General features: G+C 40.2%; 2 protein-coding genes across 5 annotated transcripts; both read right to left on the bottom strand.

Moving 5' to 3' along the window:
• Positions 1-23,560: 23,560 nt before the first annotated feature.
• LOC143027760 (tRNA-specific adenosine deaminase 2) lies at positions 23,561-24,079 on the bottom strand. Its single transcript, XM_076189288.1, has one exon. It carries the CDS (start codon positions 24,077-24,079, stop codon positions 23,561-23,563), a length of 519 nt encoding a protein of 172 aa, XP_076045403.1.
• On the bottom strand, positions 23,883-64,933 carry Smug (Single-strand-selective monofunctional uracil-DNA glycosylase). Of its 4 annotated transcripts, XM_076197709.1 has the most exons (7): positions 64,790-64,927; positions 57,614-57,963; positions 57,392-57,511; positions 57,114-57,257; positions 55,590-55,742; positions 48,483-48,669; positions 23,883-24,084 (listed from the first exon to the last, which is right to left on the bottom strand). In XM_076197709.1, exons 2-6 carry the CDS (start codon positions 57,959-57,961, stop codon positions 48,553-48,555), a joined length of 882 nt encoding a protein of 293 aa, XP_076053824.1. In that variant the 5' UTR covers positions 57,962-57,963; positions 64,790-64,927; the 3' UTR covers positions 23,883-24,084; positions 48,483-48,552. The 4 variants fall into 4 exon arrangements, with proteins under 4 accessions (XP_076053824.1, XP_076053805.1, XP_076053815.1 ...); XM_076197690.1 differs by lacking the exons at positions 23,883-24,084; positions 48,483-48,669 and adding an exon at positions 54,154-54,803 and having other exon boundaries at positions 64,837-64,933; XM_076197700.1 differs by lacking the exons at positions 23,883-24,084; positions 48,483-48,669 and adding an exon at positions 54,155-54,803 and having other exon boundaries at positions 57,614-57,922; positions 64,790-64,918.
• Positions 64,934-72,089: the final 7,156 nt, after the last annotated feature.

The following is a 72,089-nucleotide window of genomic DNA, read 5'->3' as shown; positions in this document are numbered from 1 at the left end:
TAGACAAATTTAGATTTACGAATGGAATATAGGCTAGAACTGGTTTAGCAATAGAGTGGTCAACGAATGGAAGTGAGCACTGAAACTATCGGTTGTTTTATGAAAAGATTAGACAACTTTATGGATGGGGATGACAGGTGGTAATGGACATGGAACTGCCTAGTGTAGGTCTTATGGTCTTTTGCAGTCTCCTTCATTCTTATGATACTCTATAACGTCTTGTTTTGTTGTTATGGTCAGCTGATCCCTCTAGCGGACTTGGAGAGTGGTGTGACCAGACAGCTACACTTATCGCTGTCAAGCCAGGGAAAACAAAAGGCAGTGCAGCGTTAACAATATCGAGTATGACCGTGGCTTAATATTTGCATCAATCGAGATTCTGTTCACAACAATGATGCGGTTAACGTAAACGTTCGTGTAACAAATCGTGAACTCTTCAGTAACGCAGCGAATTGTACAAGTTCTGTTGTGGCATCATGTCAGGCCATTTTATTCAACTAGAGGTCCGACCCCAGCCTAAAAAAAAAAATAATAATAAATAAATAAAAAATAAATAAATAAATAAATATAATAAAATAAATAAATAGATAAAAAAAATCAATCAGTGGAAATCCGGTTCGAATTAATGATTATCAAATCGTAATCGAAAAGGTCCGTGGAGAACGGCAGAATATTGAAGTCTGTAATATTTGTTCAGTGCACGCGAAAGACACTCCTCGCTACACCTCCAACCTGAGCCCGAGAAAACTTTCCATCGTCGAACACCTGCGAGATTTATAGGTTTATAGGACTATGGTCATAGCGGCGCCCACATCATACCTGACAAAGATCTTTCATCTGAATAAATATGTCGGCTGACAATATTTGTCGGAAATAACTGTTAGGTAAGAAGCTGAGACTCATCTGCTTCCTAACTTGTTCAGAAATACAAATCACTTTTTGGAAAGTGTCAAAAGTATATGTTTTACCCGTTCCTCATCTCCGGTTAATCTGCGAGATGATCAACGTATTTTTCCCAAGAATAAGATGCTTCAGAAAAAAAAAATCTTTGTATTAAGGAATATTATCATCAACGTTTAAGCAAAGTCTTGATCTGCCTTAAATTCAAGTTGTGCTTACTCATGTCTACACATTTCAGCATATGGACCTATACTATACTGTAGAGTGCAGCCAGTATCAGTCTTATTTTGTGTCTGTCCAACATGGAACACAAACTAATTTTGATTTAATCATGGTGAGTTAACGGTTATGTCTGCCCAAGTAGTTTGATAATTATGCTTGTGATGTGTAACATCGACGTGACATTTTTCATAACTTCACCAGTTTTAAGCGGTCATCGTATGTTTTGTTTCCTGTTTCCTGTCTTAGTTATGGCTCGCCGCTTCACTTTTTCCAATCTATCAATCTTTCAATGAGATCTGGTGACCTTATAAAAACAATATATTCCAAGTGTGGATGGGAAAGTGATCTATATAAATATAATTAAGTGATGATAGCTGGACTTTTCATGTTAAGAGATCGCGCTATGCTGCCAATCCCAGTACTCTATTTACTTTCTATGGGACAGAAAAAAAAAATGCTTAGGAGATTTGGGATCGTTACTGACAATTACATCTAAAAAAGAAATTATTCTTTATTTCATTTATTTTTTCAAATTATCTGAGGTCATAATTAGTATAATTTTTACCTATATGGGTAATTCTACACTCGAGTTAAATTTCTGGGCGGTCGTGGTGGTGGTGGGGGGGGGATTCACTTTGAGTGTGCGTTCGGGTGTCTCCATTCTTATACACGTATGCAAACATGAAGGTGTGGGTGTGTGTGTGTGTGTGTGTGTGTGTGTGTGTGTGTGTGTGTGTGTGTGTGTGTGTGTGTGTGTGTGTGTGTGTGTGTGTGTGTGTGCGTGTGTGTGTGTGTGCGTGCGTGTATATGTGCCTGCGTGCGTGTGTGTGGTTGTGTGCGTATGTGTGTGTGTATACGTGTGTGTGTGTGTGTGTGTGTGTGTGTGTGTGTGTGTGTGTGTGTGTGTGTGTGTGCGTGTGTGTGTGCGTGTGTGCGATTCAACACAGCAGAGAACTCACATATGGCTAGATCTATACGTAATGCTGTGAGTAAAAAAAAAAGCCCTTTTTTCAAGCTATGATTGGTACTCGAACTCGGTTCGCTGAATTAGCGTTTGAGAACTCGACCACCGCACCGTCGATCTAGTGTGCGTGTATGTCAATGTGTGTGTGTGCATGTGTATTTACCTACTTGTATTTCGCGGGAAGGGGAGCTGCGCTCGTGTATCCCGCCTTTGTATCTCGCAGTGTCTAGTTTGCTCTTAAACTCATGAATGGTTTTTGCGCACACTATTTTTTTGTCCAGTTTGTTCCAAGTGCCCACCACTCTACGTGGAAAACTGTTTTTCTTCAGATCTCTTCTGTAGCTATGTTTTTTTTATTTTCGTTCCATGTCCTCTTGTGTTTCTCCTCTCCCAGTTTAACAAGTCCTCTCTATCGAGTATTTCTGTGCCCTTCATGATTCTGTAGATGGTCAGTAGGTCACCTCTCTCTCTTCTTTGCTCCAGAGTCGGTAACTCCAGTTTCGCCAATCTCTCCTCATGTGACAAGTTTGCAAGTGCAGGTGCAATTTTTGTGGCTGCTCTCTGGATTCTTCTATTTTCTTTATATTCTTTTTGGTAATGGGTGACCACAATGTCGCCGCATATTCTAGTCTAGGCCATATCAGTGTGAAAAATATTTTTTTAATCATTTCTTCGTCCAAACATGTAAATGCCACTTTTATTGATCTTAGCAAGTTGTAAGTGTGTATGTGTGTGTATGTGTCTGTGTGTGTATTTACCTAGTGGTATCTTACGGGAAGGGGAGCTACGCTCGCAGTGTTCCGTCTCTGTATCTCGCAATATTTGAATTGTTCTTAAATTCGTATATGGTTTTTGCACACACTATCATTCCGTCCAGTTTGTTCCATACATCCACCGCTCTGTGTGGAAAGCTATTCTTTTTCAGGTCACTTCTATAATTGTCCTTTTTGAGTTTCTTCCCATGTCTTGCATTCCTCGTATCCCAATATAGTAATTATCTCTACCAAGGACTTCTATATCTCTCATGATTCGTTAGATGGTCAACAAGTCTCCTCTTTCTCTTCTTTGTTCCAGGGTCGGTAACTAGTTTTGACCGTCATTCAATTCTTTCCATTTTTCTTATATTCTTTTTTGGTACTCGGTGATCATAGTGTCGCTGCGTATTCCAGTCTTGGTCTTATCAGTGTGACTAGTATTTTCTTCACCTTTTCTTCGACCAAGTAAGTAAATGCCACTTTTATTAACCCCAGCAAGTTGTAAGTTTCTCCGACTATTATGTTTATCTGTTTATCAGGGGACATGTCCTTTGTAATGATTACTCCCAGGTCTTTTTCAAATCCCACTTTCTATACTTCCTTTTCACTGATTCATTATTGTCCTGATATCCTGTATTTACTTAGTGTGTGTGTGTGTGTATGTCTGTGTGTCTATGTGTGTATGTCTGTGTGTCTATGTGTGTGTGTGTGTGTGTGCGCGCGTGTGTATGTGATTCACCATGGTCTTGGATGAGAGCTTACTGCTCGTATGACCGATCTGTGACCTTACACTCACGCACACACACCCAACTCCCCGCCCACAAGAGTTGGAGTAACATCCTGCAGCGAAGCAATACTGAAATTATTTCAGCCCTGGGCGGGATTCGAATCCGGACCGCCATAGTAATAGGCGAGAACTCTAACCACAGCGCCACGAGGTGTGTGAGTGGGTGTGCTCATACCTAGTTGTATTTTACGGAAAAGGGAGCTATGCTCGTAGTGTCCGTCTTCATATGTGTATGTGTGTATTCACCTCGGATCTGCTGCAGTCTCTGTCGAGACAGCCAGACACCACCCTACGGCAGTGAGCTCAGAGCTCCTTATTAGCCGATCTCTGGGTAGGTCTGAGACCACACACACACCACACACCGGGACAGCAAGGTCACAACTCCTTGACTAACGTCCCGTACCTACTCGCTGCTAGGTGAACAGGGGCTACACGTGAAAGGAGACAAACCCAACTTATCTCCGCCCGACCGGGGAATCGAACCCCGGTTCTCTGGCTTGTGAGGCCAGTGCTTTACCAATCCGCCACCGAGCCGTGTACCAATCCGCCACCGAGCTGTGTGTGTGTGTGTGTGTGTGTGTGTGTGTGTGTGTGTGTGTGTGTGTGTGTGTGTGTGTGTGTGTGTGTGTGTGTGTGTGTGTGTGTGTGTGTGTGTGTGTGTGAAAGTAGGAGTATTTGAATATGTGCGTCCTCGTGTGCGCAGGTGCGGCTCATGTGCAAAATCAAATGAGCTGAGTCACGTCCTGTCCACGTTCCAGGTCTTTCCAATCCCATGTCCTCATTATCACCTCATCCACCGTCGTCGTCGTCATCAGCTTCATCATCATCTATACTTGCTGCCGCTGTCGCTCTGCCCGTCATCGTCATCTGCGTCGTGGTCGTCTTCGTCAACAAAAGCTTCGTTGTACCAAGTAATTGGCACGACAAACAACACTGCACCTGTAGCCACCCCATACCCAACTACAGCCACTTCAACATTTCCTTAATTGAAAATCGTTCTCATTTTATTGATTTCAATATTACTGCTACCCACCTACTCTCACTCCCTTCCTTTACGAAAGTTTTGCCATCAAGTGCCCATCCAACAACGGACATTCTGCCCGCCATGCCACTATGATCTGATTTCTCCAATTTCTGCCACCATACATAACCTCGTTATCACACAACCGTCATCTAACTTTTACCAAAATCCTCCCTGCCCTGATATATACATTTTTTAACGTCCATGGTCACACCAGATGCCTTTCACATTCACTCTTCTCCTCCGCTGAAGGAGGGAAATTGTTTACAAAGGAGAAAATGGAAGGCCCGAGTTCCCGGTACTACCAGCGAGCCACAACGAAACCCAGAGCCCGCCAACCACGATTCTGCTGGTCATGGGAAACGGTGCTCTGATTATCCCCATATTGGTACCATACATATACCTCCTTTCTCTCTTCTCCTTCATTTCATCCTCCACACCTTCTTCTCCTTGGCCTCCTCATTTTCCTCCTCCCTCTCCCTCTTCTTACTTCTCCTCATCCTTGTTCCACTATTCTTAGTTCTCTTACAATTCTTCCTCCTCCTCCTTGCCTTTTGTCCTCCCTATCACCCTCCACCTCTCCGTTACTCTGCCAGCAACTGTACATCCTTCCCTCCTGTTCTCCCCCTCCTCCCCTTCTACCATGTTCCTTCCGACGTAGTGCAGAGGGGCTCTATCACCATTGTGCAGCCAATGTTTCGCTAACTGTATGCACTGGGTACGGCCAAAAGTCAGCCATGATATCCCTACCTGGTTTCCCTGAACCATTTTCGTATACACATAATAAAATCTACATACCTGTTTTATCCACTACGGTATTCTTATTGTTTACTTCCTCCCCCAACAATTACACATTCTCTGTGTGGCCGCAGGCTCCATTGAAGTTGAGCGAACATTCACCATTGCCTTGGATCACATGCTGGACTCGTGATCGAGTTATTATCCTCCTAGATATGAGTTCAGAGCTCGTACAATCCGACCGGTACATTGCTATTGGACGCATGCTAATAGATGTATTGCTATTGGACGCATGCTAATAGATGTATTGCTATTGGACGCATGCTAATAGATGTATTGCTATTGGACGCATGCTAATAGATGTATTGCTATTGGACGCATGCTAATAGATGTATTGCTATTGGTCGCATGCTAATAGATGTATTGCTATTGGACGCATGCTAATAGATGTATTGCTATTGGACGCATGCTAATAGATGTATTGCTATTGGACGCATGCTAATAGATGTATTGCTATTGGACGCATGCTAATAGATGTATTGCTATTGGACGCATGCTAATAGATGTATTGCTATTGGACGCATGCTAATAGATGTATTGCTATTGGACGCATGCCAATAGATGTATTGCTATTGGACGCATGCTAATAGATGTATTGCTATTGGACGCATGCTAATAGATGTATTGCTATTGGACGCATGCTAATAGATGTATTGCTATTGGACGCATGCTAATAGATGTATTGCTATTGGACGCATGCCAATAGATGTATTGCTATTGGACGCATGCTAATAGATGTATTGCTATTGGATGCATTGCTATTGGACGCATGCTAATAGATGTATTGCTATTGGACGCATGCTAATAGATGCATTGCTATTGGACGTATTGTTATTGGACGCAAGTCTCATAAGATAAAATCATATTTTACATATGTGAAATATATTTCAAACCAATAAAAATTGATTTGGGTAAAAAAAAATAGAAAGAACATCAGAAGAGTTTGTTGTCGATTATCTTTTTGTGTATGTCGATCCGTGCAACGAATGGTTTTACATTATATATTAATTTCGACTTCCGATGAGAGATGATTTTCTGTCAGTCGGGAGCTGGTCTCTTAGGTTCTTCCAGTCTGGGCATGTTGCCTCCAGTGTCTCCAACAGCATATTTCAACATATTTCTTGGTTCTGCTCTTTTTTTCGATGTTAATTTCTATTTTCTCATTACTATCCTTTTCCAATCTAACCTTTCAATACGCCCCAACCACTCCAACTACATCACGTCAGTTTTTTAGTACTGGTATGACTCCTTTATCTTTCCCGATTCTATTTCTCCTAGTTTTCCTGATATCAAACTTAAATCTTTCATGTTTGCACTTGAATCTTGTTTATGTTTGAGCCAGACATTAATACTGGTTCCAAAATACTCGTAAGCATAATTCTCTTGGATATCGGAGGTAAAATGTGCATACAAATTTATCGTATTGCCATATTCTGCCATCATTTTCTCCATTTGCAGAGAAAACACTTCCAGGATATCTGACTTCCTTTGTACTTTTCACTCCTCATCCTTGTATTTCTATAATTTTGTCTTCTTCATTTCTAGGCAACTTCATTCATTCACTTTTCATTGTATTCATTCTTCCTCCACTTATTTATTAGTTTGCTTATACACGTGCCTATTCATTAATTTACTAGGATGGGTTACATGGTCGCCGTGTCGCTACCCCGGTCACACATTCACGATTCTCGTCTATTGTTGTGAATTTGAAAAGCAATAAGACGACTTCGGTTGCAATAGCTTGCAATATTTTAGACTTCCTTATGGACAATTTAACAATGTGTCTAGTATTAGTATAGGTTTAATTTCTTAGTTCGTCATTCAGCTTCTCAATATATGACGCAAAAGTGATTTGACATTTGAAGATTCGAGAAATAATAATTGTAAACGAAGTCGTTTCTACTCAAACGAACTCGAGTCGCATATGTATGACCGGGGCTAAAAGAGAGGAGTAAAGAGTGGACGAGAAGGGTACTGGGTGTTGTGACCCGCTTCCCTACTTTCAAACGGTGGGACGTTGGTCATGATGATAACATGAACTAGGGAAGAAAGAGAAAGGGGTACGGGAGAGCAGAGTAAAGGAAGGACTGAGTGAAAAGGTTTTTGAATAGCTGTACGGAGAGTCGGAGGGTACGAAAGGAAACGAGGTAGAGGTATGGGGAAAAGAAAAGAAGTGAATGAAAAAGCAGGAGGGAGAAAGGAAAAAAAAAAAAAGAGGAAAACAGTAAATATACAAAGGGAAAGGGAAGGATAGGGCAAGAGAACCAGTGAGGTAAGACCGACCTGTTGGAAGAGACGTTTGCGGACGTAAACAAGAGGAAGATAAGTCACAGACAGGATACGACAGCTTTCCCCCAGGTAACACACTATCGGAGTGATGCCCTGTATGATATTTCATTGTAGTGGATAGGAAGTCGCATTGAAAAATGAACATTAGTTGTACCTCTGTGTCTTAAACGTCGGTTGGATATTACACCTTATTCCCACAATCGTATTTCTTTGTGAACTAAATGCTATTTGTCGGCGTTCAAGAGACCTCTACCGACGTATGATTGACCTAAAATTTCACCGCATATTTAAAAAAAAAATCAAGCAATCATTGCTGCTAAAATTAGGCATAAAGTACCATAAGGTGCTGGGGAAGAGGTGGAGAATAAAAAACAAAATATTGCGTCATTAACTTTAGAATATCCATTGTATTTCATCCTTGGAGAAGCAAATAAGGTACTTAATTTTTTTTTTATCATCACACAATTATATAGATTTTTGGTTTGCCCACACTTGGAACTGTTTCCATATGGTCCATGAAAATTTTTAAAGACTGATAGGGAAAGGTAGTTGCAGTGAGAAGCGCTAAGAAAATGACCATGATGAGTGAGGGAAATGGAGGAGAAATAGGGAAAGATGAAGTGAAAGCAGCTGTTAAGATGATGAGAGCGGGTAAGGCATCCTGGTTGGATGGATGCCATGCAGAATGTCTGAAGAAAGGGGGTACAGTTATGGTGGACTGGCTGGTGAGGTTATTTAATGTTTGTTTAAGTCTTAAGAGAGGGTAGAGTGCTGGAGGAGTGCCTGTATAGTTCCACTTTACAAGGGAAAGGGGGACAAGTGTGAGTGTAGTAGTTTCAGAGGGATCAGGTTGTTGAGTGTAGTTGGGAAGACTTATTGGAGGGTCTTGATTAAGAAGATTAGGAGAGGAACAGAGGGAGTAATTGGTGAGGAACAGTTTGGTTTTAGGACAGGTAGGGGTTGTGTAGATCAGATTTTTGTGGTAAGACAGATATATGAGAAAGCTATAGGAAAAGGTAAGGATGTTTTTTTGGGCTTTTATGTATTTAGAAAAGGCTTATGACAGGGTAGACAGGAAGGCACTGTAGGAGGTATTGCAGATATATCGGATACAAGGAAAGCTGTTAAGAGCAGTCAAGAGTTTTTACGAGAGTAGTAGAGCTTGTGTTAAGATTAGAAATGGAGAGAATGAATGGTTTGAGGTAAAGGTGGGACATCGTCAGGGATGTGTTATGTCGTCCTGGCTGTTCAATCTATACATGGATGGGGTGGTGTGAGAGGTGAATGCAAGGGCAGTGGGTCAGGGATTGGAGATGGTTAAAAAAAATGGAGAAAAGTAGGAAATAAGCCAGTTGTTATTTGCTGACGACACTGCACTTGTAGCAGGATCAGAGGAGGGATTGAGGAAGTTAGTGACAGAGTTTGGGAGGGTGTGTGAAAGAAGGGAGCTGAAGATAAATGTGGGCAAAAGTAAGGTGATGAGATGTACAAGGGGAAAGACTGGCAGCAGGCTGGAAGTGAGTATTAAGGGAGAGAGACTGGAGGAGGTGGATTGTTTTAGATACTTGGGTGTGAATGTGGCAGGAAAGGGAGGAGTGGAGGTGAGGTAGAATGTAGATTGAAAGAAGTGAGTAAATGCCTTGGTGGATTAAAAAGTGTAATGAGAAATAGACATTTGGGAATGGATGCTAAGAGGAGGTTATATGAAGGAGTGATTGTTCCAACAGCACTTTATGGGGCAGAAACCTGGAACATATGAGAGGAAGAGAGAAGGAGTTTGAATGTGATTGAGATGAAATGTCTGAGAAGTATGATAGGGGTTGCTAGGCTAGAGTGAGAAATGAGGAGGTGAGGAGGAGAACAGGGGTGAAAAGGGAGTTGGGAGATAGGGTTGATGAAAGCGTATTGGGATGGTTTGGACACATGGAAAAAATGAGTGAGGAAAGATTAGTAAAAGAGGTGTGGAAGGAGTGAATATGAGGGGACGTCCTAGGATGAGATGGATGGATGGGGTAAAAGGGGGCTTTGGGGAAGAGGAAAATGTCTGTTTAGGAAGGACGGGAGAGGACAGAAAATAGGGGTTAATGGAGAATGGTTATGTATGGATGATGCTGTGATGCATGAGTGGGTGGGGGATGGGGGTGAGGGAGTATGTATGAGAAATAGATTGACACAGCCCGAAGGGATTTCTCCCCATCTTTTCTTTTTCTGCATGAGGGGACAGAGAGGGGGGGGGGGTCGCCGAATTGATGAAGTGACCTTGCTGTGGATGTGCTGTGTCTTGCGTGCTTGTGTCCTTGTATTCCCTTTTTAAACTAATGAAAAATGTAAATATAAAAGCATGTGATATGGTTATATGAGCCCACTAGAAATGCATTGATGACCGTGATTTCCTACTGTGAGCTGCTTGATATTTATGCAGCAGTGACCATATATAGTCTCCCATCATAGCAGTGTCCCATCTTCTTTGGTATCTTTTCTCCATTGCAGCAATGTCCTGATGGAACCTCTCACCATCTTTTTCACCAGTGGCATAGCTAGGCGGGGGTGGGGGGGTGGGGTGTCTACCCCTGGTGGCACTTTTAAGGGGGTGGCACTGTGGGGTCTGCTGTAGACTATAAACCTATATAGGCTGTATCAAAATAATAGTCGTTTTAATGTTGTTACACAAACTAGTTAATAGTTTCCCCCCTGTGGTGGGGGAAAAGAATACTGCCACCAAGTATTCCCACTTGGATCGTAAGAGGCGAGAAGAAAGGAACGGGGAGTGGGACTAGGTATCCTTCTCCTTGTAGCCCCACAGGGGACATTCCTAAACGAAAAAGTAAAGGCATAAGAGGGTCTGGGAGTTTTCTGAACAGCACCCTAAGGTTTGGGTCTTTTAATGTGAGTGGATGTGCTACAGATGAGAGTTAAAGGGAAGAGATAGGTAGTATGTTTGTGAGAAGAAAGTTGGATGTGTTGGCTTTGAGTGAAACTAAGTTGAAAGGGAAGGGTGAGTGTAAGTTTGGGAGTGTAAGTGGGAGGTTATCAGGAGTGAAGAGAGGGTGAGGGAGGGAAGGGGTGGCTATTCTAGTAAGTGAAGAGATAGGTAAATGTGTAGTGGAGTGGAAGGAGGTTTCCTCAAGGATAATGTGGATGAAGGTGAAACTGGGAAAGGAGATGTGGGTCTTTGTAAGTGCATATGGGCCTGGCAGTGAGAAGAGTGTAGAAGAAAGGGAGGTCTTTTGGATAGATTTAAATGAGTGCATAGAGGATTTAGGGAGAAATGTCAACGTAATAGTACTGGGAGACCTTAATGCTAGGGTAGGAAATGGTCCAATTGATGGAGTGGTTGGGAAATGTGGAGTTCCAGGAAAGAATCGTAGTGGAGAGTTGATGGTGGAAATGTGTCTAGAAAGAGAGTTGATGATAGCAAATACAGTGTTTCGGAAGAAAGTCAAGCATAAGTACACATGGGAGAGGGTGGTGGATGGAAGGGTGGTAGATAGAGCGTTGATGGATTATGTAGTGGTAAATAGGACTATGATAGGAAGAGTTAAGGATGTAAATGTGCTAAGGGGAGAGGGTGGGAGAATATCAGATAATTTTTTGGTGGAAGGTAAGTTGAGAGTGGAAGATAGATGGAGAAAGAGGAAAGGGACAAAAGGCACCTTTTACCTTTTCTTCTCTACTTGATTCGCTTCCTCTTCCTCTCTTAATTTCTTTCCAAAACATCTTTTTATTACTTTCAAAATTTTCTGTCATACTCTTACCCCATTTCACATCAGCTCTCCTCTTTGGCTCCTTTACCTTTTGTTTTACTTCTCTTTTCTTTTCTTTGTACCTCTCATATGACTCCCTCGTCCTATTTTATAACCAATCTGTGTAAGCTCGCTTCTTCTCTTCTACAACCTTCTTTGTTTCCTCATCCCACCATTCACTACCCTTTCTTCTATTTCCTCCTGTCCTTCTTGTTCCACACACCATCCTTGCACACTTTATGACTCCCTCCTTGAACCATCCCCATTCCTCCTCCACACCCAGCTCCACTCTATCCTTTACTCCCTCCCATTCCTCCTTCAGCTTCTTTTCGTACTCCTTCTCCTTTCCCTTTTCATTCAAAGAGTTCACTCTAAGAACTTCCCTACCTTTTGTCCCTTTCCTCTTTCTCCATCTATCCTCCATTCTCAACTTACCTTCCACCAAAAAATGATCTGATATTCCCCCACCCTCTCCCCTTAGCACATGTACATCCTTAACTCTTCCTATCATAGTCCTATTTACCACTACATAATCCATTAGCGCTCTATCTACCACCCTTCCCTCCACCACCCTCTCCCATGTGTGCTTATGCTTGACTTTCTTCCCAAACACTGTATTTGCTATCATCAACTCTCTTTCTAGACACATTTCCACCATCAACTCTCCACTACGATTCTTTCCTGGAACTCCACATTTCCCAACCACTCCATCGATTGGACCATTTCCTACCCTAGCATTAAGGTCTCCCAGTACTATTACATTTACATTTCTTCCTAAATCCTCTATGCACTCATTTAAATCTATCCAAAAGGCCTCCCTTTCTTCTACACTCTTCTCACTGCCAGGCCCATATGCACTTACAAAGACCCACATCTCCTTTCCCAGTTTCACCTTCATCCACATTATCCTTGAGGAAACCTCCTTCCACTCCACTACACGTTTACCTATCTCTTCACTTACTAGAATAGCCACCCCTTCCCTCCCTCACCCTCTCTTCACTCCTGATAACCTCCCACTTACACTCCCAAACTTACACTCACCCTTCCCTTTCAACTTAGTTTCACTCAAAGCCAACACATCCATCTTTCTTCTCACAAACATACTACCTATCTCTTCCCTTTTACTCTCATCTGTACCACATCCACTCACATTAAAAGACCCAAACCTTAGGGTGCTGGTCCGAAAACTCCCAGACCCTCTTATGCCTTCTCTTTTTTGTTTAGGAATGTCCCCTGTGGGGCTACAAGGAGAAGGATGCCTAGTCCCACTCCCCGTCCCCTTCTTCTCGCTTCTTACAATCCAAGTGGGAATACTTGGTGGCAGTATTCTTTTCCCCCACCACAGAAAAAAGAAATACTCAGAGAAATGGTACAGGACAGCAACAAGGGGTTGGGGGACAGCATAACGGAGGGACAGTCGTAGTATAAAAGTGTCATCATTTCTCTATGAACAGAGTTTTCCTCTATCATAGACAAAATGATGTGTGGCTCTGGTCCGTAGGGGTGCCCCATATAGACCCTAAAGTATCAACTGCATGCTACTTTGCCACAATAACAAGCAGCCAATACCCCAATATGTATTTTTTGTGGGAAACCGGGGGCACCAAACTCAAGGATTGCCCCGGGCGGCACACACTCTAGCTATGCCACTGCTCTTCACTCACTCCTCCCAAGTTTTCACGATTTTTTTTTAAATGTGAATGCAAAAAGCGCACCTTTAATGACATTCTACATCCTAAGTTCTAAAAGTTTTGCTACAAGCTGCTTGTAGTTTGGGTCTTTATTACTACCAAGAAATCCATTAAGTATACCTTGAAATACATGCCATGCCTCTCTTTTGACATCACTCAATGCATTCTCAAGCTGTATTGACTTCAACATTTTCCTTACTTGCGAACCAGCAAATATACCACCCTTAACTTTGGCCTCTGATAATTTTGGAAAGATTAGATGATTCTCTTGAAATGTTTTTCCATCATGATCTAATGCTTTTACAAGGTGTTTGACCAAACCAAGCTTTATATGAAGTGGGGGTAGCAACACCTCGGCAGGCTCTACAAGAGACTGTCGAGTAACACTGAATTTTCCTGGCTGCAAGTCATCTTGAGGGGGCAACTCCACTTTCTGGTAGTGTGCATTATCAGCCTGACTGTCCCATAGGCAAAGAAAACATGAATCCTTGGTGTACCCACCCTGTAATACAAGTAAGAAAGCGAGCAATTTAAAATCACCACAAACATGAAAAGCCTTTTCATGCTGTCATATTCTACCTTCATCTGTACGAAGTATGCAGGGATGGATTCTGATTCCCATTAAGCAGTAAAACTGCTTTGAGGCTTTTTGTAGAACTATCTATGAACAGTTGCCATTGTTCAGGGTTATGATCAATTCCAATAGATGCAAATAAGCCAATAATATCTTCACAGATGCAGAGATCTTCACTTATATCAAAGTACACTCCGAATTCTTCATGGTGCTTCCTGTATACTATTGATCTACAGTCCTCCCCCAACAGACTCCACTCAGTCTGGATGCTAAAAGCATAGCTCCTGACTTAGTGAGGCCCAAGTCCCTGATGAGCTCATCCAGTTCATGTTGATTTGGAAAATGTGGACAGGTTCTCAATCTTGGCTCAAAATTTTCTTTCATTAATTCATTGTCACAACCTTCCCACTCTCCTGATGAGACCTCCTTCATATTCTTTACTTGGTAGAAAAAAATAAATAGATAAATAAAATAAATAACTTTGAGCATAAATATGAATTGTGCATGTAATTACATTACAAGAAAACATAACTAGATGTTTGGAAGATTTCAATATTGATTCTGTTACAAAGAATAGAGTTCACAATTTGATAAGATGTACTTACATTTTCTGGTGGCCATGGTACCAGTAAGGTCATGTGGCACAGGTGCAATAAAGGATAAAATGCTGAGATATGGAAGGGATTTCTTCCCTAAGCTTTAATGTACTTTGATATGTCGATCATGCAAAAGCAGTAATCATCGTAAGGATTTTTTGGCTCTCGCCAAACTCTCAGCATGGCAAATTGGATTGCTTTTCTTGCACCTCTCAGTCATGCACCTAAATTTGATTGACAACTTCCACATATCACATGAGGGGCTCCTGGATTTTCTTGGTCACCCATACTCATCCCAAAGTAGTCTATCAACAATACAGTACTTTGCACCTTTCACAATTTTATGTGATACATCCTTAGGTCCAACATACAAGTAGAAACCACACACATAACAAAATTAATCTGGTGAATCCCTGCATCCTTTTGTAGCCATGGTCAAGAAAAAGAGGAAAACTGTAAGCAACAATTGTGTGTTTTCTGTACTTCATACATTTCTTCAGATTAGTATAATTTTCTATATCACTAAAATGGTCAATGGTAGAAGAAAAACAAGTACATACTTGGAACCATCACAAAATTTTGCAATAGAAACACTCAAAAAATTAAGAGAAACAAAACTTTTGTGAAAAATTGTTACCAGTGTTATTTGAGCACTTGACTAACCTAATGTCTGCTACATCATTGCTTTGTAATTTTGTGTTTAATTGCTACAGTGAACTATTATTGTTGAACAATTGTTAAACCTTATTGAAAGGTTGACCAATCCACATCATCATTGGTTACCCACAAAACAGTTTGTGTGAATGACTGAAAAAGATACATGTGGAAGAATCTGGCAACTGAATGCCCCTTTAAAAGCCAGTGTCTAGATCCCAATTGCCAAGTTCAGCCTGACATCAATAGCAGTAGGAGATGAGACCATTGAATACACCAAGTCTGTCAAACTACTGGGACTCAAAGTTACCCAGCAGGACATACTGACCCATGTCAATGACAGATTAAAACAGGCAAAGGCCACTGCAGTAAAACTAAGAGATTCAAATGTCAGAGAAAGTTAAAATACACCTATACAAAGCTTTGGTGAGATCAGTAAGAGAATACCCATACATTCCTCTCAACACCCTATCAAAAAACCAACTACAGAAACTACAGAGCTTTCTAAAGTTCCTCAGATTTGTCAGTAGTCAGACCCCACCATTTCATGAAACAATTGAAGAAGTCCACAAAAGAACCAATACAGAGCCTTTTAACATCAGACTCCACTATATGGCAAATTGAACTTGGGACTAATTACTCAAAGACCCCACTACCCCAGAGCATCTCAAAGGAAACATACAACAAGAAAGAGCACAGCCCCATGCATGGTGGGCAAAGAGTCTACCAAGAGCCCAGACACTATCACCACAACCAGTATACATTGCATCAGACCAACCTAGTAGCTAAGTAAACTACACTGGAACTAAAGTCAAGAAGAAAAAGAAAATAGGCTAGTTAGCTTAGCTACTCCCAATGAATACACAAGGGGTGTCATCTCCCACTTTCCATTACACACTGTCCATCCTTTCTAACTTTAAATATGACCATCAGGCCATGTCCCTATTCCTGATCTACTAAACTCTTATCTAGTAAAATAGCTTAATTAAAAAACGAGAGGAGAAATCCTTCTTACTAAAAAAAAAAAAAGCCAACAATTGGTAGCATCCGTCTTTCTCTCTTCCTGTCTTTCCTTTCAATATTTTCTCTCCTCTTTACTACTCTTTTTCCTAGAATAAAAAAAGCATCGCAGCACATTCTCATTGCATTCAGTGTGTCTTCATATCCACCCTGTGCTGACTATGAAAGTGAACACCCCCTACTCTTCCCTTCATGAAAGATCCACCCTATCCTAGAAGCACCTCTTCTAATGAAGACGAAGATGCTCCTTCCCATCCACCCGAGGTCCAGCACTGCAAGTACCCCTGGCTTTCCCCTCTGACAAGAATCTTTACACCCAGGTATTCTCAACAGCAGGATCTTCTCCCAGACCCTAACATAAATCCCTTGAAGCCAATAACCCTCTCTTCCTGCCCGCAGGATCAGTTTTGAACCAAACCAACCCTACCCCACCTACTGTTGTCCCCCTCCCAACACCTGGGGAAGGCTAAATGGGTGATACACCACTGCATAGAACTTATGTCACCATTGTATCCATACTGATTTACATTGTGTTTAATTATGTTTAACTAGGTTTGGTTACTTTGGTGAATATCAATGCTCATGTGTAAATTGATATCTATCAGTGTCTTGGGGAACAAATTTAGCTATTCTGTTTATATGATTAAATCTGTGGATGTGCTGCATCTTGCTGCATTGCTTCTGACCCAGGGCAGTGGGTGGGATACAGTGATGACCCATCATTCATGAGGAGCTAAGAGGAGAGGGAGGAAAGGGTGATGGGATTGAATGGGTGGGGATGCAATGGGTGGGAGTGGGTATATGCCTTTTGACTTTGGCTACCTCCCTAGTAATGGGGGAAAAAAACCTTTGTATATAGATAGATAAGGTTGGATAAAGTGAGAAAAGAGGTGAGGAGGAGACAGGGGGTGGAAAAGAAGGTGGCAGATAGGTCTGATGAAAGAGTATTGGGATGATTTGGACACATGGAAAGAATGAGTGAAGAAAGACTAGTAAAGGTGTGGAAGGCTGAGGTGGACTGAGTGAACTTGAGGGGATGACCAAGGATGAGATTGATGAATGGGGTGGATGGGGTGTTGAGCAAGAGGGGAATGTCTGTTGAGCAAGGAAGGGAGAAGGCAGGAGATGTAGGCGAATGGAGAATGGTTTTGTATATATGACACTGTGATGCAAGAAAGGGAGGGGGTTGGGGAATGGGCAGAGTGTAAGGAGTGGTCACATGTGAATGATATTTTGATGCAACCCAAAGGGATTCCTCCCCATCTTCTATTTTTCTGCATGAGGGGACAGAGAAGGGGGTGGTTGCTGATTAAATGAAGCAGGCTTACTGTGGATGTACTTTGTCTTCCTACATTGTTTTTGACCCAGGGCAGTGGGCAGGATACAGTGATGTTCCATCATCCATGAGGAGCTAAGATGAGAGGGAGGAAAGGATGGTGAATAGGAGTGGAATGGGTGGGAGAGGGTACATGCCTTTTGACTTGACTACTTCCCTTGTTAGGGGGAAAAAAGCCCTTGGTATATAGATAGGTAATTCAAGCTGTATTTGGGTGACCTTGGTGGGGGCAGCTTCCAAGCCAGGTTTGAGGCATCTTTTTTAACTTCTTCCCTATATAGGATGAGCAGGGTGGATCCTACAATGGGGTGCTGAGTGGTACAGGCTGCTGCCAAACTGCAGTATAGTGTCCTTTATCCTGCTTCAGTTACAATTGGGCCCACACCACCCACCTGTCTAGGTTGTTGTTGTTGTCATTCCCTAGACTGTCTGTCCGAGCAGTCCCGTCTCCCCAAGGAATGCCACAGCCAAAACTGGGTTTTCCCACAAATCCCTTATAGAGTGTATGTTGTGTTGTTTGCGTGCATGATTGTGTATAATGCAGTCTTCCATTATGTGTTGTATGGTATGGGGTGAAGTGTTACATCCTGGGCAGCTGTTCACAATGCGGTCATCCAGCCTCTTCTGGTAGCTTAGAAGTGCTGGGTGGTGGCCGCACCGCAGTCTGGCCAGGTGGACTCTGTCCTTTCGTGGGAGAGAGGATTCAGAAGGGTAGATATCAGGGGGTCTGGCATGCAGCAGTGTGTTGTCTTTCAGCGTCTATGTCATGGGACCAACCCCCAACACCAAGGGTTGGTGGCCAAACGGCGGCAACCAGCCCTGGCCACTGGCTCTACGCAGGTGGCACTGATCCCCAAGAGGAGCTACCAGTCTAGGTTGTGACTATGGGCTTCCTGAGATCACCTTCTGCCCCAACCAATACTTTTGTTTATTGGAAGAACAAAGTTGTATTTAGTTAGTAAGAAAAAAGTTTGACAATGAATATACACTCAACCCTCCATTTAACAAACAAATGTGTGCAAGGACTGATCTATTTCTGCCAAATGTAAATGGAACAGACTAGATCAGTACATAATGGACAAATGACCGTTGATAGCAATTTGGGACTGTATACATTTATCAGTTTCTTTTATCTGTGCCTGAAAATAATATGGTTATATTGTATTGATTAGTTTTAACACACACAACAGGTAAATATAAAAAATAAACAGAAATAAAGTTCTTCCTTGGGCCACATGATGTAGGTATGGGTTGATGTATCACTGTAAAGTATTGTGCAACAAGAGATGAATGACTTGGATTAAACAACTGTACACAGCAATGGACAATTGGGCCATTGTCCAACTCTATGATTTTTTTTTTCTGCTAAATTGAGGATCCATTGCATTGGTGTCTGGTAAATGGAGGGTAAAGTGTATTGTCAGTCGAAGTCACTGCCTCACTCTTGGTATCAACTTTTACAGGGGAGTTGGACTCGGGCACCACGTGGAAGTGGTGAATCAGCAGTTGGTCTTCCTTTAGTTTGTTTCTGAATCTCATTTCAAGATTTTGAATCTTCTTAGGCAAGAGATGAGAAGACTGCAAAAACTTGAAGTGAGATTCATAACTATAGGGATGACCTCCCCTCCCCACCAGACATAAAATTTTATTCAGCTTGGATCTGGATCTTGTGATGAAAAGGCCAATATTATTTGAAACAATATAGATTTAATATATCTAGACTTTGCAAAAGCTTTTGATACCGTCCCACACGAAAGACTACTTACTAAATTAGCTTTACACGGAATAAGTGGTAGCCTATTAGGTTGGACTAGTAATTGGTTGAATGGTCGAAAACAGAGAGTTGTTTTAAATGGAAAAACTTCTAGATGGAAAAATGTTACAAGTGGAGTTCGTCAGGGTTCCATTCTTGGGCCACTTCTATTCATAGTATATATAAATGATATAGACCATGGACTAAAATCTACTGTTTCCAAATTTGCTGATGATACAAAACTGTGCGGAATGGCAAATGATCACTTAAACCAATTAGATATTCAAGAAGATTTAGATAAATTACAGCAATGGTCTGAAAAGTGGCTAATGAAATTTAACACAAGTACTGTAAATGCAAGGTAATGCACATAGGTAAAAATAACAGTAAGTACGATTACAAGTTATTTGGAAATTCGTTAACAAAAGTGGATAGTGAAAAAGATCTCTGCGTAATTATCAGTAACGACCTCAAATCATCCAAGCAGTGTATTTCAGCCTCGGAGAAAGCAAATAAGATTCTAGGACTGATTGCACGATCTTTTGATTTCAAAAGTCCATCACTCATTAACAAGCTATATAAATCGTTAGTTCGTCCACATTTGGAATATGCTGTTTCCGTATGGTCACCGAATCTCATTAAAGACATTGACAGACTGGAAAAAGTACAGCGGCGAGCCACAAAACTGATTCCAAATATCAAAAATAAATCATACGAAAATTGACTAAAACATATGAATCTGTTTTCCCTAAAAAAGCGTAGACTCAGAGGTGATTAGATACAGGTCTTTAAGATTCTAAAGGGAATTGACAACATCAAAAGTGACAAAATTTTCACATTGAATGAGAATCAGACAAGAAACAATGGTCTCAAACTGTCCGGAAATAGATTCAATTTGGAAGTAGGTAGAAACAACTTTGCCAACCGTGTAGTTAATGAATGGAATAAACTTCCTGCACAGGTAGTGCAATGTAGTTCAGTTCGAAACTAGAATCATTTAGATTACAAAGGCGGAGCATGCCGACAGGAGACCTTTTGGTCCATATCTAGGTCGGATGCGAAAAAAAATCATAATAATAATAGAATAATAAATAAAAACTATAATAATGTAAATAACAAATAAAATACATAAATAAATGCATAGGTATAGTTAAATAATAAACAAACAGGTAAATAGTAAATAATAATAAATTGACATATACATACATACATACATATACCAAGGCTTTTTCCCCCTTACCAGGGAGGTAGCCAAAAAGGACAAGGCATAAAATCATTCCCACCCATTCCATCCCCAAAAACACTCCACACCCCTCCACCCTCCCTCCCATCTTAGCACCTCCTAGATGACGGGTCATCCCTGTACCCTGTCCACTGCCCTGGGTCAGAAGCAGTGTCGAAGGACACAGCACATCCACAGCAAGGCCGCTTCATTAAATCGGCGACCCCCCATATATAGGAGAGGACGGGGAGAAATCCCTTCAGGCTGCGTCAAAATTTTTGCTCACACACACTACCTCACCCCCATTCCCCCGTCCAATCCACCTCATGCATCACAACATTTTCCATATACAACCATTCTCCATTCACCCCTGTCTTCTGTCCTCTCCTGTCTTCCTGCATCCTGTCCAATGCCCTGGGTCAGAAGCAATATCGCAAGACACAGCACATTCCCAGCAAGCCTGCTTCATAAATGCGGCGACACCCCCTCTCTGTCCCTTCGTGCAGAAAAGAAAACGGGGAGAAATCCCTTCGGGCTGCGTCAATTTTTTTCTCATACATACTTCCTCACCCGCCCATCCCCCACCCACTCCCCCTCATGCATCACAGCATCATCCATACACAACCCTTCTCCATTCACCCCTATCTTCTGTCCTCTCCCATCCTTCCTCAACAGACATTCCCCTCTTCCCCAAAGCCCCCTTCACCCCATCCATCCATCTCATCCTAGGACGTCCCCTCATGTTCACTCCCTCCACATCTGCCTTCCATACCTCCTTTACTAGTCTTTCTTCACTCATTCTTTTCATGTGTCCAAACCATCCCAATACTCTTTCATCAACCCTATCTCCCAACTCCCTTTCCACCCCTGTTCTCCTCATTTCTCACTCTATCAAGCCTAGTAACCCCCATCATACTTCTCAGACACTTCATCTCAAACACATTCAAGTTCCTTCTCTCTTCCTCTCTTATGTTCCATGTTTCTGCTCCATATAACTAATAATAAATGAAAATCAGACAGACAAATGATAACAAAACAAAAACAAATAATATAAAATAAATTATAATCATTACAGCATCTTGCTTAGGTGTTTATCTAAATGATTCTTAAAGCTTCGAACTGAACTACATTGCACTACCTGTGCAGGAAGTTTATTCCATTCATTAACTACACGGTTGGCAAAGTTGTTTCTACCCACTTCCAAATTGAATCTATTTCCGGACAGTTTGAGACCATAGATAAACACCCAAGCAAGATGCTGTAATGATTATAATTTATCTTATATTATTTGTTTTTGTTTTGTTATCATTTGTCTGTTTGATTTTCATTTATTATTAGTTATAATGAGATGCCTTAAGATGAAGTGTCTGAGAAGTATGATGGGGGTTACTAGGCTAGATAGAGTGAGGAATGAGGAAGTGTGGAGGAGAACAGGGGTGGAAAGGGAGCTGGGAGATAGGGTGGATGAAAGAGTATTAGGATGGTTTGGACACATGGAAAGAATGAGTGAAGACTAGTAAAGGACGTATGGAAGGCAGATGTGGAGGGAGTGAACATGAGGGGACGTCCTAGGATGAGATGGATGGATGGGGTGAGGGTGGCTTTGGGGAAGAGGGGAATGTCGGTTGGGGAAGGACGGGAGAGGACAGAAGACAGGGGTGAATGGAGAATGGTTGTATATGGAGTGTTGTGATGCATGATGTGGATTGGACGGGGGAATGGGGGTGAGGTAGTGTGTGTGAGCAGAAATTTTTGACGCAGCCCGAAGGGATTTCTCCCCGTCCTCTCCTTTATATGGGGGGACGGAGAGGGGGGGGTCGCCGATTTAATGAAGCGGCCTTGCTATGGATGTGCTGTGTCCTGCGACACTGCTTCTGACCCAGGGCAATGGACAGGGTGCAGGGATGACCCGTCATCTAGGAGGTGCTAAGATGGGAGGGAGGGTGGTGGGGTGTGGAGTGTTTTCGGGGATGAAATGGGTGGGAATGTTTTTGTGCCTTGTCCTTTTTGGCTACTCCCCTGGTAAGGGGCAAAAAAGCCTTGGTATATGTATGTATGTATGTATTAGTTATATGTCAATTTATTATTATTTACTATTTACCTATTTGTTTATTATTTAACTATACCTATGCATTATTTAACTATACCTATGCATATATTTATGTTATTTACATTATTATAGTTTTTATTTATTATTTTATTATTATTATGATTTTTTCGCATCCGACCTAGATATGGACCAAAAGGTCTCCTGTCGGCATGCTCTGCCTTTGTAATCCTTTGAACTCCTTTACAGCAATGATATCTTTCCAAATTTTGTTCTGCCAGATGCCAAACAATTTTCTTGTCTTAAATTGGGACCTGCTAAAGGGTTAAGATCTAAAATGAGTTATTCTATCTGAATCTGGAAAAAAAAAATCTTCCTTTTCCTATTCCCAAACTACACATACATATACCAAAGGCTTTTTCCCCTTATAAGGGAGGTAGCCAAAAAATAAAGGCATAAATAGCGCTCACACCCATTTCATCCCCAACATACTCCACTCCCATCCACCTTCTAATCTTGGCACCTCCTGGATGACAGGCCATCCCTACATTATACCCACTGCCCTGGGTCAGATGCAGTGTCGCAAGACACATCACATCCACAGCAAGGCTGCTTCATTAAATCAGCAAACCCCCCTCTCCGTTCCCTCATGCAGAAAAGGAGAAGACGGGGAGACATCCCTTCGGGCCGTGTCGATTTATTTCTCATACATACTCCCTCACCTCCCATCCCCACCCACTCCTCCTCATGTATCACAGCATCATCCATACATAACCATTCTCCATTCACCCCTATCTTCTGTCCTTCCTCAACAGACATTCCCCTCTTTCACCTCATACGACTCAAATGGGAAGACTTGGTGGCAGTGTTCTTTTCCCCCACCACAGGCTTAGGCAAAAAAAAAAAGAATGTTCAGAGAAATGGTACAGGACAGTAACAAGGGGTGGGGGGGACAGCCACAGTATAATAAAGTACCATCATTTCTCTATGGACAGAGATTTCCTCTACCACAGAAAATATGTGTGGTTCTGGTCCATAGGGGTGCCCAATATAGACCCTAAAGTATCACCTGCATCCTACTTAACCACAACAACTTGCAGCCAATACTCATTCCCAAAATAATATATGGTAAATGAAAGAAATACTGTAAATGATGTCTTTTATTCTTCTGAACTTCACAGACCATAATCATTGCAGAGATCTTTTCTTTTTTACTTTTGCACTTGGAACATTTGGATTTTCTCCTTTGTAAAAATCTTTCAAAAGTTCAATAGCTTTTTCCGCATGCAAACCTTTGGTAATATTAAAGTCATATTCACACAACTTGGGAACATCAATGACAGACCCACATCCTCCAAATCGATCATTACAACACCCAAACACAATGTTCTTGATTTGGAGTTGTCCTAAAGCGGCTGCACACATTCCACAAGGTTCAACTGTGACATAAACAGTGATCTGTGGAAAGACATCCCTGAAGTCCAGATTCCTCTGTTTGCAATATACTAAAACTTCATCCACACAATTCATCTCAGCATGTCTTGTAGCATTTTTTGTCTTATTCACCGAGTTTCTTCCTTTTCCTACAATTTCATCCTTGTATACAAATGTGCAGCCAACAGGGACCTCCCCCACCTGCAGTGCTTCTTGTGCCATGGTGAAGGCTTCATCCATCCATTTGGAGGTGTTCCCTTTTTGGTCAGTCATGGTCACTGTTGAATAAAGTCTTTTCTTATTAATTTACAGAAAATAATCATACTAGTAATTTTCATTCAAATCAACAATGTTTATTTCCAAACTATTCTCTCATTATTGTCTTCAAGCAGTTCATAAGGACCACCCTGGACTATGCTTCCATATCATGGTTCTCAACAATCAACAAAACAAATATAAACACTCTGCAAACTGTACAAAACAAAGCATTGAGAATAATGACAAGTTGAACCAAAACCACCCCAATATGACACTTGCACATAGAAATAAAAATATTCCCCATAGATGACTATTTGAATATGAAAATATCATCCATACACAACCATTCTCCACTCACCACCATCCTTTGCTTTCTCCCTTCTCTGCTCGACATATATTCCCCTCTTGCTCAGAGCCCCTTTCATCCCATCCTTCCATTTCATCCTCAATCCTCCCCTTAAATTCACTCCATCAACTTCTGTTTTCCACACTCTTTTTGCTAATCTTTCTTTATTCATTCTTTACATGTGTCCAAATGTTCCCAACAATATTTCATCAACCCTATCTGTCAGCTTGTCCATCTCCACTCACCTCCTCATTTCTCACTTTATCCAACCTTGTAGCCCCTACTATAACTCACAAACACATTTAAACTACTCCTTTCTGCCTCTCTTAAATTCCAAGTCTCCACCCTGTATAGTGTCGTTGACACAATCAACCCTTCATATAATCTTCTCTTTACATCCATTCCCAGATGCCTATTTCTCATAAGCCTTTTCATTCTCCCAAGACATTTACTTGCTTCTCTCACTCGTAGTTTACCTTTCCACCACTCCTCCATTTCCTGCCACATGCATCCCTAAATAGATCAAAATGACTTGTTAATATGGGATAATGGACACGAAAAAAAGAAACTAAAAAAGGATAGTTACAGAAGAGATCTGAAAAGGAACAGCTTCCCACACAGAGTGATAGATACTTGGAATAAATTAGACAATGAAACTGTGTGCAAACACTATTCAAGATTTTAAGAAAAAACTTGATGCTGAGAGATATAAAGATGGGTCACAACAAGCATAGCTCTCTTCCCATATAATACAACTAGATAAATACTTGAAACTATCCACTTCCTCCAACCTCTCTCCTTTAAGACTTACTTCCAACTTGCTGCCACCCTCTACCCTTGTACATCTTGCCTTACTATTACATTATATTTCACTTTCATCTTAAACACTATTAGCTATCACCAATTCTAAACACATCATGATCATTAAATTTCCATTATGACTTTTACCTGGCACTCCAAAATTTCCTTCCACTCCATCTACTGGTTCATCTCCTTTTCCAGTACTGAGATCTCCCAACATTACTATATTGACATTCCTCTCAAAATTCTTTAAGCACTCATTTAAATCTATCAAAAAATCCTCCCTTTCCTCAACACTTCTCAGTACCAGGCCCATATGCCCTTACAAAAACCCACATCTCACTTCCCAGTTTCATCATCATCCACAAAAACTTTGAAAATGTTTCTTTCCACTACACCATGCACTTTCCTATTTCCTCACCAGCAGAGCCACCCATTCCCTCCCTACTCCAAAACTCAAAATCACCCCTCCCTTTCAATTTAGTTTTACCTAATGCCAATGTGTTCATCTTCCTTCTCACAAATATACTGTCCATCTCTTCACTTTCAGTCTCATCTGTACCACAACCACCCAATCAACTGAGTGGTTAAAATGGTTCATGTGGTTGAATATGCCACTAGATTGGTTTCCCTCTCTAACATATTTCTTGTGTTGATTGATTCAAGTTTTGAGTGTTTTAGCAGTCTGACCAATATAAAACTGATTACATGATTTACAAAGTATTTTGTACACACACCCTTTATCACTATTGACAGAATTATTTATGAGCAATTGTCTTACAGTGTTCTTATTGTTAAAAACTACATTAATGTTGAAATTACTTAATATATTTGGAATGTTTTGCAGGTTCTCTTGGTATGGTAGAATTAGCAAGTTATTCATATTGAAAGTTTGTAAGCTGTATCAAGAACATGAGTGGGGTATTGCAGCTCAGTACCAATATTGTAAATACATCTTATTTCATCATCGATGTACTCTGGGCTGCAATTGCGTAGGGCCCTGAGGAACAGCCCAGAGACCTATGGTTCCCAAATAACCAGTTATGTCCAGTGGGCAGGCCTACAAGTCACTCATAGAGGAAATAGTGTGTGGATTGTTAGTATGGGGCGTACAATACATCCATACAAGAAAACATTCATACTCAGACCACTAGACAAGGTTTTCAAGACACACCACCAAATTCCATAATCTTCCAACAACTCCCAGACATCAGTTCCACAGAAAAATCACTCAAGGAAAGTAAGAACCACACTGGCACACTTGCATTACAGACACCTACATTACAACAATACAGGAGTCCCTCAAATAACGCGGGGGTTAGGTTCCTGAAATGACCTCGTATGACCAAATCCGCGTATGCTGACTTTCCATATTAAATACCGAGAACCATATGTATGTGTATGTGTATGTGTGTGTGTATTTACCTAGTTGTATTTTACGGGAAGGGGAGCTATGCTCGTGGGGTCCCGTCTTCATATCTCATTTTATCTAAACTATTTTTAAATTCATGTATTGTTTTTGCACACACCACTTTCTCATCTAACTTGTTCCAACTGTCTATTACTCTGTGAGGAAAGCTGTTCTTTTTCAAATCTCTTCTATAGCTGTCTTTTTTTATTTTCTTTCCGTGTCCTCTTGTATTTCTGTCATCCCATTTTATCAGATTCTCTCTATCAGTAATTTCCATGTCTTTCATGATTCTGTAAATAGCTATCAAATCTCCTCTCTCTCTTCTTTGCTCTAGTGTCTGTAGTTCAAGTTTTTCTAGTCTCTCTTCATATGATAGTTTTGAGAGTGTTGGTGCCAATTTTGTAATTGCTCTTTGTATTCTTTCAAGTTTTCTTATACATTTTTTTGTACTTGGTGACCATATCGTTGCTGCATATTCCAATCTTGGTCTTATCAGGGTGATTAGGATTTTCTTCACCATTTCTTCATCCAGGTTTGTAAATGCAACTTTGATTGTTCTTATTAAATTATAAGTTTCTCCAAAAATCTTATCTATATGTTTCTCAGGTGACATATTATTCATAACAATGACTCCCAGGTCCTTCTCATTTTCTACTTTTTTTATTCCTTCTTCTCCCAAATTATATGATCCTGTTATTCTGTTTTTGCTTTTTCCAAATTCCATTATACTACACTTTTTTGTATTGAACTCCATCTCCCACTTCCTACTCCATTCCTGTACTTTATTTAGATCTCTTTGTAGTGATTCACAATCTTCTTCAGTTTTCACTCTTTTCAGTAGTTTTGCATCATCTGCAAAGAAGCTCATATAGCTTTCAATTCCTTCATCCATATCATTAATATATATAGCAAACATTATTGGGGCCAGAACTGTTCCCTGCGGAACACCGCTTATTACTTCATCCCATTTTGAGTGCTGGTTTCTTATCACTACTCTCATTTTTCTTTCTTGCAAAAAGTCTTCCATCCAATTTAGTAGTTTGCCCTGTATTCCTCCTTCAGTTTCTAATTTCTTAATCAACTTCTTATGTGGTACTTTATCAAAAGCTTTCTTTAGGTCTAGAAATGCACAGTCCGCCCATCCATCTCTTTCTTGTATTATATCTATTAGCCTTGAATAGAAACATATTAAATTGGTGACGCATGATCGTCCTTGTCTGAATCCAAATTGCCTTGGATTTAACACTTTGTTTTTTTCTAAATATTTTACCCATCTACTTTTGATAATTCTTTCACAAATTTTTGCTATTGTACTTGTTAGAGAGACTGGCCTATAGTTGGTAGGTTCTTTATTTCCTCCTTTATATATAGGTACTATATTTGCTTTTTTCCAATCTTCTGGAACTTTTCCTTCTTTCAAGGAACTGTTTAGTATGCTATGTATTTTGTCTGCCAGTTCATTCCTGCATTCTTTCAGTATCCAGTTTGCTATTTCATCTGGTCCATGCGATTTTCTGACATCAAGATTACTCAAGTGTGTTAATATTTCATTCTTTGTTACTTCTATTTCTTCCATTGGGGGGACTTTCTCTTTCCATTCGTTCTCTTCAGGTTGTATGTTCTCCCTTGTAAACACTGATTTAAAATGTTTGTTCATAATTTCTGCCATTTCCATTTCCTCAGTGTATTCAACTCCCTCTTGTCTTAATTTCTCCAAGTCTTGTTTGTTTTTCAGTTTATTGTTTACAAATCTGTAGAATAGTTTTGGTTGATCTTTACACTTTTCTATGACATCTTTTTCATATTTTCTCTTTTCCTCTCTGCACGTTTGTACATATTCATTTCTATAACAGGTATATATTTTCCATTTTTCAGGTCTTCTGTCTTTTTTCCATCTGGTCCAGGCTTTGTCTTTTTTGTCTTTTAACTCCCTACAACTTTTGTTGTACCAGCATTTTACATATTCTTTTTCTTGTTTTTGTCTTGGGACATACTTTTCCACTCCTTTTTTGTAAATTTTTGTCAAAATATTCCATTTCTCTTCTACTGTTGTTTCTTCTTTGTACATTTCTTCCCAGTTTTCCTTTTGAAAGAATTCTCTTATTTTATCAAAGTTTGTTTTTTCATACATCATTCTTCCTTTTCTATATTGTTCATTTCTTTTCATATATTTTTTTTCATTAAGTTCCAGTTCAATCAATATGTGGTCACTTTTACTTATTGGTGTTTTATATTCAATTTTGTCCACTATTCTAGGTTCAGATGTAATTATTAGGTCTAGTCTCGATGGCTCTTCTTCATTTCTATACCTAGTGTTCTCCTGTATCCATTGTGTCATTGTATGGTCAGTAACCATCTCAAGTAGAGCGTTTCCCCATGAGCCATCTCCACCCTTTACTGTCATTTCTTCCCAGCAGATTTCTTTGCAATTAAAGTTGCCCATCATAACTATTCTTCCTCCCTCTTCCATTATCTTGTTTAATGCTATCTTTGTGTCCTCTAACATACTTTTAAGTTCACTCTCTTCCCATGAGGCTGTTTTCGGGGGCACATAATTTATCACAAACTTTCTGCTCTTCTTATCTCTGTCTTCTACTTCCATCATTATCATCTCTACTGTATTCTTTCCATATGTGACACACTTCACGTTTATATCCTTCTTAGTCAGGAACATAACTCCACCCCCTTCCTTTTTCACTCTGTTTCTATTCCAATAATTATATGCATCATGTCCTACACTGTTGGGTGGTAGTGGACCTTTTAATTTTGTTTCTACAATTCCCATTATGTCTGGTTCTTTTTCCTTCAAATAATCATTCAGCTCATTCAATCCTGTTATTAATCCATCTATATTTGTGTAAGACACTCTTAGTTTTCTGCCACTTCCATTGTGTTCTCTGTTTCCCTTTTGTTTTTCTCTTGTATGTCGACTTTCTTTAGTTTCATATTCACTACTCTCCAATAGAATCTCTCTTTTTCTGACTCCGTTCTTCTCTCGTTTTTTTCCTTAGCTTCAAGTCTTTTCTGTTTTTCTTCCTCTCTTTCCTCTTTATTCATTTCTCTTTTTATCCATACCTTTTTATATTGTTCATTTGTTGCTAGTTTCCCTGTTTTGGATAAGATATTCTCAGCCGTAGTTTGTGACCTGAATTTAATCTTAATTGGTCTGGTCTTGTCTGTACTATATTTCCCAAGCCTGAATTTCTCTTCGATTTGTTTCATTATTTCTGGTTCATCTTCCTGAACTAATTCTAGTAAATTTCTTACTTTTTCATTTTCCTCTTTGATTCTTGTGGTTCTATCTGGGTTATGTTTCTCTTCCATTCCTAATATAATTATACATTTCTTTCTGTCTGCTAAGTCTCTTACTATATTCTCCTTCTGTCTCATCACTTTAATAACTGAGTCTTCAGTTTGTTCATTCATTTGCTGTCTGATTATGTCAGTGAATGCATCTTTGCTATTTTCTTGGATTTTTTTCCAACCCTCCTTGTTCTCCTTATTATTTTCCTTTAAGACTTTATTCTCTTCTTTTACTTCTTTTAACCCCTTCCATACGGTGCCGCACACGTAGGCGTCATGGACTTAGATCTCGGTGGCAGCAGCCAATGCCAGCCGTACGTGTCGTAATAATACTCGCATCATAAAATATAGTCACCGCTTATATCGATCGTTCTCTCTTCACCCGTGAATTTTGATAACCATAGAAAATGCGATTACAAAAGAATTAGAAAGAATGTCATTATGGAGGGGCGACTACAATAAATATAAACAAGACTCCGATATGGCAGCCTCGCGAATACACTCGCTCCCCATGACGCCTACGTGTGCGGCACCGTATGGAAGGGGTTAACTGTTTTTTTAATTCTTCAATTTCCTTAGTTAAGTTTTTGTTCGCCTTCTCTAGTTCTTCCAATTTTTCAACTCTCTGCACAATGTTGTTAACGTGACCGAACTTAAATTCCCAGTGCTCGATCATCTTATCGAGTTTCTCTTCTAGTCTTGTTAATCGGGGGGGGTTTGTGTCCCCCCCACCCTCTTTAAATCCCTGGAAAATATTCTCATCATCTTCTACTGTATTGCTCTTATCTATACTTCTAATCTTTACATTTTTGTTAGACATTTCATCATCGCTAAATTGGTCCAGCCCTCGTTTGTTTAGATTTCGTCTGCCTGCCTGGGCCAAGTCCTCACCTTCCTCATTTCCTTCCATTTCCCTCAGTAATCCCTCCCCTTCTCCTTTTTCCTTACTTTCCCTACACCACGAGCAATTTCCCCCCCACCCTGTAAAAACAATAGGTACTTCCTTTGCTCTGGGATCCACGAAATTTCACTTTTTCTTCAGAACGTCGTCTATGCCGTCCGTTCGTTGAAGTGTGTGTGTATTTACCTAGTTGTATTTACCTAGTTGTATTTTACGGGAAGGGGAGCTATGCTCGTGAGGTCCCGTCTTCATATCTCATTTTATCTAAACTATTTTTAAATTCATGTATTGTTTTTGCACACACCACTTTCTCATCTAACTTGTTCCAACTGTCTATTGCTCTGTGAGGAAAGCTGTTCTTTTTCAAATCTCTTCTATAGTTGTCTTTTTTTATTTTCTTTCCGTGTCCTCTTGTATTTCTGTCATCCCATTTTATCAGATTCTCTCTATCAGTAATTTCTATGCCTTTCATGATTCTGTAAATAGCTATCAAATCTCCTCTCTCTCTTCTTTTCTCTAGTGTCTGTAGTTTAAGTTTTTGTAGTCTCTCTTCATATGATAGTTTTGAGAGTGTTGGTGCCAGTTTAGTAATTGCTCTTTGTATTCTTTCAAGTTTTTTTATACATTTTTTTGTACTTGGTGACCATATCGTTGCTGCATATTCCAATCTTGGTCTTATCAGGGTGACTAGGATTTTCCTCACCATTTCTTCATCCAGGTATGTAAATGCCACTTTGATTGTTCTTATTAAATTATAAGTTTCTCCAAAAATCTTATTTATATGTTTCTCAGGTGACATATTATTCATAACAATGACTCCCAGGTCCCTCTCATTTTCTACTCTTTTTATTCCTTCTTCTCCCAAATTATATGATCCTGTTATTCTGTTTTTGCTTTTTCCAAATTCCATTATACTACACTTTTTTGTATTGAACTCCATCTCCCACTTCCTACTCCATTCTTGTACTTTATTTAGATCTCTCTGTAGTGATTCACAATCTTCTTCAGTTTTCACTCTTTTCAGTAATTTTGCATCATCTGCAAAGAAGCTCATATAGCTTTCAATTCCTTCATCCATATCATTAATATATATAGCAAACATTATTGGGGCCAGAACTGTTCCCTGCGGGACACCGCTTATTACTTCATTCCATTTTGAGTGCTGATCTCTTATCACTACTCGCATTTTTCTTTCTTGCAAAAAGTCTTCCATCCAATTTAGCAATTTACCTTGTATTCCTCCTTCATATTCTAATTTCTTAAGCAACTTCTTATGTGGTACTTTGTCAAAAGCTTTTTTTAGGTCTAGAAATGCACAATCAGCCCATCCATCTCTTTCTTGTATTATATCTATTAGCCTTGAATAGAAACATATTAAATTGGTGACGCATGATCGTCCTTGTCTGAATCCAAATTGCCTTGGATTTAGTACGTTGTTTTTTTCCAAGTATTTTACCCATCTACTTTTGATAATTCTTTCACATATTTTTGCTATTGTACTTGTTAGAGAGACTGGTCTATAGTTGGTAGGTTCTTCTTTATTTCCTCCTTTATATATAGGTACTATATTTGCTTTTTTCCAATCTTCTGGAACTTTTCCTTCTTTTAAGGAACTGCTTATTATGCTATGTATTTTGTCTGCCAGTTCATTCCTACATTCTTTCAGAATCCAGTTTGCTATTTCATCTGGCCCATGCGATTTTCTGACATCAAAATTACCCAAGTGTGTCAATATTTCATTCTTCGTTACTTCTATTTCTTCCATAGGGGGGACTTTTTCCTTCCACTCAATCTCTTCAGGTTGTATATTTTCCCTTGTAAACACTGATTTAAAATGTTTGTTCATAATTTCTGCCATTTCCATTTCCTCAGTGTATTCAACTCCCCCTTGTCTTAATTTCTCCAAGTCTTGTTTGTTTTTCAGTTTATTGTTTACAAATCTGTAGAATAGTTTTGGTTGATCTTTACACTTTTCTATAACATCTTTTTCATATTTTCTTTTTTCCTCTCTGCACTTTTGTACATATTCATTTCTATAACCAGTATATATTTTCCATTTTTCAGGTCTTCTGTCTTTTTTCCATCCGGTCCAGGCTTTGTCTCTTTTGTCTTTTAACTCCCTACAACTTTTGTTGTACCAGCATTTTACATATTCTTTTTCTTGTTTTTGTCTTGGGACATACTTTTCCACTCCTTTGTAAATTTTTGTCAAAATATTCCATTTCTCTTCCACTGATGTTTCTTCTTTGTATATTTCTTCCCAGTTTTCTTGTTGGAAGAATTCTCTTATTTTATCAAAGTTTGTTTTTTCATACATCATTCTTCCTTTTCTATATTGTTCATTTCTTTTCATATATTTTTCTTCATTAAGTTCCAGTTCAATCAATATGTGGTCACTTTTACCTATTGGTGTTTTATATTCAATCTTGTCCACTATTCTAGGTTCAGATGTAATTATTAAGTCTAGCCTCGATGGTTCTTCTTCATTTCTATACCTAGTGTTCTCTTGTATCCATTGTGTCATTGAATGGTCAGTAATCATCTCAAGTAGAGCATTTCCCCATGAGTCATCACCACTCTTTACTGTCATTTCTTCCCAGCAGATTTCTTTGCAATTAAAGTCGCCCATCATAACTATTCTTCCTCCGTCTTCCATTACTTTAGTTAATGCTATCTTTGTGTCCTCTAACATACTTTTATGTTCATTCTCCTCCCATGAGGCTGTTTTCGGAGGCACATAGTTGATCACAAATTTTCTGCTCTTCTTATCTCGGTCTTCCACTTCTATCATAATCATCTCTACTGTATTCTTTCCATATATGACACCTTTCACGTTTATATCCTTCTTTGTCAGGAACATAACTCCACCCCCTTGTTTTTTCTCTCTGTTTCTAATCCAATAATTGTATGTATCATGTCCTACACTGTTGGGTGGTAGTGGGCCTTTTAATTTTGTTTCTACAATTCCCATTATGTCCGGTTCTTTTTCTTTCAAATAATCATTCAGTTCATTCAATCCTGTTATCAATCCATCTATATTTGTGTAAGACACTCTTAGTTTTCTGCCACTTCCATTGTGTTCTCTGTTTCCCTTATGTTTTTCTTTAGTATGTCGAACTGCTTTATTTTCATGTTCACTACTCTCCAATAGAATCTCTCTTTCTCTGACTCCGTTCTTTCCTCGTTTTTTGCCTTAGCTTCAATTCTTTTCTGCTTTTCTGCCTCTCTTTCCTCCTTATTCATTTCTCTTTTTATCCATACCTTTTTATATTGATCATTTGTTGCTAGTTTCCCTGTCTTGGATAGAATTTTCTCTGCCGTTGTTTGTGACCTGAATTTAATCTTAATTGGTCTGGTCTTATCTGTACTATATTTTCCGAGTCTGAATTTTTCCTCAATTTCCTTTATAATTTCTGGTTCATCTTCCTGGACTAATTTTAATAAACTGCTTACCCTTTCATTTTCCTCCTTGATTCTTGCGGTTCTATCTGGGTTATGTTTCTCTTCCATTCCTAATATAATTATACATTTCTTTTTGTCAGCTAATTCTCTTACTATATTCTCCTTCTGTCTCATCACTTTAATAACTGAGTCTTCATTATGTTCTTTCAATTGCTGTTTGACTATGTCAGTGAATGAAACCTTATTCCCTTCTTGAGTTATTCTCCAATTTTTAGCTTCTGTAGCTATTTTCTCACTGTTTTCATTACTATTCTTCTTCAATTTCTCATTCTCCTCCTTTACATTTCCTAACTGTCTTTTTAGGTCCTCTACTTCTTCAGTTAAGTTTCTGTTAGCCTTCTCTAGTTGTTCCAATCTTTCAATTCTTTGTAGAATGGAGCCTACATTACCTAACTTACGTTCCAAGTCCTCGATCACCTTATCAACTCTCTCCTCTAGTCTTATCAGTCTGGGGGGGGTTGTGTCCCCCCCACCCTCTTTAAATCCCTGGAACATATTCTCGTCACTTTCTACTGTATTTCTCCTTTCTATACTTCTAATCTTTACATTTTTATTTGCCATTTCGTCATCCGGTGGTCGTTTCATGTTGATCTTCCGCCCGTCTGCCTGGGCCAAGTCCTCCACATCCTCATTATCTTCCATTTCCCCAGTAATCCCTCCCCCTCTCCTCTTTCCTTACTTTCCCACTACCTCACGAGCAATTTCCCCCCCCCCTGCAAATACAAAAAGGCACTTCTCTTTGCGTTGGTATCCTCAATCTGCACTTTTCTTCAGAGCGTTCGTCAAGCCGTCCGTTCGTTGAAAGTGTGTGTGTGTGTGTGTGTGTGTATTTACCTAGTTGTATTTACCTAGTTGTATTTTACGGGAAGGGGAGCTATGCTCGTGGGGTCCCGTCTTCATATCTCATTTTATCTAAACTATTTTTAAATTCATGTATTGTTTTTGCACACACACCACTTTCTCATCTAACTTGTTCCAACTGTCTATTGCTCTGTGAGGAAAGCTGTTCTTTTTAAAATCTCTTCTATAGCTGTCTTTTTTTTATTTTCTTTCCGTGTCCTCTTGTATTTCTGTCATCCCATTTTATCAGATTCTCTCTATCAGTAATTTCTATGCCTTTCATGATTCTGTAAATAGCTATCAAATCTCCTCTCTCTCTTCTTTGCTCTAGTGTCTGTAGTTTAAGTTTTTGTAGTCTCTCTTCATATGATAGTTTTGAGAGTGTTGGTGCCAGTTTTGTAATTGCTCTTTGTATTCTTTCAAGTTTTTTTATACATTTTTTTGTACTTGGTGACCATATCGTTGCTGCATATTCCAATCTTGGTCTTATCAGGGTGATTAGGATTTTCCTCACCATTTCTTCATCCAGGTATGTAAATGCCACTTTGATTGTTCTTATTAAATTATAAGTTTCTCCAAAAATCTTATTTATATGTTTCTCAGGTGACATATTATTCATAACAATGACTCCCAGGTCCTTCTCATTTTCTACTTTTTTTATTCCTTCTTTTCCCAAATTGTATGATCCTGTTATTCTGTTTTTGCTTTTTCCAAATTCCATTATACTACACTTTTTTGTATTGAACTCCATCTCCCACTTCCTACTCCATTCTTGTACTTTATTTAGATCTCTCTGTAGTGATTCACAATCTTCTTCAGTTTTCACTCTTTTCAGTAATTTTGCATCATCTGCAAAGAAGCTCATATAGCTTTCAATTCCTTCATCCATATCATTAATATATATAGCAAACATTATTGGGGCCAGAACTGTTCCCTGCGGGACACCGCTTATTACTTCATTCCATTTTGAGTGCTGATCTCTTATCACGACTCTCATTTTTCTTTCTTGCAAAAAGTCTTCCATCCAATTTAGCAATTTACCTTGTATTCCTCCTTCATATTCTAATTTCTTAAGCAACTTCTTATGTGGTACTTTGTCAAAAGCTTTTTTTAGGTCTAGAAATGCACAATCAGCCCATCCATCTCTTTCTTGTATTATATCTATTAGCCTTGAATAGAAACATATTAAATTGGTGACGCATGATCGTCCTTGTCTGAATCCAAATTGCCTTGGATTTAGTACGTTGTTTTTTTCCAAGTATTTTACCCATCTACTTTTGATAATTCTTTCACATATTTTTGCTATTGTACTTGTTAGAGAGACTGGTCTATAGTTGGTAGGTTCTTCTTTATTTCCTCCTTTATATATAGGTACTATATTTGCTTTTTTCCAATCTTCTGGAACTTTTCCTTCTTTTAAGGAACTGCTTATTATGCTATGTATTTTGTCTGCCAGTTCATTCCTGCATTCTTTCAGAATCCAGTTTGCTATTTCATCTGGCCCATGCGATTTTCTGACATCAAAATTACCCAAGTGTGTCAATATTTCATTCTTTGATACTTCTATTTCTTCCATAGGGGGGACTTTTTCCTTCCACTCAATCTCTTCAGGTTGTATATTTTCCCTTGTAAACACTGATTTAAAATGTTTGTTCATAATTTCTGCCATTTCCATTTCCTCAGTGTATTCAACTCCTCCTTGTCTTAATTTCTCTAAGTCTTGTTTGTTTTTCAGTTTATTGTTTACAAATCTGTAGAATAGTTTTGGTTGATCTTTACACTTTTCTATAACATCTTTTTCATATTTTCTTTTTTCCTCTCTGCACTTTTGTACATATTCATTTCTATAACCAGTATATATTTTCCATTTTTCAGGTCTTCTGTCTTTTTTCCATCTGTTCCAGGCTTTGTCTCTTTTGTCCTTTAACTCCCTACAACTTTTGTTGTACCAGCATTTTACATATTCTTTTTCTTGTTTTTGTCTTGGGACATACTTTTCCACTCCTTTTTTGTAAATTTTTGTCAAAATATTCCATTTCTCTTCCACTGTTGTTTCTTCTTTGTATATTTCTTCCCAGTTTTCTTGTTGGAAGAATTCTCTTATTTTATCAAAGTTTGTTTTTTCATACATCATTCTTCCTTTTCTATATTGTTCATTTCTTTTCATATATTTTTCTTCATTAAGTTCCAGTTCAATCAATATGTGGTCACTTTTACCTATTGGTGTTTTATATTCAATCTTGTCCACTATTCTAGGTTCAGATGTAATTATTAAGTCTAGCCTCGATGGTTCTTCTTCATTTCTATACCTAGTGTTCTCTTGTATCCATTGTGTCATTGAATGGTCAGTAATCATCTCAAGTAGAGCATTTCCCCATGAGTCATCACCACTCTTTACTGTCATTTCTTCCCAGCAGATTTCTTTGCAATTAAAGTCGCCCATCATAACTATTCTTCCTCCGTCTTCCATTATTTTAGTTAATGCTATCTTTGTGTCCTCTAACATACTTTTATGTTCACTCTCCTCCCATGAGGCTGTTTTCGGAGGCACATAATTGATCACAAATTTTCTGCTCTTCTTATCTCGGTCTTCCACTTCTATCATAATCATCTCTACTGTATTCTTTCCATATATGACACCTTTCACGTTTATATCCTTCTTAGTCAGGAACATAACTCCACCCCCTTGTTTTTTCTCTCTGTTTCTAATCCAATAATTGTATGTATCATGTCCTACACTGTTGGGTGGTAGTGGGCCTTTTAATTTTGTTTCTACAATTCCCATTATGTCCGGTTCTTTTTCTTTCAAATAATCATTCAGTTCATTCAATCCTGTTATCAATCCATCTATATTTGTGTAAGACACTCTTAGTTTTCTGCCACTTCCATTGTATTCTCTGTTTCCCTTATGTTTTTCTTTAGTATGTCGAACTGCTTTATTTTCATGTTCACTACTCTCCAATAGAATCTCTCTTTCTCTGACTCCGTTCTGTTCTCGTTTTTTGCCTTAGCTTCAATTCTTTTCTGCTTTTCTGCCTCTCTTTCCTCCTTATTCATTTCTCTTTTTATCCATACCTTTTTATATTGATCATTTGTTGCTAGTTTCCCTGTCTTGGATAGAATTTTCTCTGCTGTTGTTTGTGACCTGAATTTAATCTTAATTGGTCTGGTCTTATCTGTACTATATTTTCCGAGTCTGAATTTTTCCTCAATTTCCTTTATAATTTCTGGTTCATCTTCCTGGACTAATTTTAATAAACTGCTTACTCTTTCATTTTCCTCCTTGATTCTTGCAGTTCTATCTGGGTTATGTTTCTCTTCCATTCCTAATATAATTATACATTTCTTTTTGTCAGCTAATTCTCTTACTATATTCTCCTTCTGTCTCATCACTTTAATAACTGAGTCTTCATTATGTTCTTTCAATTGCTGTTTGACTATGTCAGTGAATGAAACCTTATTCCCTTCTTGAGTTATTCTCCAATTTTTAGCTTCTGTAGCTAGTTTCTCTCTGTTTTCATTACTATTCTTCTTCAATTTCTCATTCTCCTCTTTTACATTTCCTAACTGTCTTTTTAGGTCCTCTATTTCTTCAGTTAAGTTTCTGTTAGCCTTCTCTAGTTGTTCCAACCTTTCAATTCTTTGAAAAATGGAGTCTACGTTACCTAACTTACGCTCCAAGTCCTCGATCACCTTATCAACTCTCTCTTCTAGTCTTATCAGTCGGGGGGGGGGGGGGGGGGGCGCCTTGTGTCCCCCCCACCCTCTTTAAATCCCTGGAACATATTCTCGTCACTTTCTTCTGTATTGCTCCTCTCTATACTTCTAATCTTTACATTTTTATTAGACATTTGATCCTCGCTAAGTCTTTTGTTTACCTTCCGCTTGTCTGGCTGGTCAAAGTCTACTCCCTCCTCATTTCCTTCCATTTCCCTCAGTAATCCCTCCCCTTTTCCTCTTTCCCTACGTTCCCACTACTCCACGAGCAATTTCCCCCCCACCCTGCAAAAACACTAGGCACTTCTCTTTGCGTTGGGATCCACAGACTTCACTTTTCTTCAGAACGTCTTCTAAGCCGTCCATTCGTTGAAGTGTGTGTGTGTGCGCGTGTATGTAGTGTATGTATGTGGCGTTTGTGGCGTATGTATGTGTTTGTGCGTATATACATGTGTGTGTATGTGGCGTATATATGTGTGTGTGTGTATGTGGCGTATACACGTGTGTGTATGTGGCGTATGTATATGTATGTGGAGTATGTATGTGTATTTACCTAGTTGTATTTTGCGGGAAGGGGAGCTATGCTCGTGTTGTCCCGCCATTGTATCTCTCAGTGTCTAGTTTGCTTTTAAACTCGTGAATGGTTTTTGCGCTTACTATTTCATTATCCAGTTTGTTCCAAGTGTCTAAAACTCTATGTGGAAAACTGTTTTTCTTCAGTTCTCTTCTATAGCTATGTTTTCTTAATTTCCTTCCATGTCCTCTTGTGTTTCTCTTGTCCCAGTTTAGTAATTCTTCTCTATCAAGTATCTCTGTGCCTTTCATGATTCTGTAGATGGTCAGTAGGTCTCCTCTCTCTCTTCTTTGCTCCAGTGTCGGTAGCTCCAGTTTAGCCAATCTCTCCTCGTATGATAGATTTGCAAGTGCAGGTGCCATTTTTGTAGCTGCTCTTTGGATTCTTTCTATTTTCTTGATGTTCTTTTTGGTACTGGGGGACCACAATGTTGCCGCATACTCTAGTCTAGGCCTTATCAATGTAACCAATATTTTTTTTATCATGTCTTCGTCCAGGTAAGCTAAAGCCACTTTTATTGATCTTAGCAAGTTGTAAGTCTCCCCGACAATTTTGTTAATCTGTGTATCATAGGACAAGTCGTTTGTGATAATAACTCCCAAGTCTTTTTCGGATCCTACTTTCTTTACTTCCTTGGTTCCAATTGTATATTTTCTTGATATTCTTTTTTTGCTTTTTCCAAACTCCATTATGCTACACTTCTTAGTATTAAAATCCACTTCCCATTTCTGACTCCAGTTCCATACCCTATTCAGATCTTCTTGCAGTGCTTCACAGTCCTTATCAGTTTCTACTTTCCTTAACAGTTTGGCGTCATCAGCAAAGAAGCTCATGTAACAGTTCACGCCCTCGTCCATATCATTCATATAGATAGCAAACATTATTGGAGCCAGTACAGATCCTTGCGGTACTCCACTGATCACCTCTTTCCAATCTGAATATTTTTCTCTGAGTACTACTCTCATCTTTCTTCCAGTCAGGAAGTCCTCCATCCATTTTAGTTGGTTCCCTCGTATTCCTCCTATGTGTTCCAGTTTTTTTAGTAGTTTTCTGTGTGGTACTTTGTCAAATGCTTTTTGCAAGTCTAGGAATGCACAATCAGCCCATCCGTTTCTTTCTCGCCCTATGTCTATTAGTCTTGAGTAGAAGCATATCAAGTTTGTGGTGCATGATCTACCTTGTCTGAACCCGAATTGTCTTGGGTTTAATATGTTGTTATCTTCCAGGTGTTTTACCCATCTATTCTTGATGATTTTCTCACAAATTTTGGCTATAGTGCATGTTAGTGATACTGGTCTATAGTTGGTGGGTTCTTCCTTGTTTCCTCCTTTATATATTGGTACAATGTTAGCATTTTTCCAGTCATTAGGTATCTTTCCTTCCTTGAGTGAGCTATTTATTATGATGTGTATTTTGTCCGTTAGCTCTTCTTTGCATTCTTTTAGAATCCAATTTGCAATTCCATCCGGGCCATGTGATTTTCTGACGTCCAATTTTGATAGATGTTCTGATATTTCTTTTTGTGATGTTGTAAATTCACTCATGTGGGGAGAATGTTTGTTATTATCTACGTCCCAATTTTGTATTTTCTCTCTGGTGAAGACAGATTTAAAGTGGTTGTTCATGATTTCAGCCATCTCTAAATCTTCTGTGTATTCTATATTTCCTTGGCGTAGTTTCACTAGTTCCTGTTTGGTTTTAAGTTTACCATTTACATACCGGTAGAATAGCTTGGGCTGATCTTTGCATTTATCTATAATATCCTTCTCATGGTTCCTTTTCTCCTCTCTTCTCACATTAACATACTCATTTCTATAGTTTATATAAATTTGCCATTTGCTTTGTTTTTTGTCTTTTCTCCACCTTTTCCAAGCTTTGTCCCTTCTGTCTTTTGCCTCACTGCATCTTTTGTTGAACCAACATTTAATGTACTCTCTCTCGCTTTTGTCTTGGTACATGCCTGTTTACCCCCTCATTGTAATTATCCAACAGTATGTTCCATTTCTCTTCCACTGTTGTCTCTTCCATATAGAATTTTTCCCAGTTTGCATTCTGGAAGAACGTCTTTAGTTTTGCAAAGTCTGTTTTGTTATACATCAATCTTCCTTTCCTATGCTTTTCGCTCCTCTTCATCTCTATTTCTTCCTTTAGTACAGTTTTGATGAGTACATGGTCACTCTTTCCAATTGGTGTCTTGTAGTGGACTTTGTCCACTATTTCAGGTTCCGTTGTAAATATTAAATCTAGTTTTGATGGCTCTTCATTGTTTCTGTATCTTGAGTTTTCACTGACCCATTGGGTCATTGTGTACTCCATGGTCATGTCTAGCAGTACATTGCCCCACACGTCATCTCCTCGTACTGTCATGTTGTCCCAACAAATTTCTTTGCAATTGAAGTCTCCCATAATTACTAGATTACCCTTACCCATTAGTATCTCATTTAGTGATTTTCTTGTATCTTCTAGCATTTTTGTGTGTTCGTTTTCTTTCCAAGCATTCGATCTTGGGGGCACATAGGTCACCACAAACTTTCTACTTTTCATATTCTTGCCTTCGACTTTTATCATGATCAGTTCAACATTACCTTTGCCCTCTGCAATTTTTGTCACATTTAGGTCTTTCTTGGCCAAGAACATGATTCCCCCTCCCTGCTTTTTGTCCCTGTTTCTTATCCAGTAATTGTATAGCCCTTGTCCAATATCAATAGATGGTATTTCTCCTCTTAGTTTAGTCTCTACAATTCCCATTATGTCTGGTTTTTCTTCTAACAGATAATCATTGAGTTCGTTCAGACCTGAAATTAGTCCGTCAATGTTAGTATAGGCCACTTTTAATTTTCTTCCTTCTCCATTATCTTTTCTGTCCTTGGTTTTTTCGTTTTGATGTGCCACTGTTTCAATCTCATGTCGATTACTCTCCAATGGAATTCTTTGCATTCTGTCTCCGTTCTCAACAAGTTTTTTTCCTTTGCTTCTTTTCTTAGTGACTTTTCTTTTTCTAATTCCTCAGTACTCATTTCTATTTTTATCCATATCTTATTGTACTTTTCACTCTTTGCCAAATTGCCTACTTTTTCAAAGATGTCTTCTACTACCATCTGTGACCTTAATTTTATCTTTAGAGGTCGATTTCTATCTTTAGAGTAGCAACCGATTCTGTGTGTCTCTTCTAAGTCTATGCTTGAATCTCTTCCCCCCCCTGAATTTCATTTAGAATTTCTACTGCTGTCTCTTTTTCTTCTTTTTCTCTCATGTACCTTGCCAATCCCTGTTTTTCTTTTAGTCCATAGACCACAATACATTTTTTCCTATCTACTGTATCCCTGACCCAGTTTGCTTTTTCATTAATCACTTGGATAATTGTGTCTTTTGCATTATCCTGCATTTGCTGCTTGACTATTTCTTTAAAAGCAGTTTCCTTGTTTTCGATGTTTTCCTTCCACTTCTTAATTTTCTGAATACTTTCTTCACCTAGATTCTCTTCGATCTTTTGTGACATCTCATGTAATCTGTTGTTCACCTCTATCTTTAAATTGTCGCTGCTGTTATTTTCATTAGTTTTCTTCTTTTCATTATCATTCTTCAGCTCATTTATATCCCTTTTCATTTCTTTGATCTCGTTTGTGAGATCTAAGTTGGTTTTTCTTAGGTCAGAGATTTCGTGATTCGCCTGTGCTAGCATTCCCTTAATCCTATGATATCATTTCTTAAGTCCATAATTTCATTCTCCCACCGAGTCCTAGTTTTGTTCATATCTTTCTCTATCTTTAATAATCGACTTTCATATTTGTTAAATCCTGTGATGTCATGTGAAATCCTGTGAAGTCGTGTGTGTGTGTGTGTATTTACCTAGTTGTATTTTACGGGAAGGGGAGCTATGCTCGTGGTGTCCCGTTTTCGTATCTCATTTTATCTAAACTATTTTTAAATTCATGTATTGTTTTTGCACACACCACTTTCTCATCTAACTTGTTCCAACTGTCTATTACTCTGTGAGGAAAGCTGTTCTTTTTCACATCTCTTCTATAGCTGTCTTTCTTTATTTTCTTTCCATGTCCTCTTGTATTTCTGTCATCCCATTTTATCAGATTCTCTCTATCAGTAATTTCTATGCCTTTCATGATTCTGTAAATAGCTATCAAATCTCCTCTCTCTCTTCTTTGCTCTAGTGTCTGTAGTTCAAGTTTTGCTAGTCTCTCTTCATATGATAGTTTTAAGAGTGTTGGTGCCAATTTTGTAATTGCTCTTTGTATTCTTTCAAGTTTTTTGATGCATTTTTTTGCACTTGGTGACCATATCGTTGCTGCATATTCCAATCTTGGTCTTATCAGAGTGATTAGAATTTTCTTCACCATTTCTTCATCCAGGTATGTAAATGCCACTTTGATTGTTCTTATTAAATTATAGGTTTCTCCAAAAATCTTATATGTTTTTCAGGTGACATATTATTCATAACAATGACTCCCAGGTCCTTTTCATTTTCTACTTTTTTTATTCCTTCTTCTCCCAATTTATATGATCCTGTTATTCTGTTTTTACTTTTTCCAAATTCCATTATACTACACTTTTTTGTATTGAACTCCATCTCCCACTTCCTACTCCATTCCTGTACTTTATTTAGATCTCTTTGTAGTGATTCACAATCTTCTTCCGTGTTCACTTTTTTCAATAGTTTTGCATCTGCAAAAAAGCTCATATAGCTTTCAATTCCTTCATCCATATCATTAATATATATAGCAAACATTATTGGGGCCAGAACTGTTCCTTGTGGAACACCGCTTATTACTTCATCCCATTTTGAGTGTTGATCTCTTATCACTACTCTCATTTTTCTTTCTTGCAAAAAGTCTTCCATCCAATTTAGCAGTTTGCCCTGTATTCCTCCTTCAGTTTCTAATTTCTTAAGCAACTTCTTATGTGGTACTTTGTCAAAAGCTTTTTTTAGGTCTAGAAATGCACAATCAGCCCATCCATCTCTTTCTTGTATTATATCTATTAGTCTTGAATAGAAACATATTAAATTGGTGACGCATGATCGTCCTTGTCTGAATCCAAATTGCCTTGGATTGAGCACGTTGTTTTTTTTTCTAAATATTTTACCCATCTATTTTTGACAATTCTTTCACAAATTTTTGCTATTGTACTTGTTAGAGAGACTGGCCTATAGTTGTTAGGGTCTTCTTTATTTCCTCCTTTATATATAGGTACTATATTTGCTTTTTTCCAATCTTCTGGAACTTTACCTTCTTTCAAGGAACTGTTTATTATGCTATGTATTATGTCTGCCAGTTCATTCCTGCATTCTTTCAAAATCCAGTTTGCTATTTCATCTGGTCCATGTGATTTTCTGACATCAAGATTACTCAAGTGGTTCAATATTTCATTCTTTGTTACTTCTATTTCTTTCATAGGGGGGACTTTCTCTTTCCTTTCAATCTCTTCAGGTTGTATGTTCTCCCTTGTAAACACTGATTTAAAATGTTTGTTCATAATTTCTGCCATTTCAATTTCCTCTGTGTATTCAACTCCTCCTGATCTTAATTTCTCCAAATCTTGTTTGTTTTTCAGTTTATTGTTTACAAATCTGTAGAATAGTTTTGGTTGATCTTTACATTTTTCTATGACATCTTTTTCATATTTTCTCTTTTCCTCTCTGCACACTTGTACATATTCATTTCTATAACAAGTATATATTTTCCATTTTTCTGGTCTTTTGTTTTTCTTCCATTTGGTCCAAGCTTTGTTTCTTTTGTCTTTTATCTCCCTACAACTTTTGTTGTACCAGCATTTTACATATTCTTTTTCTTGTTTTTGTCTTGGGACATACTTTTCTACTCCTTTATTATAGATTTTTGTCAAAATATTCCATTTCTCATCTACTGTTGTATCTTCTTTGTGTATTCTTTCCCAGTTTTCATTTTGGAAGAATTCTCTTATTTTATCAAAATTTGTTTTTTCATAAATCAATCTTCCTTTTCTATATTGTTCATTTCTTTTCATGTATTTTTTCTCATTTAGTTCTAGTTCTATCAATATGTGGTCACTTTTGCTTATTGGTGCCTGGTATTCTATCTTTTCCACTATTTTAGGTTCTGATGTGATTATTAGGTCTAGTCTCGATGGTTCTTCTTCATTTCTATACCTAGTGTTCTCTTGGATCCATTGTGTCATTGTGTGGTCAATAATCATCTCAAGTAGAACACTTCCCCATGAGTCTTCTCCACCCTTTACGGTCATCTCTTCCCAGCATATTTCTTTGCAATTATAGTCGCCCATCATAACTAGTCTTCCTCCATCTTCCATTATCTCATTTAGTGTTACTCTTGTGTCTTCTAACATGCTTTTATGTTCATTCTCTTCCCATGAGGCTGTTTTTGGGGGCACGTAGTTTATTACAAACTTTCTGCTCTTCTTATCTCTATCTTCTACTTCTATCATAATCATCTCTACTCTATTCTTCCCATATGTGACTCTCTTCACGTTTATATCCTTCTTAGTCAGGAACATAACTCCACCCCCTTGTTTTATCTTTCTGTTTCTAATCCAATAATTATATGCATTGTGTCCTATGCTGTTGGGTGGTAGTGGGCCTTTTAATTTTGTCTCAACAATTCCCATTATGTCCGGATCTTTTTCTTTCAGATATTTGTTCAGTTCATTCAGTCCTGTTATTAATCCATCTATATTTGTGTAGGATACTCTTAACTTTCTGTTATTTCCATTGTATTCTCTGTTTCTTTTGTGTTTTTCTCTTTTATGTTCCATTTCTTCAATTTCATATTCACTACTCTCCAGTAGAATTCTTGTTTTTCTGTCTCCGTTCTGGTCTCGTTTTTTTTTCTTAGCTTCATGTCTATTCCTTATTTCCTCCTCTCTTTCCTCTTTATTCATTTCCCTTTTTATCCATACCTTTTTATATTGTTCAATTGTTGCTAGTTTCCCTGTTTTGGATAAGATATTCTCTGCCGTCGTTTGTGACCTGAATTTAATCTTAATTGGTCTGGTCTTGTCTGTACTATATTTCCCAAGCCTGAATTTCTCTTCGATTTGTTTCATTATTTCTGGCTCATCTTCCTGAACTAATTCTAGTAAATTTCTTACTTTTTCATTTTCCTCTTTGGTTCTTGTGGTTCTATCTGGGTTATGTTTCTCTTCCGTTCCTAATATAATTATACATTTCTTCCTATCTGCTAAGTCTCTTACTATATTCTCCTTCTGTCTCATCACTTTAATAACTGAGTCTTCAGTTTGTTCTTTCATTTGCTGTTTGATTATGTCAGTAAATGCAACTTTACTGTTTTCTTGAATTTTTTTCCAACCCTCCTTGTTGTCCTTATTATTCTCCTTTAAGACTTTATTCTCCTCTTTTACTTCTTTTAACTGTGTTTTTAATTCTTCAATTTCCTTAGTTAAGTTTTTGTTCGCCTTCTCTAGTCCTTCCAATTTTTCAACTCTCTGCACAATGTTGTTAACGTGACCGAACCTAAGTTCCCAGTACTCGATCATCTTATCGAGCTTCTCTTCTAGTCTTGTTAATCGGGGGGGGGTTTGTGTCCCCCCCACCCTCTTTAAATCCCTGGAAAATATTCTCATCATCTTCTACTGTATTGCTCTTATCTATACTTCTGATCTTTACATTTTTGTTAGACATTTCGTCGTCGCTAAATTGGTCCGGACCTCTTTTGTTTAGATGGCGTCTGCCTGCCTGGGCCAAGTCCTCACCTTCCTCATTTCCCTCAGTAATCCCTCCCCTTCTCCTTTTTCCTCACTTTCCCCTACACCACGAGCAATTTCCCCCCCACCCTGTAAATACAATAGGTACTTCCTTTGCTTCGGGATCCACGAAATTTCACTTTTTCTTCAAAACGTCCTCTAAGCCGTCCGTTCGTTGAAGTGTGTGTGTGTGTGTGTGCGTGTGTGCGTGTATGTGTCTGTGTTCACATGTACAAGCATGTACGTGCGTGTGTCTGTGTTCGTATTTGTGTGTACACGCACGCGCATTCACAACATACACTGGTTGTCTAACACGTGTCTACGTGTGCGTGTCTACACGTGTGTAAGCGTGTATATGTCTGTTTTTGATCTCCCAAACCACCACCGCCAGTAACAACAAGACCTCATAAGAGAAATTAAGACACGACAAGCGCAGTCATTATCAGACTTATTAGTTGTGTTCCAAACGAAAGAAACATTACACTTCAACAGGTTAGGGCAGTAAAATTTCATGATAGCACGGCGTAGGTGGTGGAAACAACAAGCTAAATCTTGTTGGCTACCCCCCCTACCACCCCTCTCCTCCCCTCCCTCCCTCCTGCATCAGTTCCCGTAGGTTGACACGTAACCGCAGGCAGCCACCCACGGCTATCCCCTCGCCCCACACCCCTGCTTGAGCAGTTCCCAGTGTACATAATGACCGCGTTATATGAGGATCGACTGTATATGGTAAAATGGAAAGCAGTCACCACAAATGTTTGCGATGTTGCCGCGTGTGTGCGTATGCATGCCCGACTCGGTGCAAATTTTAAAATGGTTCTCTACATTTGAGATGGTTTCGAAATAAAATCTGCATATGAATCTGTGTTATTCGAATCCGCATTATTTGAGGGACTCCTGTACTAACACAGAACACTGTCCTAGATGCAACCACCACACAATGGAAACTGAACCTCATCCTATAATGTCCCACATTATCAAACCAAAGACAACAACAATCTTTTCCCTAAGTATCTTATTGGGTTGCCTTGTGGCTATAGCCAGTTACCTGGAAGTTGTATATTTCCTGCAAGGGTCTGGGGTATCAGATTAATGGATTGATCTAAACTATTCTGTTTCTATTACTACAAAACTCCATATCTACATTAATAACAGAAAAGTTTTACAACTATTGACAAAGCATGATTAGAAAACTACATACTTCTATAGGAAAAATAGACAAAATTCTCCATAATTCTCAGAAGAATAGACATTCTATACTACTCTATTTTTTTTATCTTTTGAATACTTTAGGTAGATGGCATTACAAACATAAGAATGAACACCTAAAACTTGGTCAAACAAACTCACCCAAAAAGAGATGTTTCAAGAGAAATGAATTCTACTGTTGTAGTTTCATTTTTCATTGGCTTCTCACAGTCTAATCTGGTTTAAACAATGAAAGCACACCAGCCTCACTGATTTGCCTCAGTGCTATTTCCTTCCAGCCTTTGTTTGCAGCTGGGTTTATTGGACTTGGATGCATCAGAGTTGCAACCTGAAATTGGTTCAAATATTTAATTTGTCTCATATGAGGAAAATATAAAATTCATGGTAACTATCTCAGATTTTGTGCAAAATCATGTACACTCAATCATTGCCATTCACTCTATTTGTATTTGCAATTTTGCACATTTGCTAATGATTTATTAGCAAACAATATTAATTCAATGGTTTGGTGATTTGCAAGGCAGTCATATATGTAGCAAGCATTCTGCATTCCGGCAGTGATGAAAACTTAAGTCTGTTTTTCACTGGACTACTTCACAATGTTTTTCTGGTGTTTGTAGCAACTTTCACACCTAATTAGACATGATGTGACAGTTTTAGTATAAGAACATCATCACCATACATTTAGACTCTTACATACATACATATACCAAGGGCTTTTTCCCCCTTACATGGGAGGTAGCCAAAATCAAAGGCATAATTCCACTCCAACTCCTTTCATCCCCACATATTCCACTCCTATTCACCATCCCTCCCTCCCTCTTTTCTTGACTCCTACTGGATGACGCTTCATCCCTGCATCTCACCCACTGCCTTGGGTCAGAAGTAATGTAGCAAGACACAGCACATCCACAGCAATCCTCCCTCTCAATCCCCTCGTGCATAAAAAGAGGAGACAAGGAGAAATTCCTTCGGGCTGCATCAAAATATTGTTCACACATACTCCATAACTTGCCCCCCATCCCCACCCACTTCCTTCTATGTATCACAGTATCACACTGATATCATACAGATTCTTAACCTCTTCAATATGAGTCAAATTCTCATGCCCAGCATCATATTCCTGAGGAACAATGATTGATGCATCACAATACTCATGTTATAAAATATTAAGCCACTGCTATATTGCTCATTCTCTTTCAATGAGTAATAATAAACACAGAAAACGTGATCAAGCCAGTTCACAGAATTTGGGGGTCACTCGGCTACAACTACAAAATAAATATCATCAAGATGTTGACACCGGTATCCTCATATATCCACTTGTGACTCATGATGCATGTGTAGGCATCATAGTATGGAAGAGGTTAAATATATATATACATATACCATAGGTTCTTTCCCCCTTATAAGAGAGGTAGCCAATAAACAAAGGCATAAAAACCACTCCCACCCATTCCATCCCTATCCCACTTCACTCCCTTCCACCCTCTTCCCTCCCTCCTATCTTGGCACCTCCAGGATGACAGGTCATCCCTGCATCCTGTCCACTGCCCTGGGTCAGAAGCAGTGTCGCAAGACACAGCACATCCACAGGAAGGCCGCTTCATTAAATCAGCGACCCCCCCTCTCCATCCCCTCATGCATAACAGAAGACAGGGAGAAATCCCTTCAGGTTGTGTCAAATTCTTCTCACACATACTCCCTTACCCTCCATCCCCACTCACTCCACCTCATGCATCACAACATCATCCATATACAACCATTCTCCATTCACCCCTGTCTTCTGTCCTCTCCTGTCCTTCCTCAACAGACATTCCCCTCTTCCCCAAAGCCCCCTTCACCCCATCCATCCATGTCATCCTAGGTTGCCTCCTCATGTTCACTCCCTCCATCTCTGCCTTCCACACCTTTTACTAGTCTTTCTTCACTCATTCTTTCCATGTGTCCAAACCATCCCAATACTCATTCATCCACCCTATCTCCCAGCTCCCTTTCCACCCCAGTTCTCCTCCTCATCTCCTCATTTCTCACTCTATCCAACCTAGTAACCCCTATCATACTTCTCAGACACCTCATCTCAAACACATTCAAACTCCTCAAAAAAAAAAAAATACAATGGGGATTTCCACAATCCCTCACATATGCATTGTCTTTATGTTTTGTAAATTCATGTTTCTACATTATCAAAAACTTTTCATGTTTTATACATACATTACAAAAAAAAATTCATGGATTGGTGCCACTTGTGTAGGAGCAGGTGGCAGGGGATCTTTTTCTGTCTGTCTAGCCCCAAACTCATAGGGTTGGAGGCTCGTCCCACAATGTAGGCATTGCAACATTTCACCTAATACTATACAACATATCATGGAAGACTGTATTGTTTACAATGATGCACGCCAACAACACAATATATACTCTATAAGGAATTTGTGGGAAACCCATTCCTCAGGTAGATAGGACTGCTCAGCCAGACATTCTTAGGGAACAACAACAACAACAAATTGGTATTTTACATTACATAAGTGTACCATATATTAGGTTAATTCAGGTTTAGAAAAATGTTTTTGTACAAACATTCTGCACCTCAGGCAGTGATGAAAACAGCCTGTTTTTCACTGGATCACTTCACAATGTTTTTCTGGTGTTTTTAGCAACTTTCACCAAACACTTAGACTTTTGATTCAGATCAACATTACAAACTTCCTCCATCAGGAGGACTTTGTAGTGTAATGAACCATGCCCTTGGTCCAACTTAATGTCATCTCAACTTCCACCACAAACAGTGATGCTCTAACTTGCTTGGCCAGTGAGCAATTTGTGTTCTTAAAGAAACTGAAAAAAGGGGTTTCCACAACTGATCATGTATGTATTGTATTTTCTAAATTCATATTTTTCTACAATGCTAAAAAAAAGATTAAGGAAGTTAGTGATGGAGTTTGGGAGGGTGTGCTAAAGAAGGAAATTGAAGATAAATATGGGTAAAAGTAAAGTGATGAGATGTTCAAGAGGAGAGGATGGCAGCAAATTGGAAGTGTGATGGGAGAGAGACTGGAGGAAGTGGATAGCTTAAGATACTTGGGTGCAAATGTAGTAGGAAAGGGAGGAGTGGAGGTGAGGTAAAATGTAGATTGAGAGAAGTGAGTAAATGCCTTGGGGGATTAAAAATTGTAATGAGAAATAGACATTTGAGAATGGATGCTTTGAGGAGATTGTATGAAGGAGTGATTGTGCCAACAGCACTGTATGGGGTAGAAACATGGAATATAAGAGAGGAAGAGTTTAAATGTGTTTGTAATGAAATGCTTGAGAAGTATGATAGGTGTTACTAGACTGGATAGAGCAGGGGTGGAAAGGGAGTTGGGAGATAGGGTTGATGAAAGAGTATTGGGATGGTTTGGACACATGGAAAGATTGAGTGAAAAAATATTAGCCACTTCGGTATGATGATGCCTATGTAGGCATCATGATGCATGAGTGGGTACACAAGGATGCAGGTGTTGGCATCTTGATTATATGTTTTCAGTAGTTGTACATGAACTACTCCTGGATTCTGTGAACTGGTTTGATCATGTTTTCTGTGTTACTTATTACTCTGAGTAAAAGTGACTTTATATTTTATAGTGCAAGTAATGTGATGAATTGTACATATGGCAGCCCACGCTGTGCATGAGAATTTGACTTGTACCGAAGTAGTTAATAAAAGAGGTGTGGAAGACAGAGGCAGAGGGTGTGAACAGGAGGGGGGCGACCAAGGATGAGATGGATGGATGGGGTAAATGAGGGATTGGGAAAGAGGAGAATGTCTGTTGAGGAAGGAAGGGAGAAGACAAATGATAGGGGTGAGTGGAGAATGGTTGTGTATGGATGATGATGTGATGCATGGAAAAGAGTGGGTGGGGGATGGGGTGGGGGGGTGAGGAAGTATGTATGATATTTTGACCCAGCATGAGGGGATTTCTCGTCTTCTCTCTTTCTGTATGAGGGGGTGGAGAGGGGGGGTCATCAATTAAAAATGAAGTGTCCTTGCTGTGGATGTGGTGTGTTTTGCTACATTGCTTCTGATCCAGGGCAGTGGGTGAGATGAATGGATGACCCATCATCCAGGCAGAGCTAAGAAAAGAGGGAGGGAGGGATGGTGAATGGGAGTGGAGTATGTGGGGATGAAATGGGTGGGAGTGGATTTATGCCTTTGACTTTGGCTACCTCCCTTGTAAGGGGGGAAAAATCTATTGGTATACAGTGAGACCTCTCATTAACGGACGTTAATTAGCTGTGTTTGCGGTGTTTTTGGTGCTGTTGTTTAGTGCGTGCAATCACTATGCCACCCAAAAACCACTCCAAATCAATGGATTATTCACATCAACGAACACCGTTACCCCCCTTTTAGTCCGTTAATGAGAGGTAGTACTGTATGTATGTATAATAACTGCTGTTGCTACTTTCACAGACTAGAAATCTGCAGCTCCACAGCAGTAGTCCTTGGGCCCTACCATAGATTTCCCTAGGAAGGAACTTTGAACTGATGTATATATTGTATTAATGTCACTCTGTTTCTATTTCACCAGATAACAAGGGGACAGAAGCAGTCATTGGTTGTCAGCTCTCCTTATGTGAAAAAGGATGGTGGAAGGTGAGGAGCATTTGCCAGAAAGATAATGCAACCAAAGCCATCATCTTTGCCCTATGCACTTTTGCTATTTGGTCAGGTAACAGACATGTATGAAGCAGCCTTGCTGTGGATGTGCTGTGTCTTGCGACACTGCTTCTGACCCAGGGCGGTGGGCAAGGTGCAGGGATGACCCATCATCCAGGAGGTGCTCAGATGAGAGGGAGGGTGTGGAGTGTATTTAGGGATGAAATGGGTGGGAGTGTTTTTATGCCTTTCCCTTTTTGGCTACCTCCCTTGAAAGGGGGAAAAAGCCTTGGTATATGTATGTATGTATGTAACAGACAGACTCTAATCCACATCTAGAAGGCAAGACCTGCACACTTCTGATTATGCCACCAATACATACATACATATACCAAGGTTTTTTTCTCCCTTACAAGGGGGGTAGCCAAAAAGAGAGGCATAAAATCATTCCCACACATTCCATCCCTAAATACACTCCACTCCCCTCCACCCTCCCTCCCATCTTAGCACCTCCTGGATGACAGGTCATCCCTGCACTTTGTCCACTGCCCTGGGTCAGAAGCAGTGTCGCAAGGCACAGCACATCCACAGCCACCAATACACACATGAAAAAGTCAAGGTTGAGAGATCTTGGGCCTGCTTCCTTGGGGCTGCACCTCCAGATGGAGGCGAGTGTCGACATGTTTTTCAAAATGGGCAGCAGAGAGATAGTTTTTTTCTCTTACATTCATTTTGCAGGATCACAAATAGCAGGCATTTTTTGTTGGTCCCAAGAGGGTGCCAAAGCATACTACAGCATGGAAGGAGTAACCAATAAGTACAACCTGGTCTCAAATTTTGTGGAAAGAATGAACAAAAGAGGATTGGCAAAAGTGTGTGCAAGGCAGAGGTGGGTGGACTGAACTTGAGGGGAAGATCAAGAATAAGATGGAGGGATGGGGTGAAGGGGGCTTTAAGTAGAAGGTGGAGCAGGGATGGAAGAAGGCACAATATGGGTATGAGTGGAGAATAATTGTGAATGGAATATGCATTGATGTGCCCCTCATTTTGCAAGAGGGGACCAGGAGGAAGGGTCGCCACGTAATTGAGGTGGCTGACCTGAGGAACTCCAGTCATAACGTCTTTTCAGCTAGAAGTTTTATTATTCAGAATACAGGACTGCTCACCCACACAGTCTAGGGAATGACAACAGCTATTCAGAACAACTCACTGTTTACAATTGCTCAACCAATTTCTAATCCAGCTTAGCAAGTTGTCTCTTATTCCATGTGAAACAAGTTTGTAGTGCCTGACTTTTCATATTCATTTATATTGTTCAAAATGGTGTTTATGTATGATGTCTGGAGATGATTTCAGTCCATTAATTTCAACTAACCGTAAAAATCATGGGATGCCCCCCTCTTTCTCCACGTCTATGAGTGATATGCAGTTTTTGCAGTTAGTGAGTCCCCCCTTTTTTCTCCTCTCCTGCACCATCTTTCTTCACAAACAAAACTTGCCCACGCACATGGTTGGCAAAATTGTCCAAAACCCGAGGGGTCCTAGTTTTGTGCCTTAGGCTGTCTACAAAAATTCTGTATTGAGAAGAAAGAAAACTAATGTGGATTCCATAACATTGAAATCATATAGACCCCTATAAGTACCCCAACTAGATTAAATTGACCTAGACATGTAAATGTAAACAGGGTTAGGAATATTATGTCATGATCCAGGGAGAGGAAATGGATATTGGTCTGAGGCTCGGGGCACTGAGCATGGCTTGTGTCATTACAACTGAAGGAATCAACCTCAGCAAGCTGGTGTCTTTCAATTCTTATCCCCTTCCCCTGTAATGAGATATAATGACTATGATGAGATATAGTTAGATCACATATAGATGTAGATAAAGATTACAACTGAAGGGATCACCTTCAGCAGGTCAAACTCTCCCAGGAAAATAAATTCTCAGTGAGTCAGGGCATCCAAATGTGTTCCACATTTTAGATGATGTATTAGTTGTCTCATAGCTTTCCTGAGTTATGTGCAGTGCGGCCAGGATTACCCACTAGATGCTATGTATTTCCCAAGTTAAAAGTAAAGTCAATGATGCAAGGTTGTGGCCAAAAGTGTCCATCCTTCCATAGTTATTATTTTTTTTCTGTATTCTCTAGGTTAGAGGTGTGAAAATAATGTCCTATGACAAATGCTATGTTAAGTGAATGTTGTGTTGAATAATAACTTGTAGAGAATTTGAGAAAGTATACAGCCAGCAGATTTTCATAAGTAGGTAACAACACATCTCATCCAAAGACTTAGGTCAGATCTGCGTTGTGTTATTATTATTATAAAAAATATAGGCCTACTATACATATAAATATATATATATTCCAATGTCACTCTACCATGGTATTTCCTTACATACTAATATAAACAGTAATGATTTCTGTTCTGAGGATTAAAGCTGTAATTAAATCAATATAAAAATAAACTAATGCGAAATAAAGATATTACTATAGAAAATGAAAGCTTTTGTTGTTTAAATTACCACCCAGGGTGTGGACATTACATTAGTAGCCTCTTGTATGGGACTGATTCAAAGCTTTTTCAAAGTCCAGAAATACTACAGTATGTACCTTTATATCTGTAAGTCCTTTGTTCTTCAAGGCTGCCTTAGCTCTGTCAGTTGCATATTTCCCAACAGCAATCAGATGTTCAACTTCTAGAAGTACTACTACATCAATTAAAGCTGCATCACATACTTCTTGCAAGTGCTGACGAACATTTGCCTTTGAAAGAAAATATAAGAATGACAACAGTTAGTCATTTAGTGTAAAAAAAAGAAAAGAAAAAAAAGTAATTTCACTATTATCTTTTATTTTGCTTTCTGGTGTTCCTCTTTATAAGAATCACACAGTTTCCAAGGAATCAGCTACCATCACCATTTACATAGATAAACCAAGGATTTTTTCCAACTTACAAGGGAGGTAGCCAAAGTCCACCCCTCCCTCCTCCTTTTCTTGGCACCTCCTGTATAATGGGTTATAGGTACACAATTCTACAATAAAACCCTAAGCATTATCAACCCATCTCATTTCATCACAATCACCATCTGGAGAGAATATATATATATATATATATATAAAACCCTAAGCATTATCAACCCATCTCATTCCATCACAATCACCACCTGGAGAAGTGGTATATATATAGCATTAAGGTCTCCCAATACAACTACATTGACATTTCTCCCAAATCCCTCTATGCACTCATTTATATCTACCCAAAAAGCCTCACTTTCCTCTACGTTCTTCTCACTATCATGCCACATCTCCCTTCCCAGCTAAATCTAAATATATCTAGAAATCAAATATATAGATTAAGTTGGAACCATACATGAATTTATGTCTAGGTATGTTAGAAAATTAAAGAATAGGAGACAGGACCCAATGAGTGTTCCTCCTTTCCTGTATACTACAGTTAGGTAAATACAGCTCATGAAGTCAACTAATACCAAGAGATGGTGCTGTATGCTGTGTTTTAGGAAGCAATTAGCAGACAGTGAATTCTTTGGTCAAAAAGTCTCTCAAATAATATTTCTATGTAAGATATTTGCTTAAAAATCTCATGAAAATAATATTATAAAAGAGAAAATGCAAAGTGTTTGGCAGTTACCCTTTAATAACAAGAGCGACAGTTGATTTTAGTTTTAATGATTGGAAACCCACATTCCCACAGTGGCTGGTAATTGTCTTTGGACCCTCCCACAAATATTTCCAGTAAGAAAATTAGAACTGTTGTCTGTGTTATATTAATGCAGAACTGTTCCTATATCACCAGCTTACTATAATACAATGAGAAAAACAGTTGCTGGTCATCAGTTAGAGGAAATACAGCTGTAGTTTTTAGAGAGAATCCTCAGCTCAGCCCAGACCCAGTGTCAGCCCACTGGGGCTGCATTTCTAGATAGAAGAGAGTGTTGGTGGGTTTCTAAGACAGGTGTTTGAGATAACTCTTTCTAATGTCTGTTTACAGGACCATCAACTGCAGTCTGCAGGTACCCATTGTTGGGCCAATCATGAATATAAAAAATACATAAAGATTGTGTCACAATATGAACTGTGCATTTCAGGTGGGGAGACTAGTAATGTTAAACATACCTTGAGTTCAGGAGGAGTAATATTTTTGCCAGATTCTGATAGAAATGCCAATGGGCAGTAATTATGCAGAAATACATTTGTAAAAAGTCTATCAGGCTCAACACACAGCTCCTTCAGGAGGCCCCATAATCTCTCTCCACTGACCTGTAAACAAGAGTCAAAAATTATTCTCTCCACCAATGACTTATAAACAAGTATCATGAGTTAATAGCAGGAAATAATCTTAAAAAGTATATAAATGACCAAGACTCTATACTAGTACTTAAAAATGTCCATACTTCACTGCGAGCACAGTTTAGGCCCTCAATAGGTCGCTTTGGGTGTTCCTTGATTGGTTTTGTTACATTTCCTGTAAGCTTCAGCCAATCTCGCACATAACCAACATGTCCAAAGGGAACCTGATCAAATATGATATATCTCACCAATCTTTCACATCTAAAATTTAGAAATTTGCTATATCATTTGTATAACATTATTAGGAAAAACATTTCCAAACTAACCCCAGTTTGTGACATTCCCCATGGGCCTGGATTCATTCCAAAAAGCATGACCTTTTTTGGACCATTGAGATATTTTGTGATAAAATTTTCATGAATCTCACTTGCATGTTCAAGAGGATTATAAACATAAACCACTGGAGATGCAAATATGATTTTCCTGAGTTCAACACACATCCTTCTTTCAATATCCAAAAATTTTGCAGACATGGAGTCTTGATTACATCCCTCACTCTTTGAAATGTCTGTCATACTCCCTATTTGTTGGTCATTATTCAATGTTGTTGCTACATTCACTTCATTGTCTTCATTCTGAAAACACTTTCTCCTTTTTATTCCCTTAGGCTCCATATCTGTTCAATAAATTCATAATTTAAGAAGGCAATGAATGCCCCATGAGTATATACAACAATAACAATTACATTATACCAATGGTAACACAATCTTTTGACTTCAAAAGTACAAATGTCGTCAGCAAATTAGTATCCTCCCCATGGGGGGAAGTTAAAGGGAGAGAGGATGAGAGTGAGAGAGAGAGAGAGAGAGAGAGAGAGAGAGAGAGAGAGAGAGAGAGAGAGAGAGAGAGAGAGAGAGAGAGAGAGGAGAAAGAAGTGAGAGAGAAGAGAAAGAAGTGAGAGAGAAGAGAAAGAAGTGAGAGAGAAGAGAGGGGGAGAGAGGAAGAAGAGAGAGAGAAGAGAAAGAAGTGAGAGAGAAGAGAGGGGGAGAGAAAGGGGGAGAGAGGGAGAGGGAGAGAGGGAGAGAAAGTGGGAGAGAGAGGGAGAGAGAGAGAGGAAAGAGAGAGAGAGAGAGAGAGAGAGAGAGAGAGAGAGAGAGAGAGAGAGAGAGAGAGAGAGAGAGAGAGAGAGAGAGAGAGAGTTTTTTTAGTTTTTGGTGCATTTTCCAAAAGGTAATGATACATATCAATTTTGAAAAAGTGCATATTTTGTCAGCATTTGGTGGGCTATGCCTACTTTTTTTTCATGGTTTGGGGGCTGGTATCCATTCAGACCTCAACCTTGTCGGTGGTCCGGAACTGTTTATACATGAAGGAGACGGTGTCCACAGCATGTCACTTCTGTGTTAATACCCAGAGGAAGCTAATGTATCACACACACGTTGATACCCAAGTCACTTCAGGTCTTGAGGTGAACACCAGCTGGGGGCCATTACTCAGAGTGAATACCTTTCCTAACCACTGCATTGTACCAAGGGTTCCAACAGATGCCACAGCAAGCTCCTGACTATCAGCCAAGGCAAGCCTCAACCTCCTACCATGGTGCCCAGCCACAGCAGTAACCTTCCCAGTAAATAACTTAAGCTCATGGGCCTGGGTGAGGCTTGATCTGTTGACCCTGTGATTATGAGGCCAGTGCACTGCCACTGTACTAGCCAGGAGGTGGCCTATGCCTAGCAAGTTCAGCTACCTGTAGTGACACCAAGGACTTGATTCTTCCCATTAGGTTCAATGGCTACCTACCCATGCTTGAGTGATATGGTATGACAGTAGAGTGCAATGTAAACAAGTTTATTGTGTATTTGACTGCCACTCATGCACGTTTTCTCTATCTTCGAGTTCAACAACATTCTTGATATGGTTCAACATCACAAACTCTCTCCTATTGGAAGACTAGGACGGTGCCCCTCACAGAGGACTTTGTAGCATGGAACTTTATGAACCATGCCTTTGGTTTAACTTCACCAGTGGCAGGATTCAAATCACCATCCCCTTGACCTTTGCCACAAGTAACAACGCCCTAACCTGCTCAGCCAGTAGCCACATTCCTAAGTGGTTAAATTTATTGCGATTTCTATTTTTTTTTCTGTGCTTAGCTGTGCACTTTGTAAAATGGCTTCAGGAAGTGCACATCTGTCTTCTGTGATGTAGAAATGCTTGTTTAAAGTGGTTCCTGTATCACGAAAATTAGATTAATTGAAGAAATTAGACACTGGCATTTCAAGAAAAGAAAATCATAGAACAGTTCAATGTGAGCTCTTCCAAAATTTGATGGCATTAAGAAACAAATGTGAGTTGAACAAGTTTGTGCCAATGGGGAAGGGGGGTTTTGAAATTGAAAAAAGATGAAAAAACCCAAATAAGCTGAACTCAAAGAAATGTTATACAAGTGGTTTGTGATCCAATGATCAGAAGGAAAACCTGTGTCAAGCCTAGTGATAATTGAAAAACCATAGATTTTTCTACAAAATGGTATGATAATCATATGAGAGGTACAAAGAAAAGAGAGAAGTAAAGCTTAAGATAAAGGAGGCAAAGAGGAGAACAGATGTGAAATGTGGTAAGAGCATAACATAAAATATTGAAAGATGGGCAGAGTATTTTAGGGAGTTGCTAAATGTGAAGGAGGATAAGGAAGGAAAGGTTGTTGCAGTGGGCAGTGCTAAGAAAATGACTATGATGAGTGAGGAAAATGGAGGAGAAATAAGGAAAGATAAGGTGAAAGCAGTTATTAAGATGATGAGAGCAGGTAAAGCACCTGGATAGATGGGTGTCATGCAGTGTCTAAAAAAGGGAGGTACAGTGATGGTAGACTAGCTTTTGAGGTTGTTTAATGTTTGTTTAAAAGAGGGTAGTATGCCGGGGGACTGGAGGAGTGCCTGTATAGTTCTGCTTTACAAGGGAAAAGGGGAAAAATGTGAGTGTAGTAGTTTAAGAGGGATCAGTTTGTTGAGTGTAGTTGGGAAGGCTTATCAGAGATTTTGATTGAGAGGATTAGAAGGGGAACAGAGGATGTGATTGGTAAAGAACAGTGTGGGTTTAGGACAGATAAGGGTTGGCTGATCAGATTTTTGTGTAAAGGCAGATATGTAAAAAAAAAAAGAAAAAAATATGAAAAGGTAAGGCTGTTTTTTTGGGCTTTATGGATTTGGAAATGGCTTATGACAAGGTAGACAGGAAGGCAGTGTACGAGATATTGTAGATACATGGGACATGAGGAAAGCTTTTAAGAGCAGTCAAGAGTTTTTATGAGAGTAGTAGAGCTTGTGTTAGGATTAGAAATGGAAAGAGTGAATGGTTTGAGGTAAAGGTGAGACTTCACCAGGGATCTGTTATGTTTCCTTGACTGTTCAATTTATATGTGGATGGGGTAGTGTGAGAGGTAAAGGCAAAGGTAATGGGTTGGGGATTAGAGCTGGTTAAAAAAAATGAAGAAAGTGGGAGATAAGCCAGTTATTGTTTGCTGATGACACTGCTTGTGGCAGGATCATAGGAGAGATTAAGGAAGTTAGTGATGGAGTTTGGGAAGGTGTGTGAAAGAAGGAAAATGAAGACAAATGTATATAAAAGTAAGATGAGATGTACAAGGGGAGAAGATGGCAGCAAATTGAAAGTGAGTATGAAGGGTATGGAAGAAGTGGACAGCTTTAGATACTTGGTTGTGAATGTGATGGAAAAGGGAGGAGTGGAGGTGGAGGTAGAATGTAGATTAAAAAGTGTAATGAGAAATAGACATTTGGGAATGGATGTTTAGAGGAGATTGTATGAAGGGGTGATTGTGCCGACAGCACTATATGGGGCAAAGACATGGAACATAAGAAAGGAAGAGTTTAAATGTGTTCGGGGTGAGAAGTATGACAGGAATTACTGGGCTAGATAGAGTGAGAAATGAGGAGGTGAGGAGGAGAAAAGGGGTGGAAAGGGAGTTGGGAGATAGGGTTGATGAAAGAGTATTGGGATGGTTTGGACACATGGAAAGAATGAGTGATGAAAGATTAGTAAAAGAGGTGTGTAAGGCAGAGGTGGAAGGAGTTAACAAGAGGGGCTGACCAAGGATGAGATGGGTGGATGGGGTAAAGGGGGAATGTCTGTCAAGGAAGGAAGGGAGAAGACAGAAGATAGGGGTGAGTGGAGAATGGTTGTGTATAGATGAGGCTGTGATGCATGGGAGTGAGTGGGGGATGGGTGGTGAGGGAGTAAGTGTGAATTATATTTTGACCCAGCCTGAAGGGATTTCTCCCTGTCTTCTCTTTTTCTACATGAGGGGATGGAGAGTGGGGAGGGGGTCGCCTATTAAATGAAGTGGCCTTGATGTGCTGTGTCTTACTACATTACTTCTGACCCAGGGCAGTGGGCAAGATGCAGGGATGGGCCACCATCCAGGAGCCAAGAAAAGAGGGAGGGATGGGGTGGTGAATGGGAGTGGAATATATGGGGATGAAATGGGTGGGAGCTGATTTATGTCTTTGACTTTGGCACCTCCCTTGTATGGGGATTTTTTTTTTTTTTTTTGCGTATGTATGTATGAACATCTCTGAACCATATGCATTCTCACATGGTTGGCCAAGGAGTTTTAGAGGGTTATCTCATTGGGCTATTTTTCCTTCAACCTTTGATTAATTGGCAATACCGCCCACCTCCAGAAAAAATCACTATGGCAAACTATTTTGTTTTCTCAACAAAAAAAAAACAAAATGTTATTTGATATGCTGAAGGGAAATTATTTTCCTCCTGCATATCAAATTCCTTCCTGAAAGCTGTGGGCTGTAAATTTGCTCAGAGGAAAATTAGCCCAGTAGGATAATGCCTTCAAACAACAGCATGGCACCAGGCAGCTGGATATTAATGCAGATGTTGAAAGCCATTGCAGGTTCCAGGTAGCACTAAGGGTCCCCACTTCAAGAGGCAAAAGATCATATAAAGCTGGACTAAACAGAAATGACACCATTCATGACATATTGTAAGGACCTAAGACATGGCTAATCCACATAGAGAACATTATGAAAAAAAGTCATATAAAACCCTGGTTGTGTCCTTAATCTTCTTGACACCTATCCTGATACTACAAGATGGAAAATAGGATACTGCAGAGGGGTGTTCTTAGTCCCACCCTCTTCAATGTGCTCATGGAAAACATGGCTCTCCTTGATCTATGGGATGATGCTCACCTACTCTGTTATGCTGACAATCTCACACTGGTGGTCACTGGGGGTGCCTGTCTCCTTTGGAACTTTGGAAGGTTCAGTGGGCACTCAATCGCCTCTCCCAAGATTATGAACAACTGGGATCGAAGATCATGATAGTTAAGACCACAGGAATAAGTCTGAGGACGCAGAAACAACCCCCTTCATTTTACTCTTCAAGATGCTTCATCCCCTGGGTGCCAACCTAACAGTATCTGGGCATCTGAATCGACACCAGGCTCTCCTTTGCTCCAGAGGTCAGGTACGTCCATGAGGCCATGAAGATGAGATTAAACCTCCTCAGAGACATAACAAGACCCCAGCTGAGTGCCGTGAACAAGGTCAGTGACCTAATGTGTGTCTGGAATATTGCACATTTCTCTGTACCAGTTACAGCCCTCCTCAAGACCTTCCATACCTACACCATAAATGTATCTTCATTTGAGTTAGTATAAAGCTTCTTTAAATAAATATAAATTACATTGCATATTAATTATTCATTTGTTCAAAATTATCACATTCTAGAAAACATCCCAACATTTCTGCAAACTCAATGTTTCTGTACCTGTCTGGTCATAAATGTGCTCAAAGACAGGACTTCTACTAAACTGTTTTGGAAGCACCATGGAAGGAGAGATGAGAAGGAATTTCATGGTTTTAGGAAAACAGACACTATTTCACTGCAAAAGCATAGAGAAATCAAATTACGTATGTGGTTGGTAAAATTCCAGAACTATGCAAACAATGATATTTAACATGAAACTTATGTTGTCCAGTAGGTCCTAACCTAACCATTCCATTTACGAAAATGAAAATAAAATAAGTTAATTTAATTTGCATGATACTGGTGGTACACAAGTTGTACAACCCCCATGGTAGCTAGGTCAACATGAAAATGGAATTCCTGATATTTGAGCTGAAGTAGTTCTTATGGGATGCAAAAAGTCACTATGAGTACAATGCAATTTGAATTATCCATCTAGCTGATCTAGTTCTCGAGATATTGCATTTTGAATGGAATTAAATCGGGCCTATTTGTCCCAATCAAATGTAAACAATGACGGTTTTTACTGACAGGTACAATTTTATATAAAAATTTAGCATATGGTTGCATTATTTGACCTATTTTCTTTAAGATGTGTGATTTCCATGTAATTTGATCAAAGAATTACGTTTTTATCTTCTGCAAAATTACCCACCACAGCTACGAATCGTAGCTGTGGTCTGTAATATTATGGGGGATAAAAACGTAACTTCTCTTTGATCAAATTACATGAAAATCACACATTTTAAAGAAAATAGTTCAAATAATTCAACTATAAGTCTATTACACTAATAACATAATAGTAAGAAACTTAATAGAGTGAAGTTTGATCTATACCACTAGTGATAGATAAGATGGCGGGATGGATGTTGACGTTGTTGTTATCCGATAATCCGACCTGATAGAAAAAACTAATTAGTACCACCGATTTCTCAGCTCTTCCGTAACACGCTGCCTTTATTTTGGTATTAGAATAATCCGCGAGACTAGTAGTTTTCGTTCATTTTGGTCAGTTGCCAATACACTGAATTTATTTAGCCCATTTTTTATGCTGAAACATAAACCAATTTACTATTTACTGCTGAATGCAAGCTGCCATGTTTATCTTATGTTTTTATGTACCGACATGTAACTGATGATGTAATTGTTTGAAATTTACTACGATCGTATTAAATACACTCGCATAACATTTGTATGAAATTTCCCGCGGTATGTAAATGTGGCCATTTGCATGGCGTGTGCATAAAATGACGCGCTATTGTGCTCGTCATCAACGGTGACGCCTCTGGTGGTGTTTGACCTACCTACCCATGGAAACTTTGCATCAGTTACAGGATGACTCAGAGATCTCAATATACTGATGATTATCCCACCCTTATCTTTAGGTTATGTAAATGGGTTTGAACTTTGACAGATTCACTGATGTAGACCACTGGCACTACAGTCATTACTCATTTTTTCAGGCTAGATTAGATGGCAGGGGGTTGGATAGTTAGGCTATGTAGGTTATGTTAATCAAGGGAAATACAGTGCTTCTTTTGCAACTGACTTTTTGCTTCAAATACTCTTTAATTGGCAAAACCCATTCTGAAGATGTGGTGCACTTTCAGACTTTGGGCCGTGGCTTAGCTTCCTAGGGGCCATTGCAGGATCTGTACAATGAAACCATCATTAACATTTAGCTGTACGTACAGCCATTCCGCTCATCCGGACCTTACCGAAAACTCCAACGACTGTTACTTTCGTTATTATCCTTATGGCTTACACTTTAGATAAATATTTTCAGCCTTGCCCTAGTCCAACTGCTTGTTTGTTTTGGTTTATGCTCAGTATTGCCGCCGAAGTTTAATGAAAAGTGCGCGGTAGTGTTTTTAAATGTTTGAAATGTGCATTCGCTAGCAAACTCTCTTAATCATTATTAACTTTAAAATGGCTAGATATCTCATAAGTACCACATATATGGAAATATTACATGTTTGCAAAATAAGTTATGGTAAGATTATTTTAACTTGGTTATTCTAGACAGGAAAATGTGTCATTGACTGTGATAGCTTTGGTGATAAACAGTCCCAGTTTCTTTTCCACAGCATTCACAAGAAATTCATAGGAATGACTGGCAGAACTATATTTATCTAAGTGCTTAGTCTATTTCTTAGTTTTTATTTTACCAAGTTACGCGAATTAGATAACTTCTTTAGTTCAGTAATGTATTAAGGTAAACAAAATATTTTCCTGACAAACAAATAGCTAGCAGAAATGTCATCTTTATTTCCATTAGGGACCCGCAAAGGGCTGCACTTTTTCATCATTATATTCGGGGATTGAGCCGGGTGGAGGATATAATTGATGAGTGATCCATTCTATAAAAGTGGCAATGATAGCACTATTAACTACGTTAGATGGGAGATATGATTCCACTCTTGGATGATACGGGGAGTGAGAGATTAGTACTTAAATATATTGGTGCTTATTTCGTATGTGTGGTAATTCAAATTGTGCCAGTTTTTCATGCTCTTAATTCTCTGGGAATATCTGTTTCTGTTGTGGTGACGCGCCGCTGGTCAAAACCAGACTGGCCGTCACACAACTTGAACTTGGATATTTAGGAACATGATTCCCACGGGCTTTTAAGGTGAGCCCGTTTGTAGGGTGATTCAGTGTGTGAGTGTGTGTGGTTTGCCACACCCACTCATACAACCACGAGATGTGCATACAATGTGATATATGTATGTATATCCCTGTGAATACACACTATGCTAACATTGACGGTGTAAAACTAGTAATTCGACATTTGAGAACATTTAAAGGGGGGGGGGCTGACACTCCACCAGCCGACGCAATTCAAATTGGCTGAGGTGGCTGCATAGGCGGCGCACAAGACCCTCAGATGTTGTCGGGGGCCCTCTCCTCAGAAAAGCAGTTGCGGGGCAATGCTGGAGGTAGTGCTCGAGGGTGGCTTCTGGGTGGCTACAGTGACGGCATCTTCGTTCTTCGGATTTTGGATTTCTCTTTATTTGCCAGAAACAGCTGTCCTCCAGCCGCAGACGGAAGAATAGAGTTTTCACTTTTCTAGGTGTGGAGCGAGGAAGTACAAGGGGCTCGTAGTCGGTGACTGCCCTGTACCACCTCGCCCTTTCTGATACCTCTGCCTCCAGTCTGTGCTGAATGAACCGTTGTACCTGGTTAAGAGCCCTGGTGCGTATGCGCAACTGATTTCTGCTGAGAGGGACGACAACATCGACTTCGGGTCTTTGGCGCGCCGCCTCTGCTTCCGCATCGACTAGCTCATTGCCTGGGACGCCCATATGGCTCGGCACCCAGTTGAGCGTAACACTCCTGCCTTGCTGGTGTAGCTTCAGCAGGAGTGCTTGGATGGAGGTCAGTAGGCGTACATTGTCGCTGAGCTGTGTCGTATCTAAGCTGCCTAGCAGAGACTGTGAGTCCCTCTGGACCACCACAGCACCAGTTCGAGATATTAAAGCATGCTCTAACGCTCCTTGGACCGCTATGGCCTCAGCTTGGAGAGTGGACGCACGATCAGATACTCTCCTGCTAAAGGGCAAACCATCCGTCACGAAGGCAGCCCCCGCACTACGAGGCCTGTTGGGGTCTACAGAACCAACCGTATAATAGACCACCATTTCAGGTTTCGACAGTGCGCGGATGCCCTGTAGGGCCTGCGCTCGCACTCTTTCCTGGTCACATAACTTCTTACTGGGAAGCTTTGTGACAACGAAGGTTGCAGGTACCGACAGCCATGGAGGTGGGGACTTGAACTCTGGGTGAGGAGAGTCCCTACCCTTTTCAAGGAGAGCACTGGTGAGCCTGAAGGAGTCCAGGGGTCTAGCCGCTTGAGATAGCCAGGTACCGCAGTGGATAAGATTATCCACCCGTCCCAGAGCTATCACAAGGCTCTGACTCAGTTCAGTTATCCTGGGGCTCTGGACTATCTTGGCAAGAAAGTCAACCTCCAGCCTGATCCGTGATGTTAATGAAGGCAATGAAGCCTCCATCTGGAGGTTAACAGTCTTGGTCCAAGGTTGAGCTCCTAAGATAATCCTTGCTGCGGCATTTTGGCAAGGCTCTAGGTCTTCAAGCGTGGCAGTCGCCACAGTTATGAGAGCTGGGGCAGCGTAGTCCACCAAACTGCGGACTGCTTGCACGCAGAACGTGCGAAGGACCTGGTGTGTGGCACCAAGTGCCCTCTCCATCATTGCTCTCATGACAGTGGTTCTCGCCTTCAGCCTCTCCTTGAGATAAGATAATTCCTTCTGAAATGTGAACGTCTCATCAATCCAGACCCCCAGGTACTGAAACTGGTGGACCCAGTCCAGCCTAAGGCCCTGGATTGTGAGGTGCTCCCCCTCACTCCAGAGTCCTAACGCCACGGCCTTCGATTTTATAGGGAAGATCTTTAACCCTAACCTGTAAATTCTGTGGCTACAGTGCTTAAGCAGCACTGGGCCCTGCTGAAGTACCGCCGCTTCCCAGTAATTATGAGCGCAAAGTTATCTGCATAAGAGATAACCTTGTACCCATTGGGTAGAAGTAGTTCCAGAATGTTGGAGATGAGCACATTGAACAGAGTGGGGCTGAGAACCCCTCCCTGTGGAGTGCCATTCTCCAGCATTCTGGCCTCAGACAACATCACCCTGAAATCTTACTTTTGCAGACCTGTGACTGAGATAGTCAGCAATCCAAGAAAGCAGCTTGCTTTTTACACCCTTGCGAGCAAGAATGTCTTATATCACCAGTGGACTGTCCTGTTCAAACGCCTTTTCCGAGTCCAAAAAGACCACGATGGACGGTGTGCCACTGACAGCATTGAGGAGTGTTGCTATACCGTTTGCTGTGCCAGTGCCCTTGCAGTAAGCATGTACATGCTCATGCATTGGACCCAGTTTCCACAGCAGCCTGTTTAGCATCATCCTCTCCGCTGTCTTCCCCATACAGCTTGTCAGGCTGATGGGGCGATAAGCACCAGGTTCTTTGGGTTTTGCAATTGGCGTTATGATTGCCGTCTTCCAGGCTGTTGGTAGCGTGCCAGTCCTCCAAGACGCGTTTATCACCCTTAGAAGTGCCTCATCACCCGCTGGTCCAAGGTGGGTCAGAATGGAATAGGTGACGAGGTCCTCTCCAGGTGCTGTATCTGAGCTGGTCCTGTGTGTGGCCCGTAGTTCCCTAAGCGTAAAGCTAATGTCAGTATCATCCGACCAACCCATCATGTCCCCAACACCAAGGCGCCTCACTCCTTGTAGGTCCTGCAGTGTATTTTGAACACACTGCGGGAGTGAGGTGCTGCTGGAGCGAGAGGCAAAATCCTGCACCAGCCGCTGCGCCTCAGTATCAGGGGCATGATGAGTGCGTCGCGGTTGAGTCCTTCCAGTTGCTCTACTAGGGAGACGTTAAAGCCCTCACACCATTCTCAGAACTTTGCTCTTCTGGCATCTGCAGCCGTGAGATGTGCGTCGTGAACTGCAGCGCGCAAGTTGGCCAAACTGGTCTGAGTTCAGCGCCGTCGGAAAACACGCCTTAGCATGTTGACCCGATGGTTGGCTTTTCTCACCCCAGGGGGTATAATACCAACTGTTCTTATGTTCCTTGGTGGACTGGCCAGACTTTGGGATGGCTCTGCTGGCAGCCATTTGAAGGGCTGCAGAAAAGTCAGCTTCTAATGTTTCCACGCCCTATAGTGAAACGTACGAAGCTACCCATTCTTCAACAGATTTTTCAAAGGCCGGCCAGTCTCCCAGATCAGTCTTCCATTTGGGAACAGGTGACACAGCCGGTATGGGTGGTGTATCCCGTATGTGCACAGAGACTCCGAAGTGATCAATGGTGACACTAGGATGCACCTCCCAGGTTACCCTAGGGAGGAGAGTGGCCGTCGCCAAGGTCAGATCAAGTCGTCCACCTTGCACGTGCGTCGGATTACCATCATTCAACAACGCAATGTCAGGGCATTCATATAATACGTAATTTAAGTGGTGCCCAGCGACAATGGGCCATTGGGGCGACATCAATAATGGGTGGTGTGCATTGAAGTCCCTTCCTATGATGAGGAGCCTGTCCACGGCAAGAGCACACACTTCTCCAAGGTCCAGCACCGCACTATGGCCCCTGTATATGTTGTAGATGGTGTACGTTTCGTGGGCTCGATGGAGTCGAATCGCAAGAACTTCTACACTATCCCCACATGATACAGGGTCCATGATTGCACTACAGGGTGTGGATGAATTGACGAGGATCATGCATCCCCTAGTAGTGGGCATGCGAGAGAGGGAGAAGACGCGATAACCCGGAAATCGAACCTCATTCCTCACCAATGTCTCTTGGAGAAGTAAGATATCGTAATCATACACTTGCGCAAGCGCAAGGAGATACGAACTTTTACTGCGGAACCCGTTTATGTTTCACTGTAGCAACCTTAAATGACCATTGAACAGGGCGATTTTCTTCCCTGCCGATTTCCATTACGTTCTCATCCTGTCCTTCCCGGTTAGAAGACAAGATGGGTTGCGACTTTTGAACAGTGGATATATTTTTCTCATCAGAAGAGGAGTCTTCAAGCCGAAGGGTATATTGACGGTGTTGGGGCTTGGCAGAAGGCACTTTCCTTGTCTTCGATGGTGTGGGTGTCGTTTTACCAATGGTGAAAGTGGGCGTGGTGGGCTTGGGGGAAGTGGAAGGGGAGGAAGAGGAGGAAGAGACGGGGGAGGAGGCAGGGGAGGAGTAGGAGGAGGAGGAGGTGGGAGAGGGGGAGGGAGTCCTCTCCTTTCGTCTGGATTTCGTGGTGGTGTTTCTCTCTTCAAGAGGGTGAGCACATTCGTGACAGCCTTCTCCACCATGTCTAATGTCTTCTATGGATCACTCTCCCCTAGAGTACTGGTGGTTCCAGCGACGACACCAGACACAATCAGTTTGACGTCATATTCCCGCAGGGGGATGACATCAGACGGATATTGAGGGAGAGGTGGCTGCCGTTCCTGTGCTCGTGGGGCGTACTCGAGCTAGGCATATATACTCGCTGTAGTTTGCAAGCGTAGTTAGCTAGAGGTCTCGGCCAGCCCAACCAGCAGCCAATCAGAAACTCGGGAAAGCTCTCCGGGGACCGTCGCTGAGCTGCCAGCCTCCTTTAAAAGGACGGCGTCTTGCCGAGACAACTCAGCGTTCCTAGAGGTCGGACGTCTCTCCACTCCAGCTCTCTCGACAAACGCCCAGGAATCTTCGCCGGCTGGTGGTGGCGAGGAGATATATTTCCTTTGCTGCTGCAGGTTTGGCATAGGCCGACCTCTTCGTTGACGTCGGCAAGCGGGTTTACACCAAGACAAATACACACATTTCCCAAGTCACGTAATTCTCTGTTTTCAGAGTAGTGCTTGGAAGAAAAGAGGCACACACACACTTGCTCGCTGGCTTAGCAGAGGCCCAACCCAACTCTCACTCAGAACCCTCACCTGATCGCGGGCTGGTCGACGGAGAGGAATGGGGACGCCTCTCTGTCCAACCGGTCCGCAACCTAACGCTGGCCTCTTCGCTGACGCTGGCGAGCGAGTTTACACTTCTGACATTTAAACACAATTCCCAATCACGTGATTCTCTGCTTTCAGAGTTGTGATTGGAAGGAGAGAGATAATACAACACCCGCCCGCCTGCCCCCCCCCCCCTCGCACCGCCACTGAATCAACTCTACAGAATCTCAAACCCAACCTGGGGAAAAGCAGGCAACTCAGGCCTTACCTAGGGCTAATCAGAAACGCGCTCTAGACGCGGGAAGTGAACTCTACTCACTTCTCGTAAGGTACATACACACACCTCTCACGAACATAGCCACGACCCACGCACAAACATCTACACTTACTTTTTCTTCGACTAAAATTCGCTTCCTTTCTAACTTTCTCTTATACTACATCTTCTCATTTCAGTTTACCTCACACTAAAGATTTTTCCGTTTTTCCACCTTTCTCTACTATTACGCCTCCTACCATTTTCTGAACTTTTGGTGATTTTTAATCCCGGCGTCGGCGCCGCCCTCCGAGTCCCCTGTCCATTTCTCCCGAGCCGCGACCACCAGCAGCCCCTGAACGTTCGCTTAATCGCCCGGTGGCAATAGCCCTCTTTTATACACTACTTTCTTTTAATTTTCTTACAGATCTTCTTCCCCTACCACAAAAACCGATCCCGCGCAAGCGGGTGGTCTTTCCTAGGAAATCAAAAATCAGAAATCAGTTCTCTCCCGGGCACATCTCCGAGCAGCAGTTCTCTCCAGCAAGTCGCCTCGGGACTAGTTCTCTCCATAAAATCGCCTCGGGACCAGTTCTCTCCAAGCAGCGGTCCTCTCCAGCAAGTCGCATCGGACGCAGTCCTCTCCAGCAGGTAACGTCGCCAAGATTCAAGCGGCCCTTCACATCAGCCCACGTCACTTGATGAGTCCCCCACTCCGGACCTTCCCTCTACGAGCCCTCCTCCGTGACCTCCGAGCCTAGTAACCATTAAATCTTAGTGTTAGTGTTATTGGGAGTCTCATTTCTCTGGCTCGTCCGAACCTAACCACAACACTGTTTCAGTTATTAGCTGCATATCTTGTGTGTTACATTACACATCTTGCATTATATATTCCACTGATAAATACTCAGTTTTTATTGCTAAATTGTAATTTATTAAAGACTGACAAATTTTCTCTGAACTTAGGGAACCCATAATGAAATTCATTATTTGCAGGAAGAGTACAGAATTTGCGGTTAAGATATGAAAATGTGCTAGATTAATTGGGTTTGCTGCTTCTTTGACATCACTTGGGTGCAGAGGTGTTGTTATGATACATACATATATATATATATATATATATATATATATATATATATATATATATATATATATATATAATACTGATGACCCACTTTCGGAGAAGAATAAGCGAAGATATAGAGATCTGTATATTTCGATCACTTACTGTGATCCTCTTCAGCAGATATGAATTACAGAGTAGAGAACAATGTGTATTTATACTGAAACAGT

This window comes from Oratosquilla oratoria, chromosome 1, assembly GCF_046742065.1.
Source record: "Oratosquilla oratoria isolate Oo_2021 chromosome 1, ASM4674206v1, whole genome shotgun sequence".
NCBI lineage: Eukaryota > Metazoa > Arthropoda > Malacostraca > Stomatopoda > Squillidae > Oratosquilla > Oratosquilla oratoria.
The sequence above is the reverse complement of the archived record's forward strand: the minus strand, read 5'-3'. Positions and strand labels throughout refer to the sequence as shown.

Bases quoted from the DNA above. Each gene is read 5' to 3' on its own strand.
- LOC143027760 (XM_076189288.1), bottom strand. From the start codon at position 24,079: ATGACTGACCAAAAAGGGAACACCTCCAAATGGATGGATGAAGCCTTC.
- Smug (XM_076197690.1), bottom strand. From the start codon at position 57,961: ATGGAGCCTAAGGGAATAAAAAGGAGAAAGTGTTTTCAGAATGAAGAC. The intron at 57,512-57,613 runs GTTAGTTTGGAA...ATATTTGATCAG, and splicing joins GGGGAATGTCACAAACTGGG to GTTCCCTTTGGACATGTTGG. The intron at 55,743-57,113 runs GTATGTTTAACA...TTTCTTTCAAAG, and splicing joins TTACTCCTCCTGAACTCAAG to GCAAATGTTCGTCAGCACTT.